This window comes from Meleagris gallopavo, chromosome 1 (genome assembly GCF_905368555.1).
Source record: "Meleagris gallopavo chromosome 1, MGAL_WU_HG_1.1, whole genome shotgun sequence".
NCBI classification, from domain to species: Eukaryota; Metazoa; Chordata; class Aves; order Galliformes; family Phasianidae; genus Meleagris; species Meleagris gallopavo.
In genome coordinates, this window is record NC_139404.1 from 176,626,594 (window position 1) to 176,696,336 (window position 69,743).

Genomic DNA, 69,743 nt, shown 5'->3' on the forward strand with positions numbered 1-69,743 from the left:
AAAGTGCTGCTCTTCGCTACAATTCTGTAGTTTGAAATAGGGAGGAGGGAAAACCATAGGATAAAGAGAGAGAAAGAGAGACAAGTCTTCAAATTTCCAGATGGGAGAAAAAAAGCTCAGCTACCTCCACATCTGTATAGAGTACTGCATTGCAATACTATGACCACCACCATCTCTCAACACACTGTGCAGGGAAGCAGTATCCCATGCCTCAGACCATGCTGCCAGCATTGTGCCTGCCTGTTGTAGAAGGTAGCACAGCTGTTTCAAGTGAGAGTGATCTCTCCAAGCTACACCATCCATGGGAAAGGGAAAGGGAGAACCATGTCACCATGCAGGAGGCAATAATTTAGATGTAAGTCCATTGAAATGGTTACATCTGAACTTCTTTGTTTTTCTATTTGAGATAAAATCTCTTGCATAAACAATCTTGTAGAAGGTTTTGTTTGTTTGTTTGGTGGTTAATTTTTATCTCCTGCCTTCTCATTATTAAAATGTATTGACATCAGGATAGTAACATCAATGCAATGATAACAGTGAAAACCTCAGATAACACTGTAGTGAAGTGACTTGCAGATTATCTTCATCTATCATTTCTGAAGGAAGAATTTAGTGCTTCATATCAGTGTTTTCCCAAGCCACAGAAGTCTCTGAAGTGTAGGGTGGGACTGAGAAAGGGAACAACTTTAGGCTGCTATTAGCATTTTAGAAAAGGACAAAATGCCTCACACCAAATAAAGGTGAATGGCCATAAATACTTTCTTTATGCTGCTGTCTCTGCAGCTGTTGTTCTTGCCACAGGAGTGCTTTGGGAATACAAGTGGAAAGATTAACTTTACACTCAAGGGCAGTTGTCCCCATCTCCTTCTTTCTTAATGTGTGTGCCACACTTGAAAAGCCCAGAGCTTCTGTCTTTTACATGTTTCTGCTCTGTGATGTGATGATTTTTTAATGGAACCACTCCTAGACAGATGCATTTCCAGTTTGGAATATGTCAAGAAGAATCTGACACCTGCTAACTTCAGAGCTCATTTTAATGTTCTTTTAATCATCATCATGAAGAATGAAATTAAGTGTCTGTGCCAAATCCTGTTCTCATAACGTTTTGTGATTGATTTGGCAGTACCTTTTATGAGAACAGGATTGGATCGTACCTATATATGCTAGTAATGGGAGAAAGATTGCCAGTATCTGTATCTTCTGGCAAGCCAGATGACCTTTGTAAACCAAGTAAATGTGCTGAAGTCCAAAACAGGAGGACCTGCAAAGATGAATTCAAAGGGGGTCACTTATACAGGGGAGAGAATTAATGTTAGAGCAGCAGGGATGTGAGTGAGTTGCATCAACAAGAGTACACAGAAGTTATATGTCCTACCTGGTCTACCATGCTGGGTTCTCCTTTAGAGAGTCACTCATCTGTATGAGCCTGCAAGAAAAAGAAATAAACCAAAGTGAATTTGTATCTGAAGGAAACAAAGAGATGTATTCTTCTGATGAAAACAAAACTTGAGTGGTTGATTTGCCAAAGACCCAGCTGTCCCAGAGCTTCATCCAAGGTTCCTGGCTATCTGACATCCAGAGGTTCGGCATCTAAAAATCTGAAGGGTCAGAACAAAAACCTAGGAGTGCAATGGCTTTGGCACATGTGAAAAGCAATGCAGAGAAAGGTTATTTCTCTGCAATTGAAACTGAAGAACATCAGCCATGTGACATAAGACGAGTAAAAAACTCCTGCAGGCTAGAGGGAAGTGTTAGATGAAGAGGCTGGAGATATGTATTTGTAGACAATGAGTTTTTTCTCGAAGAAAACATTGGCACATTAGTGAAAGGAGAAAACCAGAAGAAGGATGGGCAACCCATCCCAAATCTGTTCCTGGTAATACAGAAGAAGTTTTGTCACTGAGAAATGGGATTCTTTACAGAGAGATGTTCTTTACAGAGAGAGTGGTGAGGTGCTGGAACAGGCTGCCCAAAGAGGTTGTGGATGCCCCGTCCCTGGAGGTGTTCAAGCCAGATTGGATGGGGCCCTGGGCAGCCTGGTCTAGTATTAAATGGGGAGGTTGGTGGCCCTGCGTGTGGCAGGGGGGTTGGAGCTTCATGATCCTTGAGGTCCCTTCCAACCCTGGCCATTCTGTGATTCTGCGATTCTGTGATACAGCCAAGCACTGGTACAGCCAAGCGGCCCCTCCTGGACTTTCTTCCAAGGCACTTAAGAGGAAAAAGAAAAAATGAGAAAACGGGTAAATAAAGAGTGAGCACAGGCCAAGAAGGGTGATGTGGTTCAGAGGGGCTGGTCAGTGAGAAGCCAGGAAGAATGTGTGCTCACAAAGGATTGTGCATACTGGTCTGACAGCATGGGCAAAACTGACTGTAGCTGCCCATACTGAATTGAGGTGGCCAAGGGGAAGCCTGGATTCATCCTGGTCATTGCTGTAAACCAGACATACAACTGGACACACCTACTCTGAAAAAAGCAGCTCCACTTGCAAAAGCATGTCTATTTCTTGCATGGATGTCAGGTGGAGAGTGGAGTAGAATAGAGGACAAAAGAGGGCAAGAAATACATACTCCTCATTTTTCTGCTGACTGGTCACAGAAGGATAAGACAAGTAGATCTGGGGAGACTGCAGACTGCACGGAGGGCCAGAGAGTCGAAGGTCAATGAGAAACCTGAACCATCATCAAGATATGTTAGGTGAAAACTATAGAGTGGTGGAATAGGTAACAGAGATAAGGAGCAATTACACTGGACATAGACATCTCAAAAGAAGTGAATAAACCCAGGGCAGGGAAGAAAGAAAGAAAATGTTGCCAGGGAGCTGGCAACAAGAGGAGAGGCTTCTGTGAGATACCTTAAAGGAAGAGAAAGTTGGGTACTGGCAGCTGGTGGAAGTGAAGGAAAAGGAGAGCCCTGCATAAGTGCTGCTGCCTGAGTAAGACTGCTAGGCAGAAAAGGATTTTAAAAAATAGAAATCTATTATAGAAAGGGCATCCATAGAAACATAGAATCATAAAATGGCATGGGTTGAAAAAGACCACAATGATCATCTAGTTTCAACCCCCCTCCTATGTGCAGGGTCACCAACCACCAGACCAGGCTGCCCAGAGCCACATCCAGCCTGGCCTTGAATGTCTCCAGGCATCCACAGTCTCCTTGGGCAACCTGTTCCAGTGTGTCACCACCCTCTGTGTGAAAAACTTCCTCCTAATATCTAACCTAAACCTCCCTGTCTCAGTTTAAAACCATTCCCCCTTGTCCTATCACTGTCCACTCTCATAAACAGCTGTTCCCCTTCCTGTTTATATACTCCCTTCAAGTACTGGAAGGCTTATGGAACATCCTATCTTCATTCCTATGAAGCATCAAGCAAGCAAATGCAAAGTCTTTGGGGAAGATCTGGAACAGATTTACAGGAATGAGTAGAAAGAGTGGTGAGGCATTGGCACAGGCTGCACAGGGAGGTGGTGGAGTCACTGTTCCTGGAGGCATTTAAGGAAAGGGTAGGTGTAATACTTAGAGACATGGTTTAGTGGGCAATATTGGTGGTAGGTGGACAGTTGGACTAGATGATCTTAAAGGACTTGTCCAACTTTAATGATTCTATGATTCAGTGCAACAGAGAAGGTTTCTGTGGGACAGTGGCAAGAGGAGGAAGGCTGGAGGCAGGTACAGAGCAAAAGCCAGGAAGAAACAGAGGAGAAGGAAGGAGAGGATTAGAGGATGACCTCGTTAGGCTGAGGAAAAGCTACAGGGAGAAAATGGAGAAGCAGGAAGGGAACAGAGGCCGTGGCTAGAGATCAGGTCCTTGGAGAGGATTGGGCTGGTGCAGGGGAAGGGGCAGATACTATGAGCAGTGAGCTGTACTGGCAGCCAGCAGAAGGAGTTTGCTTATTCAGCAAGTGAGGTGGTAATTAATTAAATCAAGTCAGGCAGCAATCAGTCAGTTAAATCGGGTAACAATGACTCAATTAAGCTGAACTGGGGAACAATGAACTTATTACATCAAACCAGAGAACAACGAACTGATTAAATCAGCTGGAAGCTCCATCGTACATCCGGAGCCAGGGCTAGCAGCCATGGGAGCAGGGGAACTGAGTGCAGTGCCTGCTCCAGGAGAAACATCATAGCAGTGACTGAGCATCGTGGCTGACAGCCCTCCTCGTCCCCCTTTGCCCAGAGCGAGTGAAGGACACAGCGGAGCAAAGCTGGTCTGATGAAACGCTTGTAAGAAACCAAACAGATAGGGAGATAGAAGCTGTCAGCTTCCAAATTAACAATAGCTTTGAGAAAATTACTGGGCTGCTAAGGATAGAGAAAGCCCTGCCTTTCAAATCTGGGTGATGCTGATATCTGGAGCTGTCAGCTTAAGGAGGTGGGTGTCTACAGGTGATTTAGGCTGCCCTACCCAGGATGCATGGCAGGTCCACTTTCCAACAATGAGCATGGCTATTAATGCATTTGTACTAGAACAGTTGTGCTTATCCATTTTGAGGTACAAATGATGCAGGTTGTCCTCAGTCAGGCTGTTCACGTACTGGCAGCACTAGGAACTGTTTTCATCCCCTTTCACTGGTCTTCCTTATCATTCAGGTTTGGAGTGTTGTTCTGCCTTTTCTGTGCCTCCTATCTGTACAAGCGGACAACATCACTGAGTTCACTGAGTTACCTTACAAGAAAGCACATGGTCCAGTGTGTGTCTTGGGATACTTCATGAATATTGGTTAAGTGAAAATAAAAGAGGGAAGGTCTCATTGATGAGAAAAATCAGAGGACAAAAAGATATGAATGATGGTCATTTGCACCATTATTCAAAGAGAGTGTAATTCTAATGGCTCCGAAGAAGTACCTGTGAGGTACGTGCTGGCAGGAGAAGTACAAAGGCACTTGTACAGTACAAATGCTTGGGGAGCTGCGATGGTTTAATGAACAACTATGTAATACAGGCAACCTTTATGATAGTACAGTGTCACTAAAGTAATTACATTAGAAAGGAAGTGACTCTTTGGGTTTAATTTCTGAATAGATGAGGACTTGGGATTTCTAGAATCTATGTAAATCAGGGCTAACATAATCCCTATGTGAATGTCTGCCAGTAAATGAAACTGAAAATAAATGGTAAAAAAGAGCAGATTCCTGAGTTATGTACAGTAGGGAAAGTGCTGGATTCAAGATATCGTATATGTTATCAGCCTGTTGTTTCCTAATAAAATGTGCCACAGCAGAGCACTCACTTTGAGGTGTACCTCAAAAGTGGTGTACCTGCACAACACTTTCACTCTGAAGCACCGGAGTTAATTCTGTTTCCCCCTCTATCTGAATGGCTATAACAATCAGAAGGCTGCAAGAATGTAACTGGAGATGTGAAGGCTCAGAGGGGAATCAGAAAGCTGCAGGTAGAAAAAACTCCCACTTCCAGTGCTCATCTCAATTTTTGAACATCAATCTGCCTGGGGAAACAGAAAAGAAATATCCTGGTGATTTTTTTTTCTCCTTTGGCATGGAATTTCTGAGCCCTGTCACTTTATTTTTCCTCTTTGGTTACATGTCAATAATACATGATTTCTATCTTCTTCCCTCCCTTCCTTTCCCCTTTTTAACTTAAAAATTAAGCAGTGAATTTATATGTATTTATGTCACAGGTTTATCAAGCCATGCTTCTTCTAAAACATTCCTCATCTGTGAAGAGACAAATACAATTTAATTAATTCTAATAACAATTACTAAATATATTTAAGCTTTTTCTCATGAAGAGAAAATGTTAAGATTGTAACTAGGAAACCCTTTCAATATTCCTTAAATTCCAGCACTCTTGCACACATCTCTCAGCCCCAGCATCATTACTTACAATCAAACAGCATGTTGGCACCACCAGGTTGGAGAGGCAGCATCTGGCACTGTGAGTAAGCACGTGGGAAGATGAAAAAAGGCCTGGTGGAGCAGAGCCTGCTCCCCAGGCACCCATGCACATGCCGCTTCCCACTGCGGTTCAAACCACAGAACCACTTTAGTAACATCTCCCTTTGCAAATGCAGAACATCAAGTAAGTCTTTTTGTCTTTTCCTGCCAGAGCTGTGGGTTTCTGCTCTGGAATAAAGGCCAAGTGTTGGCATTGGAGGGCAGCACCTCCCTGGAGGCAGCCAGGACAGGTCTGCTCTGCCCTGCTCACGGCTCTTCTCTTGCAGGTAACTGCACAGTAAGAAACACAGTCTTGACTCCTCAAGTTCCTCATCATACTTCTCTCTTTTTTTTGGCAGCAAATGCAGACTTGCAAACAGCACAAACTCAAAATCTTCTCTGCAGCTTAACATATCCCAATGTTTAGCTGGAAGCATTTTGAGCTGGGAATGACATAAAGGGCATATGTATGGCTTTTTCAAAGTCACTGAGTTGAGCTGGAACATAGCTGGTAAGGGAGAGACTCCCAAGTCCCTAATGTCTCCTCCAAAGCTCTTCTCCCATAGGGAGGTGGGCTCCCTTTATCAACGCATGGCCACATGGCCCCGAGCCGCCTCCCTTCCTGAAACGCACTGTGCTGTGCGCATGAACCCTGGACACACCCCAGTGCAACTCCCACGGAAGTCAGTGAGCCAGGAAGACTCAGGCCTCAGGTATTTACTGCCTGTCTGGCTCAGCACTGCACACCTTGGGCCTGCAGCTTTGCACTGGCTCTGCCTGAAACTCATGTGGATGGAGTGCTGAGCAGTCTGAGAGGAACACAGGCCCTGCTTGGAGCGGATTGGGCTGGAGACATGCAGAGATCTCCCTGCCATGAATATGCCTGCGGTGCTAAAGTGCAGGCTGCAGGAGCTCCGTGAGGAGTGGTAGATGATGAGTGCCATGGAGATGGAAGGCAATACTTAAACCAGAGCTGACGGCAATTTCTTATCTATCATATGCAAGGATTGAATTGCTTGTGCTAGACAATGAAATGAGCCATTGACCTCTGCCAAAGATTTTCACTGGAACTGCTTTTATTCCGGAAAGTGGAGATAAGGGGCAGAAGAATTTAGCTGGAAAGGCTTTGTCACCTGATCCATCACTCTGTGCCCTCAGTGAGTGTGAACACATGTCCAACCCTGCGCTGCTGCAGTTGTACCATGTGCTTTCCCCAGAAATTTGGGTAGAGCATTAGCTACCATTTCTCTAATTAGACATGTACGTGTGCAGGAATCAAGGTTTCAGATAGAGATTTCTGAACCCCAAGGTTGTGACAGCAAAGCTGTACTGGAAACAGAACAGTGTGCAGAGTGGGTCCTGCATGGATACAGAGCTGTGGTGTGAGGAGTGCACAAGTTGCCAGGAGCTGCAGCTACATTTCAGGGACTCTTCAGAACATTCTCACAAAGCCAGCAACCATTGGCTTTTCTTTTTTTGCCAATCACAACTTCCACGAGGAACAGGCCCTTCCAAATACCAGGGTTTGACCAGACAGCATACTACAGTTCTGTTATCTTACACACACATTTACCCTACAAAACCCACATTTGCCATTATCTCTCTATGGGTTTTCTCCAGCACCTTCTTTTGCCAGATTTTCCCCTGCTGCCCCAGGCCTCGCTCTGCCTTCCTGCCCTTTGCCTCTACCTTCTGTCCTCTCCCCCTCTCCTCACAGCCCTGCCCTCGATGCCTCTCTAGGCGGGATGGCTATGGAAAGGGCGGCTCAGGGAAGGGGCGAGACCCCCGATCGCGGACTCTGTTGTCCCCGCACAGCCGTGCCCCGCCGGGGATGGGCGCTCCCGGCCCGGCTCCGCCCCGGGCGCTCCGCCGAAGGAACCCCGCGCGGGTGGAGGCGGGCGCGGGGCGGGCTAAAAGCGGCGGCAGGTGAACGGGGAGGGACCTTAAAGCTGCGGGCCGGGAGGCTGGGGCCGGCTGTTCCTGTGGCACCGCACCGCTGAGCCCGGGTGCTGGCCCCGAAGGCAGGTGAGGGGAGCAGCGGGAGGGCGGGCGAGAACGGGCGGCGGCGGCAGGACGCTGCCCGCGATGGAGCACCTTGCTTCACGTCTCGCTTCCTCATCTGCAGCCTGTGGGGCAGCGCGGGGCCCCGGCCTTATCGGAAGTGCTTTTCTCGGTCACTACTGTCTATTTAACTCCTAACATCTCTTCTTCTAATCCCCGATCTCTCTTAGTGAGCGCGTTATGTGAAGTGCCCGAGCAGCTACGGCATCGAGCGAAATAAAGGCTTCCGCAATTGCAGGTAATTCGCGGCACACCTACGGACGTTCGGAGAGCTGCGCTGAGGTAAACAGTTTGCAGCAAACTGACAGGTCCGGCGATCGCGCGCTGGAAGCATTCCTCAGAGCTACAGGGGAGCGGAGCTGAGCCGTGAGTCAGAGCACGGCGCTGCGGCTGGGAGCACGGCGCTGCTCCAGCCGGCCGGCCCGCCGCTCCCCCTCTTTTGTTGAGGAATCTCGTCCTTAAGGAAAGTCTCCGCCGGTTGGCGAGGCGTTACTGGGACAGTAAGTGGGGAGCTGGCGGAGGCATCGCTCTCACAGGTGCTCAATGAAACGTGGGGATGTGGCACTGAGGGACGTGGATAGCGGGCAGTGCTGGCACTAGGTGCCTGGCTGGGACAGGTGGTCTTAGGGATGTTTTCCTGTCTTAACGATTCTGATTTTATGAAACATTCCAAGGGAGCAGTCAGAGGGTGGTTAGAGGACAGAAGGAGCCTTTTATCTCGAGTGCTCTTTTAAGCCAAGTTGTTGTGCTTTTATCACTAATGAGCTGTGGCTTGTGTGCAGTGATATCTAGGTCTGGGCCTGGCTTGTGGCTGGGTTTACTACAAAGTCTGTGTGCGCTGGGTTGAAAGTAGAATCAGCTAGTTTCATTTTTGATTTTTGTTAATGAATTTCTGTGGTTTCTATTATCTCTTGGTCTCTGTTGCTCGGCCTGCTTGCCTTGAAGTAAGGCAGGAAAAGCAGCACGGAGGAAGGCTGTAGATTTAGCTCAGAGATGGGGCAATGGTGAGTCAGGGTTCAGCCTTCTGCAGTGAGCTGGAAGGAAGCACCTTTGTGTGCCAGTTAGGGACTTTTCCAGATGGGGTTTGCTGTATGTTTGCAGAGCCATGATGTTGTTCTTCTAGTGCACGTTCTTTGAGACTTCAGTCCCCAGGACTGCCAGTCTGGTAACTGGTGGTATAAGGACTACATGTCACAGAGCTTAAAATGGAGCAATAAAAAGGCATGGCTTCTGATACATCTCTGGAAGAATCCATTTTTTCATGACAGGACCACTTATTTCAAACTTGTGAATGCTGGGGTTCTGCCTGTGTTGTTTTGCATGCCTTTTAAGTCTAACCAGGGTGAGATTACTTGGCAGACTCGTTGAATTGGTGCAAAAACTGAAAAAGGTACAATAGAATATCTCCATATCTAGGAAAATGGCAGTACTTTGAAGTACATCTAAGTTACAGCACAAAACTATTGCAGAGATTCAGTTGGCTCCTGTCAGCAAAAAGGGCACTTTACAAATGGTGCTTCTTGTTGTTACGTGAATGGAGAAATAAAAGATGTCAGAAACTTCAACAAACGAGAGCATGGGTTTAATTTTGGTTTTTCTTCATATGTTTTTTTTTCCTTGTTCTGCTCCTCACAGCTCTTAATTGCTGTTAGTGATGACTGATGGCTTATCTAAAAGATATCCAACTCTTGCCTGGCTAAGTACTATTTTGTATAAAGGAACATCTGAAGAGATGATGTATGAGAAGAGATACAGTGCTGTCAAAACAAAAGGAATATGAACAAAATAGAAATGGAGCAGTTAGTTACTAAAGGGAAGTTGAAAACAATTATTTTTTTTTTATCTCATATGTAGTTCTTCCTGCCATAGATACTTTTAAATAGAAAAAGCTGATTTTTATCTCTACTTTCACTGAAAGAAATACTGACAAAACACACACTGAAGAAAATCTGCATTTCACTATAAAATAGTGATAATGTTTCCATAAGGGTTCAAGCCCTCTCTGAGGAAGTAATCTGCCAGTTTACCAGAAATCCTGTGAGGTGGGAGTGGGTATATTTCCAGGAATACATGGTGAATCTGTAAAGAGAATATGGATGTATGCCTAATGCTGGTGATTTTTGTTGTCTTTTACAAACCCAGACAAATAGTACTGCTACTTTTGTGTCTGGGGGCAATGCAAAGTGCACGTAAAACTTTATTTAGAATTTGGGAAATAGGACGCTCGCATCAGTGAAGAAATAGTCCTCAGGAATTTGAATCCCTTTCAAAGCAAGGGCTTTTAAGCACTCTTTTTCTTCCCCCTGTAAACCTTTCCTTCAAAAATTGCTGAGGGGCCAAATTCCAGTAAGAATTCTTCAGTCTTGTTATACCTTCAAGCATGACCAACTTTTCTGATGTCTTATTTTCCACAAGTGGAGTGAATTTCATGCAGAGGTGTTCTGGAGGATGGTAATTCTCCTTTTACAGTTGTAGGGTAGTGAAATAGCCATGGATATTTCCAAACCTGCTTGGAAAATGGCTTGAGAGGATGTAAGGGCATGAACATAGGGTAGTCATAATGTGGTCAGTGTGGGGCTGAATCCTCAATGCTCTTGTTATTTACTTAGCATATGTTTTTAATATTAAACTTCATGCATATTGGGTTGTAATCTGTTGTTTTAAAGGCTACATATTTTCTTACATGAGGCTTAGAGCAAACAATGTATCCTGTTGGCATATTCTTGAGTAGAAGAAAACACAATGCTTGCTGTGTTCAGACCTGCAACTGTCAGAGGTTTCCTGTTCCTGATTAGTCTTGGCCTGTTCTTGTGTCAAATCAGATATACTGTAATTCCTATCTGTCTTGGCTCTTCTGTTGCTCTCCAGTTTCCACTCTGATGTGGAGGTAGGTGCTCAGAAAAAAGCTTAAGAGCTGCTAGAGAGAGCTGCATGGGCTTTTGGGATTGTTAGACTGATCTTTTGATCCTTATTCAACTTCTTAGTAGAGCTGTTGATTCTTGAAGGAGCGTGCAGTTGAAGCACTCCTATGCTTTTAATATACTGCAGTAAAATTAAAATAGCTGGAAGCTTCTTATAATAGTGAAATGAAAGGATTTCAGCTTGCCCAAGTCAGAGTTCAAAGCTGCATCTTACAGTGTGAACTCTACACTGCAGCTGTCATAATGGGAGGAGCTGTGTTCTCTCTTAAGTAATGAATGTTCTGAATGGTTCAATTTAAGCTCTGTATTCCAACTTTGAAATAGTGCTTATCACTCTTGGTCCACTGCTAATGAAGTATGACTCTCCGAAGTGTCCAACTGTAGAGGAGCACTTCAGAACAACCCTGTAAGAAAGTGAGATTTTGCTATCTCATTTAATGTCTGGGGAACTAATGTGTGGGGTAGGCTTAAAATTAAGTAGACAGTCTGGGAGAGTCAGCAGGTAAGTGTTGCCTGTGTGCTGGCTTTCCTTGCTGAGATAAAGGGATGCTGTCTTTGAAAGATATTGATCTAATATATATTTATAAGAAGCTTCCTAGACTCCATCCTGACAACATTGTTCTGTGTTGAAGTTGCTCCTCTCAGGCTTCTGATTTCCTTCTTTATCTCCAGCTCTGATCAGGACCGGTACATTTTGTTTAAAGATTATCTCAGCTAATGTACTCCTAGGTTGGATGAAGGGACATCTGTCTTCGCAGACTGCTGATCCTATACCAATATCTAGAAGCACTTTGCACTGGTGACTGCTGGTATCCTACACTGAAATTCTGATAGGAACGGAGATGTTGTGAACAACCTCTGCGTTTCTGTTTGGTTCCCTTACAATAATAAACCGGACCATAGCGGAGGAGTGTGTAGTCTTTGAATTTATACATGCTGACTGGATCTCTTAGATGTTCCTATAGTGCCTCCAACATGACTTTTTTGCCTTGTTAATATCCTATAGCAGTAAGTTCCACAGTGTGTATGTGAAAGTGATGCAGTTTATGTTGTTTCTACCTTTGCTCTGCACTCTGTGCTTTGCTGAAGCCATGGATTTAACCACTGACTAATGATTATCCAGTATACCAGTCCTTACCAGAGCAGAGCAAAAACACCTGCAAGTTGCTGTGTGCCTGAAGTACTCAGTGATTATGTGATGTGTGGGGATTTTAGTGGGTGCATGCAGAATGCTGTGGTGGTTGTTTAATGCAGGTTGATAGGAACTAGTTTAAGCAGTAAGCAGTCCTGGCATTGTAGAGCTCAAAACCTGCCCAGTAGCTGGAGAACTGCAGAAATAGGTAAGCTGTATTTGTCCTGCTGTCTAGCCTACTAACAGTGCCTGAGCCCACTGGGGGAAGAACACTTGTGTGCCTCTCCATGTGTTGTATGGTCATGTAAAACCATTTCCTGCACTGCCAGCTCTTTGGTTGAGAGTGGTGACATCTTAAGATCATTATTATCTCCTGCTGTAATAGCTGTGCTGTCCTGTTCCTCTGATTTCTCAGATGGAGGAACAGAAGGTTCAGCCAATAGAAGAACAGATTCATGAATTTGTTGGTTACCACAGTCTCATTTTAAGATGCACTCTAAATGCTCAGCTACTCAAGTTTACTGCCTTATCTTCTGTTCTTCTCATATTCCTCCTTTATCTTCAGTCCCTATCCCCACTGTACTTTTTTTTTTTTTTTTGTCCCAATTTCACCTGGGCTTTCATGTCTTAACTTATTCCTGTCCAGTGCTTTACTTCTGAGATGAGCAAATACTGTCTGCACACTATAATTTCTGTGTGCATTTAGGTGGATTGGCTCACACAATTATCTGTAAGAGTTAGCAGCCATCAGAGGGAAGTCCCTTTCCTGCTTTTGTTTCCATTTTTCAGCCAGACAGTTAATATTTTACTTACTAGTAAGAAGGTCTAGAAAGCAAGTATTTGAAAGAAAGATAACCTGCAATGGGGAGTCAGCACCCTATGTTTTTTAGTAAACTAGGAGTAAATGAGGCATCACATCACTACAGAGTAAACTAGGAGTAAATGAGACTTCACATCACTACAGATAGTCCCAACTTGATATCTGGATGGAGTGATCTGTGAAGGACTCAGTTAAGTTACGTTCTGCTTTGATCACTGTCTATTTTATTGACTGAAAGGTGAGCAATTAAATGGCTTATGAATTGCCTTTATCTCTCAGTAACACAGTTTAGAGTATCTAATATTAAAAGTCAGGGAAAACCAGGTCCAGAGTATCTGGGTAGGATTTGGGCTGCTGGAATATGGCCCTGCGGTCTCAGCTGTTCTGGTCTTCAAGAACTTCACTGAGTGCAGTATCTGATAATCACTGCTTGTATCAGTTTCCTGAACTCTTCAGAAGTCACGTGCCTTTCTGCTAGCATAAAAGCAAGTCAGGCCATGAGGGTAGAACAAGGAGGGGCAAAGGTTGGTGACTGGCTCAGCAAGCAGCAGGAAGAATGGGATGGTGGAAAGTGGAGTGGGAGAGATTGCTGGAGGAGTTGGAAGGTGGCTGGGAATGGTGAAGAGGGGAATGTTTGGGAGGATATGAAAGTCAAAGGGCTTCGGGAAGGAGTGGAGATGGCCCTGGGAGGCTATCCTGTTTTACTTGCCCATCAAGTCAGATTAGGAACAGCTGCCTCTCTGAAGTGCAGTGGCTTTTTCTGCCTGCATCCAGGTACAGACATAGTTTTGCTAGGGTTGAAACATAATGTGTTCTCAATGGAGATGGAACAGTCAGGTGAATAGTGTAGTTTCACAATATCTTGAAGCAGCTCTACTAAGGGCAACACCCTCTTCTCCACTAGCTGCTCATTCTGATGCTTTGCAATGTGCAGCTTGTTTTAAAATGACGCTCTTTCCAAATGATTTGTGGAGCTGTGTGCTAAAGCACAACATGGAAATGGGTCAGGTTGGACAAAAACAATGTACCAATACTGGGAATAACTTCTAAACAAACCAGTTGGGTTCTGGGTTATAATGTACTCTCACAGTGCTGCAGAGGATGGAGAACTGCAGTGGGACCTTGGGAACAAGCAGTGATGGGGAAGTGTCTGTATCTAGCTCTGCCACTAAAGACAGGTATCCTTTAAGTACACCCTTAGGCACTTGTATTTTGGTATCTCATTCTGCACAGGGAGACAGAAGGTGCAATTGTACATGGAAGCAAGTTCTTGGGAAGCTGTAGCAACAGAAAGGCAGCAGTACTGGTTTACAGTGAGGCAAGAAAGCATAAGAAATGGGGCTTATGAGGAGGGAGTATGCAGTTCTCCCTTCTCAGCTTCTCGTATTTATGGAGATGGCTGATCAAAGAGGGAACAATGACAGAAGAAACACAAGTTTTTGGATTTAAAGAGTGGGTAGATGAGGTGTAATGCTGCAGTTCCTGTGGTATTTGTCTTCCATAGAACATAGAACTGTGGTGCATGAAGGTATTTCTAATCAGTGCTGAGGTATGTCACATCATTAGTTCCCTAGCAGCAAAGTGCGCATTAGTAAGAGAACATGAATAAGAATATCAATAGTAAAGCTGTAACTTTTCCTCTGCTTCAGTTTGATTATATGATAATCTCCAGAACAAATCCTGGTTTAAAAACAAACAGACAAAAAAACCTGGTCAATTTAAAATAAGATGGCAAAAAGAGGGATAGAGTCAAATATTTTAAAATCTGACTGTTTTGTAAGTATCTCTGGTGTTCAGAGTCCTTCACATGCTCTTGTGTGCTAAGCTGAAGAGACTTTTTCTATATCCATATGCTGATGAAATATACAGTTTATGTTTGGGAGGAAAAATAAATAAAACAAAACATGATAGGAAGGCAGCTCTGCAACTAGGACTCTTTTCAGACAAATGCAGAGGTAGTATCTCACTCTGTATCCCAAAGAAGAGTCAGAATTGGGAAAGATTTCTTACAACCTCAAGAAAATCTTGCCCTTCTTCCACCCCACTGTCTTTCAGCTCCTGAAGTAACCCCACACAGTCATCCAAGATGACCTGGTAAAACATGTTTTCCACAACCAGAACCTTCCAATAAGCCAGGAAAGAAAAAACCCTTTGTTCACATCACGATCAGACTTCTTCGTTTTGCCTGAGCTGTCGTGTTCTTTGATGCTTTGTATTATTGTATGTGATTCATGAGTATATGTGACAGTCGTAAAGCAGGGAGGGTTTTGACAGCGCTCAAAATGGAAGTGTGATGCAGAAGTTGGGTCACACTGCACAAGGAAGATAAGGAAGGTGTATGTCTGCAGCTATCTCAGAGTTGATAAAAAGCGTAATTACATCACAATAGATGTAGTGGGCTTTGCCAGTGGCAACAGAGCTGTTCTCTAGAACCCCTGGAGAAGTGTTTTTTGTTTATTAGTGCCCTGTGCTGCAACTGTCAAAGTAAGATGATCTCTGAGAGATGATAAAATTCACAAATTTGAGAAAACAACCTCTTGATGAGACATTTCAGAGCAAAGAGGATGAGGAGCACTTCTGCCTGATGGGCACAAGAAATGTTTTCTTAATTTCAGAGTAACATGCAAGTTACCTCTCAGTAAATTCATTGGAAGGGAGTAGGGGTATGAAATGCTTCTTTATACCAGCTGCAAATGCCCGTTGTGTGGATCTCCTCAGCTTCCACAAACAGTTGCAGTGTTACTGGAGAGGTATGGGGCAGATAACAAAGGATTTTAGTTTTACAGTCATTATACTTTGAATCCCAACTACTGGAAACACTTTTTCTGTTGAAGAGTGTCTGAGCTTCTGCTGGCCTGTCTGTGGACTTTGGCTTTCTCCCAGCTTCTGAAACTTCTCTCCTGTTTGAGGAGTAATGTACTTGTGTTACCAGGGAAGGTCATCTGGGTGGGCATGGGAATATGTCCTGTGTCTAAGTACCCTACACTGTCTTTTGTAGTTAGTGGAGAGAAACACAATTTTGGATGAACCTCATTGTGCTGATTGTAAACAAGATAGGGAAATAGGTTGTGACAAGATTTCACCTCTATCCCCTCATGAAATTGTGGCTTTCTTTTCTGCAACAATGCAGAGAGCCATACAGCTGCGTCCTTAAAACTTCCCAAGGCAGGCAGTGCAGGCCTCCTCATATAAGGTGCAGAGCTTCCACAGCAGCTCCTCGAGGTCTGTCTTTATTGCTGGAATAATGTACTTATGAAAATGTTGTTTATGCCCTGGTCTGGTATTTGGGAAATCTTACAGAGATTGCACTCAATTAGCAGGCACAGCTCTAGGCCAAGGATGGGCAAACTTGTCTTAACTTCCTAATAAGTTTAGCTATTTTCCTCTCAAATAAAGTAACTAAGTGACCATACAGTTTTTGTTTTTCAGTTTCTTTGATTTTCTGTAACTTTACAATGGAGCTTCCACCTCACCACCTGCTTCTTTCTTTTTACCTTAAGAATTCCAGAGGCTCTGAGGAATCTCTCATTCTGGTTACGTTTCACCATAACACCTACTTCCTTCTGACTGTTGATATCATCTTCTGTTCTTTGCTCCTGTTATCAAAGCTTTCTAGAAATTGTAGCTTTTAAATAAGGTCAATTTTTTACCAATTCCCCTTGTCTACTTTTTCTTACCGATGTGGATAGAAGTTTTCAGTTGCCAAATGCGCCTAGCAGTCAGACTGATTCCTTTCTCGTTATCAAACAAAAAAATGTCACCTGCTGATATGTGGTTACTGTGCCACTTTGACTGCTTACCAGAAAGACCACTGTGTCAACAAGCCATTACCACAGCCTATGAATGTACAATGTTGCCTTTATTTTATACTGTATGCTTAATAGTGTTTTTTTTCCCATCTTGATGCATCTTTTTCTTTTTGTCTCGTCTTAGGTCATTCCTTTAAAACAAGACAATGGATTGGGGAGCTCTGCAGACCATCTTAGGAGGTGTAAATAAACACTCCACCAGTATTGGGAAGATATGGCTCACAGTCCTGTTCATCTTCCGTATCATGATCCTGGTTGTGGCTGCAGAGAGAGTCTGGGGAGATGAACAAGATGACTTTATCTGCAACACTTTGCAACCTGGTTGCAAGAATGTTTGCTATGATCACTTTTTCCCCATCTCTCACATCAGACTCTGGGCCCTGCAGCTGATCTTCGTTTCTACCCCTGCACTGCTGGTGGCCATGCATGTGGCTTACAGGAGGCATGAGAAGAAAAGGCAGTTCAGAAAGGGAGACCAGAAATGCGAGTATAAGGACATTGAAGAAATCAGAACACAGAAGTTTCGTATTGAGGGCACCTTGTGGTGGACGTACACTTGCAGCATCTTCTTCAGATTGGTCTTTGAAGCAGTCTTCATGTATGCATTCTATTTCATGTATGATGGGTTCCGAATGCCTCGCTTAATGAAATGTAGTGCCTGGCCCTGCCCCAACACAGTAGACTGCTTTGTTTCTCGACCTACTGAAAAGACAGTGTTCACTATTTTCATGATTGCTGTGTCCAGCATTTGCATTCTTTTAAATGTGGCTGAATTATGTTATTTACTGACAAAATTTTTTCTCAGAAGGTCTAGAAAAGCTGGAAATCAGAAACACCACCCCAACCATGAGAATAAAGAAGAAACCAAACAAAATGAAATGAATGAGTTAATATCTGATAGCTGCCAGAACACAGTTATAGGATTCACAAGTAGCTAAGGTGGTCAGTGCTGGTATTCGCTCCGAAAAGAGTGAATGTTCTTTGTCTAAAGGCTGCAATAAAATTTATTATACTAAACAGCTTATGTTGGGGGAGATTTAGATGTGTAGTGAAAGGTGTCAGTTATGCACCTGTTGAGGAAAAAAAGGCAGCTTAAACATTTGAAAGTTATGAGGATTAAATAGGAAAGTGTATTTTCCTACGGATATCCTTACAAGTTGACTATGACAAATGCACTAGTGCCTTTGTGCTGGTTCCTTGAAAACGCTACAAACAGCAATAAGAACAAAAGTCTTTCCAAGCTAGATGTGCTAATGTTTCAAACTGTTTTGTAATAAAGATAGTTTTTAATTGTGAACAGAAAATTAAAGTATTTTTGTAAAATCTAAGATTCCATGTTACTTAAGGTGTTACAGTAAGCAACTTTGTTTAAGCAGGTAATTGCAGATGAATCCTGCAATACCATATTCATAGAGAGGAAATAGCAGTAGGCTACATCTTTACAGCTTTGCAAGCACTGCTTGAGTCTGGATGAATAGCTTGAGGCACCTGCATCTACACTGCTGGCTATGGGGCTGTGTGAAATCCCACCACAGGTAGTGTGGAGAACTGGAGTAGCTAGGTTCTGAGTGCAATGCTGTGCCTAAAAGCAGCACAGCGATACAAGTGCAGTCCAAGTAGACCTGCTTTTGAAAACTAGCAGACCAGTATAAGTATTCCTGTTAATCTTTTCATTGCATGCTGCCAATTTTATAGGAACATACATAATTTTATGTAAATACTCCACTTAGCACATGTTTATTTCTCTAACGCATTTGCTGTATTTGTTTCTTTATGCTATAGCACATCACTGAAACTTTTGCTTTTGTTAGCTATTTTTTTTCTTTTGTGGTAGACTGGTGCTGTTATGAAACTAGGGGCTCGTTCTGGAACACATGGGAAAATATCTTAAACACTGGAAATGGAGAAAGTCTTCTGAATAAAAGACAAACACTCTAAACTTTGGCAATGAAGTGAGAGTCTATATGTGAATGCTAGTGAGAGCTTAAGCCAGACAAGTGCTTATGAAAGGCTGCTTTTGAGCAAGGACTCTGCATCTGCATGGATTGTACAATGCTCGTTCCCACCCAGAGCACCTATGCCCTAATTCTGTTGTCCCCCATAATGGTGGTAAGCACATAACCTATCTGCTCAGGAGGATGAAGTTTTGGGATAGGTGTGGCTGTTGAAAGCAAAGAATCCTGAAATGTCAAAGGGGTGGGTATAGAAGAGGACCCTAATTATGCTGTTTTATGTGTGCTTCTCCTGTTTTGCATCTCAGTTTTCACCAGAGTATGTCATCAGTGTGCAGTCCTCAGAGTTGTTCTTTTTTTTATACTAGTGCAAATGAATTGACCCCACTGCTTTTGTGCTGCAGAGCTACTTTTCTAAAGAGCTGCTACATGTGTCACTAGGAGCAGAGACTGCACTTAATGCATAAACCATCTTCAGTTTTAAGTTTTCCTTCTGTCACATCAGACTTTTACTTTGTGCGTATGTGTCCACACTATAAATGGCTTCAGGCTTGTTCTTACTTTATGTAGAACCTAATGGGCTCCTACGTCTTAATAGGGTGCAGGGCCAAGCAACAGAGAGAAAATAGCTGGAGTCAACTCTGTCCTCAGAGAATGGATTTTGGTTGCCATTCTTTTCTTCTGGCACACTCCTCAACTTCCTTGCCTTCACAGTTTCTTTTCCAATCATTGTCATGAAAAGCTATTATTGACAGTCTTCTAGATATTTTTGCCAGCAAGCTAGAGGGTGAAAAAGCAGGCATGAAACTTTGTCTGCGTGGTTGTATAGTTGCTGATAGCCTTGTGGTTTCTCCAAGCAGCACGGGTTCCATGTATGGCTGTGACAATGTTCTAAACATATTTACTTCAATGGCTCTGTTTCTTTACAATGGGCAAGTTCAAGGTTTGGGCAGTGCCTCCAGCCCTGCTCAGCAAATTCCCCCCCATCATTCTGTTAAAGAACAAAGACAGAGTTCAGGCTTCATGCTATGCTGGGCTCAGGGTGCAAAGAGACTACATTTGGTCCAGAGCTGTATTGCACAGGGTAGCCCTAGCTGTGGACTTTCATCCAGGGCATGCTGTGAATCACATACCATATAGGGAATAGGAATGGAGATTGGTTAATGATTATGCATGATCATGCCTCATCTCATCACGTTGTGATCAAATTAAATAGACCTGTGCTAGGCGTCAATAAAACTTAGAAAACATCTTAAGGCAACTATGTTCTCCTCAGATGGAGGGTGGCTGTTTTTGCTTGGTTTCTTACAAAGGACATTCCTATAAAACCCCAAACTCGACATAACTCTGTATATGGTATTTTCACTGTCCATTTACAAAAATTTCAAAAAGTGGTTTTTGTTCTAGTAGTTGGATGTTTCAAGAGTACCAGCTCCATATCTGTTGCAAGTTTAAGCCTGGATAAATGGGCAAAGCTTAAATGAAGAAAATGAGCATATGTGCTGTTTTGTGCATCAGCACAGGCTGTGCTGTAAATGGGTTTGGGTTGGTTGGCTGTTTCACATGAGGAGTGCCTGATATAGTGTCAGCACAAACAGCCCTTCTCCATTGCTGGAGTGCCCTGGCACCTGGGTGAGTCGGAAACAAATGTGCTGGTCCCTGCACCATAGATGGGAGCCAGAGCTTATCCAAGGCTGTACTTGTACGAATTTCTTGCCTCAGCAGAGAGGATCAGTTGTGACTGAGTTGTGTTTGGCTGTGATGTTTCTCATCACGCTACTGTGCATCCTTGATCACGCACTCCTTTATCTGAAACATCATCTGACTTTTGTAACCGCCAAGTAAAAGTCCCTGAAATTTTCAGTGCCCTCTTAGTTGTGTTTCCAATCCCACATCCTTGCAAGCTGGCTGAGGCTGCTCCTGGCCCTAAAGCACATGAGCTCACAGCCCTCCACTGTGCCTGCTGTTGCTCCCACGCCATCACTCATCTTCAGGGTCTTGAAGTCTCTGCCCCGCCAGTGACCAGAAATTTATGCTGTGCTGGCATAAATTCAGTGAGTTTCTTTGCTAGTAACTGGCTTAATTGTCTCTGCCCATCTCTGGCTGCACATCCCCACCCTGCGATTTTTCCCTTTGTTATGCCTGGGGCAAAGATTGCTTAAATTGGCCCAGGTGCCAAATGATTATTCAGAGCTTCTTAAGAAGCCCTCCTCAAGTCCCCCCTTCTTGCTTTCCTATCAAATAAGGAAGAGCCCTGACCAGCTCTGTGTCTGACATGTTCCACTCCCATTACACAAATCACATTAGCTCCAACCCCACTGCATATCCTCCTCCATCTCTCTTTCTTCTGAGCCCAGCCCCCTGCAGCCTTAGTTTTGTTTGTCTGCTGACCTGATCCCAGCAACCCTGGATGCCAAAGACACAAAACATACCAGTGGTGGGACGCTCTGAAATTGCATTTCGTTTTTTAAATTACTACCCCGACCTAATGCCAACCTGTGGATCCACACCAGATCAGAGTGAGCCCAGGCATCCCAGCCCCTCTGACAAGCAGGGACCTGTAGACACTCATCATGTCAACCGCTCATACTGTATCACCCCCCACCACCCTGCTGCAGTGGGCTGGGAAACGTGCCACCAACTTGAGGTGGACCTCTGCTCTCACTTGCATTCTTTGATTTTCTACATGCCACAGTTACCTCTATTTCCTACACTAAACCGAGGCTTTATTGCTGTACTTCTGAAATAAATCTATTTATTTTCTTCATAAAGGAACACTCCTTGCCCTGCTGGCTCTTCCCCTTGCTCCTTGTTGTGGCTGTGGTGTAACAAGGAAACTGTGCCCAATTGCCTGCCTGGGAGAAGCACCCCTCCAGTGCATATCTCGGCAGAATCATGGAATCATTAAAGTTGGAAAAGGCCAAGATTATGCAGTCCAACCATCAGTCCATCTCACTACGATGCCCATCAATTGGTGATTGCACCACCTCCCTGGGCAGCCTGTTCCACTGCCTCACCGCTCCTTGAGAAGAAATTTTTCCTAATATCCAACCTGAACCACCTCTGGTACAACTTAAGGCCATTCCCTCCTGTCCTGTCACTTTTACCTGGGAGCAGAGGCTGACCCAGTAAACCCACAGGAGACCATGCACACCCAATGATGGCTGTGGAGCGCAGCCACCTTCTCAGCGTAAGGCCTCGGGTGGGTTGCCCAAGTCCTGACACAGCGCATGGCAGGTGGGTCTGTGGGAGGAGTGGGCAGGGAGAGGCCCGAGCAAGGCCCTGACTCAGCCGCCAAGCCCTCATAGAGCCGCAGCCAGCGCCTGCCTCGTCCGTGCCAGGAGGAGCAGGGACAGCAGGGCCCCTCCCCACACCCCGTCCCCACCCCGCACCTCCTTCCCGTACTGTAGGCCCGTCCCCACCAGAACTTCTGCCGCAGCCTCCCCCTGCTGCTCGGTGCTGTGAAAGCCACGCTAATGTTTTCTGAGTGCTTGCAGAAGTTTCAGGGCTTGACTCAAAGCTCCTCGCTGCCACTCAGAAAATCCCCGTTGATCTCCCCAGGCTTGGGCCAGGCCCGTGGGAAGGGTGTAACAAAAGAACACCGCGATGCCACCCAGCTGCTTTCTGCACAGCCCTTTTGCAACATCAGATCTCATGGCACGCTGCAGCCATGACCTCCCCACAGCACTTCTGCCAGTTGGGCGAGCAGTCCATGCACTGCAGCCCTCCACACAGTCCTTTTTGGGGCCCTTGTCCACCCACCACCACTGGTGCAGCACGGTGTGCCCGCATTGATGCGTCATCACACTCACAAATCATTCAACTGTGATTTTTCACTCAGTTTGCTGGTGGCTAGGAAGAACAGTACCATGTCCTTTGGTGCCATGGATGATCCAGGAGAAGGCTGGAAGGGAAAGCAACTGGTAAACCTGTGGCCCTGGTAATATTCCTATGCACCCAGAGCCAAAATCCACAGCAGCAACTGCCCTTCTAGAGGACAACAGAGCTGTGAGGGGTCTGGAGCACAAGTCTTATGGGGAGTGGCTGAGGGAATTGGGATTGTTCAGACTGATGAAGAGGAGGCTCAGGAGTGACTTTATTGCTCTCTACAGCTGCCTGAAAGGAGGCTATGAGGAGGTGGAGGTCAACTTATGCCCACATGTAGCAACAATAGGATAAGAGGGAATGGTCTTAAGCTGTGCCAGGGTTGATATTGTTGTGTTCAGGTTGGATATTAGGAAACATTTCTTCTCAGAAAGGGTGGTGAGGCACTGCCCTGGGGAGGTGGTGGTGTCACCGTCCTTGGAGGTGTTTGAGAAATGTATGGATGTGGCACTGAGGGATGTGATTAGTGGGCATGGGGGAGATGGTTGACGACTGGAATGCATGCAAGTTTCTCAACACAGATAAGGCTGAAGCAGGAGTGCTCACATCTCAAACACCCAGAGCCATGAGAGACTGAGGATCCCGGGGACCCCGAGTTGAGGTGTGGTATGCCCACACACTCAGCTTCACCAGGGCCACCAGCCAGAGCAACTGGCAGATGTTGGTACCAGACATCACTTCCTTATTCCTTGATGAAAACTAAACCCACACAGCCCTCTTCTTGCTCAACATGCAAGGAAACATGGCTACCCTGTGTTTTCATGAGCCTCCTTGCTGAAGCTTTGTTTGCTAAAGCAATGGCTATATGGATATAGGCATTTGTGCAGGTGTATGTATATGACACGCAGTGTCATGTTTTGCATTAACACTGAATAGATCAGCAGCAAACACTTTAAAACCTGGCCCAAAGATTGAATATTATTTTGGTATCCATTATTATTGTTAATGTTAAAACGTTATTTAAATAGGCTGATAGAAGACAGTACCACAAGAGTGAATTAGTCGAGATGAAAGAAGAATTGAGGAACTTTGCAGAAAGATCCTTTTAGCTGCAACACAAGAATACAATAACAACATGCACTTCAACGAAAAATTAGAACTCCTCATCTTCGTCCCTGATCTCCTGTGAACTGAGCTGATATAGAGGTGCAAGCTGGCCAGGCTGCCTCTGCTCTGCACCCAGTGGTAACAGAAAATCAAAATGTTTAGATGGATAAAGGATAAAATTTGTAATGAAGCTGATAAGCGTATCACCTAACCATGCTGACACATGTATGACAGGTTATGATCTCCACCAAGGGTGAGACAACGGAACCACACCGTACTGAGATCGGGATCTTAGGGCATTCAGGATTTGGGGGAAAGCAGGTACTTCCCATGTGAAGTCCCCTGGGCTACCTGGGAGCTAAACCAGGTCTCTTGGTTGTGGGTGGGTGTTCAGTGACACTGGGGTTGGTGACCTGTGGGCCAAGATCTACAGCTGCCATCACACTGCACCGCCAGGTGACACAGGGAGGAGGAGTGGCAGGTGTCCAGGAATGTGCAGGTCCTGGAAGGCACCAGGAGGATTTAATGCCTGTAGGGCTGGGCGAAAGCTGAGTGGGGCTTTTCTTTGTTGCAGCTCTGAACGTAGGTGTCTGGTATTTATTTAAATCCTAAGTAACTGAATAGTCTCTTGGATCTCATCCCAAACCTATCTAACCCCTTTAACATAATGTAGGAAAGACTCTTCAACTGAAGGTTTTGGGAGTGGAAGGCCTCACTGCAGCTGCTCACAAATCCCTTCAGACCTCCTCTGAGCTGGACTCAGTCAAAGGAGAACGTGGCCTGGCCTCAAGGCCCTGAGGCACTGCCTGCTGCACATACAGCTCACCAACCCGACACTGCTCAGCAGGCTTGTATTACTGGCTGCTGGCTTTTTTTTTTTAACAGCTCTGGTTTTACACTGCCTCCCTCACCAAAGAACTGGAAGGCATTACCCAGTTAAACACTGAAAAGTTAATCACTGGACAATAACCACATATTAAAGATCATTACAAAACCAGTGCTGAAGGCATATTCCAAACAGAACTGTGAGGAGGAATTGGGGAGGAACTGTTTGGGTTTTTTTTTTTTCCTTTTTTTTTCCTACACACAGAAGTCAACCAAAAATTAAATACCAGTAGTGGAAAGGCCAGGGAACTTCAGAAGGTTGCATGGCCCCAGTCCATAAGTCTGAGGCAGACTCACTCATGATTCACCTGAGGTGCAGTTGGTTGTTGGCATCCTTCAAAGATAAGGGTTATTTATTTTCACTTGGGCTGTCTTTAGCGGAAAAGCTGTTTGGGTTAACTAAACTTTTATTTATCTTGATAAACTACTGCAAAGCTCTTGTGGCAGACATGCTTCAATTGGTCTAAAATTTGTATGTGTAATTTGAGCTTTCTGGTACATAGTACTCAAGCTTCATTTGGTAAGTAAGCAATGCTGTTAAACCAATTTGAACATGGATACACTCTCAGCATTAGCAGAACCCAGGAACACGGTCAGTTAGAACCCCAGGGTGGACAACACTGTCCCTTCTGCACCACAGACCTACTTGGGATCCATAGGTATGGAACCACCAGTGTCCAATGAAGGATTTTGTCAGCTTATTGTGGACAGATCTGTGTGTGCTTGGGCACCTCTGGAAACACCTCCTTCCAAATGGAGCTGACTAGATTATTGTCTTTGTGAAGCTTTCTCCTGGCAAGGAGGAGACCCAGACCTCTATTTCCTTCAGAATGCTGGGTGCCATCCCACACATTCTCTTCCCCAGGCTCATGGCAAAGGATGAAGGGAGGGAAGGAAGAAGAGACACTCTTAACTTCCCTGAACCATGTACTGAAAGGCAGAGACTATATGAGAGGTCCTGACTCATCTGGAGTTTAAGATAGGCAGCCAGAAAAGGATGACTCTTCTTCTGAATCTTGTTTGATATCTTCTGTTCAGTGTTCAATGTAAAATGTATGAACAGGAGCAGAGCAGAGACCAAATCCAGAGCCTCCTACCGTTTCCCATTTGTCCCTAGTTGTTAGGAGAGCATCTCCCACAGGACATCTTGTTCCCTCTCCTCTCCTTCTGTGCTGCTGACTTTTGTTCATCTGACTAAACCCTGTGAAAGTGGAGAGCAACACCAGCCTGTAGTAACCTGCCGCTCTGTGGCTATGGCACGGAGTAGGAGGTAAAACTTTGACTCCTGTCATGTCAAGCAAAACAATATCTCTGAATCTGTGTGACTTCGGGAAAACCTAAGGGTTTTTCTATGTGCCATGACCCTTAGAGCCACATCCACACGTGTGGGGACTTCTGAGCTCAGCATCCAACGGGACATTGGTGGTCTGATCTCAGATTTGAGAGATGAGAGCACAGCTCCCAGTCCAATGGTTCACAAGCCCTCCCTAGCTGTCCTGGGGCATGGCATAGAAATGCCTTGCTCACCAAAAAGTACTGGATATCAAAAAATCTGGACTGTAGCTTATTGAACAGCTTTTAAGCAACTTTCCCCATATCTCCCTTTGGCTTCTTCAATTTCACATGCAAAAGGAAAAAGAAAAAATAATGTAGCTGGTTGTATTGATCTAGCTATGATTTTCACATCAGCAGACAGTATGAATATTCTAGTGAGCAGTGCAGGAGGTGTGCTAAGTGCTGTAGAAAAGAAAAAGAGATGCAAATCCAATCAAGCAAGCAAACTGGAGCTGTGTGTAGCAAAATGGGCAAGAACAATCTTGTTTTATGCCAACATTTCACGTCCCTGAAGCTGTAGACAGGCATGTGTATTTTGCTGATTTACAGGCAAAATTCCTGTTCCCAGCATGTACAGTATGCTTCATTACAGCGCAACGTGTCTTGACGTGGGGAGAATGTTCACACCTAAGACTGTGGGCAGCAGTTTGGAAATAAAGTGTTTCAACAGCAATCCCTGGTGGGAATGGGAAACTTTACACGTGCTAATCTTGTTCGGAATTTCCTTATCTACACGTATGTCCATCAAACAATTTCCAATAGCTTCTATCTCTTTTGAAATAATAAAAACTACTGTGATTGATTTATGAGCACCATTGCCTGACACTATACCCAAAACAATAAAATACATAGCAACAACACTTACACAGCTTAGTCCTGATTTATTTTACATTTTTTTTCCACATGCTAGACATGTGTGGAGCTGTTGTAAAATTGTTTTTATCCCATTTTTCTATTGTTCACACAGAGCTCAGCCCATCAGCCAGCCAGTACCTAGCTGCAGAGTACGCCAGAAGTGCTGCCGAGCTCCCTGTGCCAGCCCAGTGAAAGCCTCCTGGTGCTGCCTGGTCTCCTCCTGGTTTGGAAGTGTTGACATGAGGGCTTTGGTTGCATGGGAGCATGCAGGATGGATCTGGTGGGCCTGGGGCAGAGCCAAAAGGAGCTCTGGTAAGGAGCTCTCACATGGCTGCTATCATTTATGAGTGCGATTTTGGCATTTCAGGTCTCCCAAAATACAATCTCTTTCAAAATGTGATCAGTAACAAAAGAATACATTTGTTTTTCCATGGTCCATTTATTTTGCCACCATTTACTCTCAAGAAAGTATGGTCATATGTGAAAATTTTTTCACTGAGAAAAAAATTTGAACGAGGGCAGAAACAATATGTTTCTTGACAAAAGATGTGATCTACTGACCCATAAAATTATCCCAACAAGACACCCAGTGTCTGCTTAGCTAGAACCCTTGGCTTCTAGCAGTAAGTGTTCTTACTACACAGGTAATGCAAACATTGCAAAAGACGGTGGTTTTCTTGGACATCTACCTTTCCCTGCCTGAAGCAAATCCCTTTATGATGTGCTTGAATACAGTGAAGGGCAGAGGCAGAAACATTCCTGACTCGAGGGAGTTCATTTTTCCTTCTCGTGGGGTGCTGGTTGAGGGTGATACTTCTTGTCTTCATCTGAATATTTTCTAAGCCTGAATGCATTGCTTGGCAACAATTGCAGTGGCTTGTCTAACGAGGTGCTGTGTGGCTGTTTGGCACTGCTTGGCGTTATGGCTCTGTTTCCTCTGTGCCTACAAGTTCCTTTCCACAGATCTCTGCAATGGACTCTGCTGGACTGAACTGAATTCTGCAGGTAACAACATGAGGATCAACAAATTGGGGAGACCTTGGTGCCTGGAAAATTGAGCTTCCATGGGACTCCACTATTCCCAGAGAAGGGCTCCCTCTTTTGATGAATTCAGCACTAATCACTGCTCCACTTTCGAATGACCTAGAGCCAAATGGTCCTCTTGAGTTGGCTAAGCATAGACATGGCAGCCTCCTGAGCTCCTGCGCCTGTCTCCATGCAGCTCCAGTGTGTTTGTGTTTGTGTTTGTGCAGAAATCTTGGAGAGATCTTATGGGGAGAATTCTAGCTTTGCAGCTTACTTTTTTTCCTTTCAAATCAGTGAGTACAACCATTTCCCCAAAGAGTCTATGCAGACTGCATAGAGCAGGGAACGTCCTTCCTTCTCCCTGCACAGTAGGTCCTTGGTCCTCAGCAAAAAGAAATGCTGAAGTTCTCAGTCTTTGCAGCCTGTGGCTGTTCCTTGCCTTTTTCAGGCAAGGAAAAGGCTCCTGGTAGGAAGGTAAGGACTAGGAAGTGCAAATACGAAATGCATGAACATGTCAGGGAGAGCCTGAAATTGCAGCCTGACAGTTCATGGACTTGTTTCACTCTTCATACCCCAAGGACACTGCTCAAAGTGCTCAAGGTTTCTTATTGCACAGAGAGAGAGAAAAGCCAACCCTTTATCCCTTTCCAACCTGTTACAGACAGGGATAATGAAACTGATGAATGCACAGCAACAACAGCTTCCCAGTGTTGTTCATGATGCATTAAACTGCCACTAATTACTGACTTTTCTGGTGAATGGCTCATTCACTCCCTGGTTATTATCTTCTATTGTAAACCAAATTTATACCTACAGCTGTTTTTTATTATTGGTCTTAAATCAAGAACGCTTTTATCATTATCTAGCTCTCAAATACTGAAAGCCCATCTGTTTATACTGATCATCTCTTTATCACCTGCAAAAATGCAGCAAAGTAACAAAGCAAAAACAGCCCACCAAAAAGAGCATGAACTTTCTGGTCACATTTACTGGCCCACGAACATTTTAGTCAACTGCAGAATAATTATTTCACTAAAAGGTGTTTTTTTGTTTGTTTGTTTGTTTTTGTTTGTTTGTTTTTCCCTTTTAATTTTGTTAGAAAGGTATTTAATATTTCCTCTGATTTTACTCTCCTCTTTGCATACCAGCTTTTACATACCAAATCTGAGACTTGTGCTGCTAGTCTGGGGTTTGTGCACACCGCGAAACCCAGAAGATTCCTCAGCAGCAGTGCGTGCTGAGGAATCAGCATGCCCCAAGCTCAGTGAAGCAGGCTCTGCACCCCTCTGACAAGAGGAGCTCCCCTCAGCTAAGCAGCCAACAACCATTCCAGCAAACTGGTTTCTATTTCCCCTCTGCTGATAACATTTCTCTTTTAGGTGGTGTAGATTGCGGTGGATATCTTTTCAAGCTTGAGGAACATCAGTGAGTACATACCATCTGAATCCTCCTTGAATGCTGTTTGGTGTCCAGCAGAGACACTGATGAGCCACGATGATCACCTAAAGCAGACTGCTCACAAAGAGAAGGGATGGATCTTGGCAGACTGTACTGCCTCACCTGCTTTATGTTCTTCATGGTGCACATTTTCCCAGTACAGCCTGTTACCTTGTGCTGCAGGCTTTCAGTCACCTTCCAAGTACATGTATTATCTGTGAATGTCATATCCTTTTTCATTAGTTACCCAGTGGCCCTTGGTCAAATGGCTCTTCCTGAAGCCTACCACTTCAGCTTCCTTTGTTACTGTGTGCAATGTGCAGCCTTGCAGTCTTGCATAACTTCTGTTGACTTTTCAGCTGCAAATCATTGCCCACTGACTAACAGCAGTCAAGCTGCAGCATGCGTCTGCCTGCTTGGTTTTCTGTCATCACCAGAGCTCTCCTGATGTTGTCTCTGCATAGGAAGACTAATGCTAGTTTTGTGTATAGTTCTGCATGCTTCAGTGCTCAAATATCCTGTGGGTATTTGCTCCCCACCAGTATCAGTACATGATCCTGTCATGCTATGCTCTTCTTGATTCTGCTGAGTGTAGACGGCCATCAAAAGTTAGAAGGTTTTAAGCATTCTCCAAATTATGTATTTAACCACCTTGCAGAGAGCTCAATTATCTTCACCCCTCAGTTGCGATGGAGACCATTCCTGAATATCCACAGAGAACTTCTGTCTTGAGCTTTGAAGGAGCCAACTGGTGGGATGGGTGGAAGTTTGGCAACTAGTAGAACTGCACAAAAGAAAAAAAGTCTAAAGTTGGAAAATACAGAAAAACTGAGGAATCAAAAAACAAATAGTGTGCTTTGGAAATTTATCCTGTCCTCATTTCCTGCGACACTGCTGGTACACATTTCCTATGGCTTCACAAGGGGCTTTGTGCCAAGGATCAGCATTAGACTTGGGATATCAAAAGGCTGACTCTGAGAGCCACACACAAACGTGATCTACAGGCCACAGCTGTAGCCCAGCACAGATCTGTTGGTGGAACGTTTTAGTATGGGCTTGACTGTAGCTTCTGCTCAGAAAGCATTTTGTAAAAGCCATTTCTTTCCTTTCTTTTTTTTTTTTTTCTTCCTCCCTTTCTTTCTTTTTCAACAGCAGGATATCCATAACTGTTTAGTTCCTCATGACTCTTCCCCAATCCAGTTTGATTCCTTTGTTGCTGATGTGGTGAGCAAGAGGAAATGTTTCCCATCATATATTTGCATTCTAGAAATTACTTGACTAGAGTGATGCACATACAGGTGCAACCAAGTCGTTACTGAATCATACCATTCTTGTTTTTAATCTGATTGAGGACTTGCACTTGAGACCTCAGTGAACTGCTGGATTAGTCACGTAGTCAGTGATTTGAATAGTGACAAAAGGAACAAGAGAATATGCTTGTCTCAGATTGAATTAAAACAAAGCAAAGCATGGATGCAGCCTGCTTTCTACAGAGGAATCACCCATCACTGTTGGATGCTGCCTGCTCTCCCCACCCTTTCTTTTGAGCGCCTGCCACTCACTCCTGTGATTTACAGAACTTTTAATTCCAGAGCTCTCCTCCCACTCTCTCCCTCCCACTCTCTCCCTCCCGTCTGTGGGGTGTACAGAACCAGTTCTTCACTCCCTGCTGCCATCCAGCATGTCCCCACACTGCACTGGCACTGCCCACCCTTCGTTCTTAGCAGTTTTATTGCTGCTCCATCAACCCTGCCATTAGCGACTTCTCTACTCAGTCACTTGTGCTTGCCCATTGGCTTCTTCCTATTCTTATCTCCGAATAAGTAAACTAATGCGGGCTTCTTCTAAGCTGAATGCTCTAAGAGATATGGAAGAACAATAGCTCCTCAGATAAGCATTAAAGATTCAGTGTTTTTGGCGAACCTGATAAAACTTTGCCTAAACAATGCAACGTGCATAGCAAAGGACAGCAATTAGCACAAAGTAAGGGCTGCCCCTAGCTCTGCCCTGTACCCCACACCCAGCCCTCCTCTGAGGGGAGATTATTTCTGAAGGACAGTGGTACCAGAAGCAAAGAAAATCACAGTTCTCTTTCATAAACCCTCTTCTGTTTGTGGATGCTTGAGCATCCTCGTGATGCAGCTAGAGGTGAAATGGGGCCCTCTCTGAGAAGGGGCCCTGCTACCCTCTCCCAAAACATGTTTTATGGTTTACAGCTGACTGAAAGTTGTTTAAACTCCCACTATCCTGCACAGCCAACAGAATAGAAGGTGCCCACACTGTTCCATGTGGTGATTTTGCAGAGTCATTTCCAGGAAAAGTCTGGTAGAAGGGAGATCTAACTCATGGAAGGAGAGCTGGGTGCTGCATCCCCCTCCAGGAGCCTCCTGGATAGTTTGAATGGCAAATGAACAAAAAGAAGCAGCAATGTCTGCACTGGGCTATGAGTATTGAAAAAACTCAATGTTTGCAGCATCAGCTTGTTTTTTTCCAGGGTCTGTCTGACACTAATATGTGTGTAATGATATCAAAGGAGTAAAAACAGTTCGTTCAAAGGCTGCTAAAGTGTGGTGGTGTGACTAAAGTGAGTGAGTGAAGAATTAATGTAGAAACAAACTGATTACACACACTGAGTTGAACGGTGGAGGTGCTTTTTTTGCTGATGTTGGTGAAAAACGTCAGGTGTAGCATATGTTTGGTTCAGCCTTGAAGAAATGAAGACTGTTTCCAAAATATAATTTGACTCTATATCTACATTTTCAGTTCAGAAATAATTCCACACAACAACTAGCTGCTAGGTGTAGAAGGAGCCTTGCTTTAAGCAGAAGTGAAGGATATGGAGTCTGCCACACTAATGATTTGGGAAAAATCAAAACAATATGTATAGCATATTAAAAAACTGAAGCTTTGTGGTAGTCAAAATTAAATCTGGCCATGAGGAATAGCAGATCTTGTCCAATTGCTCATACTGGATGACAATATAGCAAATGAACCTCACTGTCAGCTGGTGTAAACCACAACACAGTTAGGAAAACAACTCTTTGAAAGGGAAGATAGCAGCAGGACAAGGGGAAATGGTTTCAAGTTGAAGGAAGGAAGATTTAGGTTGGATGTCAGGGGGAAGTTCTTTACAGAGTGAGTGGTGAGGTGCTGGAACAGGCTGCCCAAAGAGGTTGTGGATGCCCCATCCCTGGAGGTGTTCAAGGCCAGGTTGGATGGGGCCCTAGGCAACCTGTTCTAGTATTAAATGGGGAGGTTGGTGGCCCTGCGTGTGGCAGGGGGGTTGGAGCTTCATGATCCTTGAGGTCCCTTCCAACCCTGGCCATTATGTCTGTGTAATATGTGATGTGAAAATAAATACGAAGTATAGCTGTTCAAGTGTATAGGCACACGTACTCCAGAAGGCAGCAGTTCTATTAGGTAGAATGTCCCAGGAAAGAATCACAGAATCACCAAGGTTGGAAAAGACTTTCAAGATCACCCAATCTAACCATCCACCTATCACCTATAGTTCTCACTAAACCACATCCCTCATCATAATGTCCAAACATTCCTTGAACACCTCCAGGGTCAGTGACTCCACCATCTCCCTGGGCAGTCCATTCCAGTGCCTGACCTTTCTTTCAGGGAAGTAGTATTTCTAATGTCCAGCCTGAATCTCCTCTGGCACAGCTTGAAGCCATTCCCTCTAGTCCTATCACCAGTTACACAAGAGAAGAGGCCGACCCCCAGCTCACTGCAACCTCCCTTCAGGTAGTTATAGAGAGCAATAAGGTCTCCCCTGAGCCTCCTCTTCTCCAGACTGAACAATCCCAGCTCCTTCAGCCGCTTCTCACAAGGCCTGTGCTCCAGACCCCTCACCAGCTTTGTCACCCTTCTTTGAACCCGCTCCAGGGCCTCAATGTCTTTCTTGCAGCCAGGGGCCCAAAACTGGACACAGTACTGGAGGTGCGGCCTCACCAGAGCTGAGTACAGGGGAGAATCACTTCCCTGTTCCTGCTGGCAACACTGTTTCTGATGCAAGCCAGGATGCCCTTGGCCTTCTTGGCCACCTGGGCACACTGCTGGCTCACGATCAGCCTGCATCAATCAGTACCCCCAGGTCCATTTCCCTTATACAGTTCTTCCAGCCACTCTGCCCCAAGCCTGTAGCGTTGCCTGGGGTAGTTGTGGCCAAAGTGCAGGACTCAGCATTTGCCCTTGTTGAAACTCATCCCATCAATCCCAAGAACCTCGGGCTGACTGAAAAAAATCAACTCTCACATCTGAGGTGCTTGAAAGGTGAAAACAAGTGAATAGGGAAACAGCAGAGAGCACAACAGAAAACATTGCTCTGTGCATATGCAAACTGTAGATACAGCAGGTAGTGGGGCGCAAAAATTTGTGATGAGTATGATGAAAGTATAAAGCAGTTCCTGTATGACAAATGCTTCACAAATGATGCTTTAAAGATGGATTGATGGAAACTTGATGACACAGGTTGCTGCATTGGTGAGTGCATGGAGCAGAAGAGCAGGGTTTTGCTGTTACTCCTATGGTGGGGACAAAGCAGGAATCTGTGCTTTATACAGATGTAACGTTGGCACTCATCACTCCACTGCCACTAGAATGACCCTTCCCCACAGCGGGTGAGCAATGGCTGTGTCTCTGCACGTGTGCTCAGCCAGGACTCCACTCTCCTTCCCACATTAAGGCAAGCAAAAGACAATGAAAAGAAATTAAAGTAACCCTCAGCTTTACCACAGTTCTGGTTTGGCTGTACATGAAAGCCACCACAGCAGCACAGAGGTGTGGATTTCTTTCAAGCATTTATATTTTCCACTATCAAACTTTGCTATAATTTTATAAAACAGAGCTGGTTGTTCCAGACATTTCTTCTCTATTTATTAATGTTTAAAGATATTACACACCTGACTGTTTCCTGTACCTCCAGAACAAACTCACATGGGCGTTTTGCAGACCCACACACCCACACAAGCGCTGGCTTTCTATACTTTCTATCCACGCAAATTACTAGAACAAGCTTATTTATTTAAATCACTCATGATGAAAGAGTCTTTCCTTCCAGACACGCCACGCAGTGCAATACGCAGGACAGATCTTCACCTCAACGCACGAACACGCCTTTTCCAGCGGTGCTTTCACGTCCCTAGACAAGACCCCATTATGCCTGCAGCCATAGGCACGGCATTCCACCACCGCTCAGCTGCCTTCCCCGGGCACCGTGCGCTGGGAGCTGAGCAGCCCGCAGTGCAAGGCGAGCGCCGCGCGCGCTGCCACGCAGCTCCCTACCCACACCTGGCCGCCGGCCCCGCTCCGCCGCCAGCGCCCCACGGGCAACCCGGCCCCGCCCGCGGGCGGAGAGAGGCGGCCTCGGGGCGGGTTAAAAGCGGCGGCGGTGGAGCGGGAAGGGCTTTGAGAGCTGTGGGACGGCGAGGCTGGGACCAGCCGTCCGCTGGCACCGCAGCCCGGAACCCGTGCTGTGCCGTGCCGTGCTGTGCCGCTCCAGGTGAGGCCCGCGGAGGGCTGGGGCTGAGGGGCCGTGGGATCGCGCCGAGCCCCGGTTGGGATCTTCTCGTGCGGCGGGGTTTGCCGGGCGCCCCGCAGCGTTTGTGTGGTGGGGAGGAGCAGGGGGGTGTCCTTTCCTGTCCTGTGTTCTTTTCTCCTTCCACAACTTGAAGCTTCCGAACCGCGGTGTGAGTCCGCACCTGGAGCGCAGGTTGTTCGTCCCGTTGGGATACGCCTCAGGTGGTTACTGTCCTTCGGTCCTCGTTAGCCCCATTTTGTTCGTTTTATTTCTATGTTTTAATGGCTATGCGACAGGTAAGAGGGCATGCTTCACAGAAAGCACAGTTATCTGACCATAGCCATGACTTTGGATCAGCATAAAAAGCTGCACAGAATGCTGCCATTCTGCAACGACGACACAAGAAGCATGAGGAATTCCAGCCGGCTTTTCGAGGCTTTTTCTTTTTTTTTTTTTTCTTTTCCTTACCCAACGTAACCTTTCCTCATGACAGTAGACGTGACCTCTCCCTCCTGCCTGGAGGCCTGTCTGTACAGGCTGGGCCCGCACCGCGGGTGTGTGCATCCCTCTCTGGTGGTGTAACTGCAAGCGGGGTAAAGGAGTTCCTTCTCTCTTTTTTTTTTTTTCTTCTGCTGTTATCTGAGACTTAGCAAGTTTAAAGACTTTGCCAGCCCGACAAAGCATGCTCTCTGCACCAAGAGGAGCAGGAGTTCTGGTCGGTCCAGAGCCAGTGTAGCTTTTCTGAATGGTAGATTGAGCCCTGCCCCTGGGAGATACAGGACCAGCTATGCAGGTTCCTGGCTGTGGAAGCCTGTAGCTTCCATATGGCTGCTGAGCAGTGAAAGCCCAGTCCTGAGACCAAGCTCTACCTTCAGCAAAACTTAAGCTTAATTGTCAAAGGGTGAACGATGAATTTCCTTCAAGAGCAGAAGGAAGGGAGAACAGAAATGGAACTCCTCTGATGTTTGACCTTTTATTTAACTGGGGTGTGATATCATCTAGAAAATTGTAAACTTTTCAGCTGAGGGCTTTACGCTCTCAGCCCTCTGGCTTGGCTAATCTCCTTTTTGGATGAGATGGTGGTGAATGTGGAAGGGCAGGCTCTGCAGAATTGTCCTGTGCCTGCTGATTGGTGCTTTGTATGTGCACAACCCTGACAGAGTTGACTTGAGGTTTCTCAACAGTGAAATCAAATGCTGTACTCCTAGAGATGAAGGCTCTGCCAAGCAAAGGATGTGTCTGAGCTGCAGCAGATAGCCTTAGAGACCTGCTGAAGGCATCTGGGAGGAAGTGGGGCTTCTGATGGAGATGGCCCAGTAGTCCTTACCTTGGAGGCAAAGGCAAGCACCACACAGCCTTCTAAGGCTTTGGCATTGGCAAAGAAATCCTATGAAAATAAATTGTTTTGTCAAGATTATTTTATGTAATTATATCATTTTCTACTGATTTGGAAAGTGCAATGAGAGCCTACCACAGAAAGGGAAAGAGGGCTTGAGGGATGCAGGGAGGAAACACATAAAGGTATAACTTATTTCCTACCCAAAACCTGGTTAGAAAAATACCAAAGTATGCTAGTCTCATCATAAATATATGAATGGAGAGAGTCTATTAAACTGTTTGAATCCACTAATACGGATACAAATGTAAGGATAGATTTAATGTGACTTGAATTTGCCTATGACTTGAGTGAATGCTAGGAAATCCTCTTGCTTATATAAAGTTTGGAAATTATTCTTTGCTGCTTGGAAAGTAATTACTTAGTATTTTATGTCATCTTGCAGGTGAAAGAACACAGAAAAGAAGATGGATTGGGGAACTCTGCAGGCTGTTCTGGGAGGTGTAAATAAACACTCCACCAGCATTGGGAAGATATGGCTCACAGTCCTGTTCATCTTCCGTATCATGATCCTGGTTGTGGCTGCAGAGAGAGTCTGGGGAGATGAACAACAAGATTTTGTCTGCAATACACTTCAGCCTGGGTGTAGAAATGTTTGCTATGATCACTTTTTCCCCATCTCTCACATCAGACTCTGGGCCCTGCAGCTGATCTTCGTTTCTACCCCTGCACTGCTGGTGGCCATGCATGTGGCTTACACCAGGCACGAGAAGAAAAGGCAGTTTAGAAACGGTGACAAAATTAATATCGAAGAGCTGAAAAATGAAAAGATTCATATTCGAGGTCCCCTGTGGTGGACATATACCTGCAGCATCTTCTTCAGGATCATTTTTGAAGCAGTCTTCATGTACGTGTTCTACTACATGTACGACGGGTACCAGATGCCTCGTCTGGTGAAGTGTGATGCGTGGCCCTGCCCCAACGTAGTAGATTGTTTTGTGTCTCGGCCTACTGAGAAAACCATGTTTACTATTTTTATGCTTGCTGTATCTGGGATCTGCATGATGTTGAATCTGGCTGAGTTTTGTTACTTAGTGTTAAAAGTTTGTCTGAAAGATTCTGGGAAAAAAACAGTTTTAAAATAATTCCCCAGTTCCATGATTGCTTGGCTTCCCAGACCCCTTCAAAACTTACTTAGGCATCAGAAAACAATTGGCAATATTTTCATACTTGAGGAAAAGGATAAAAACAAAAGGGCATATTTTTTTAATGATATCCTCTCTAGGAAGCTGCCAGAGAGGCAGGTTTTAAGATCATGAGCTATTTTTGGTATTCCTGTATCCACGAATAGAGAGATCAGCCTTCTTGACTGCACCTTTTCCAAGTATGCTTCCTGCTGTGATGGTCACTTTTTGAAAAGTGGGAATGAGAAGGTCTAGTGCCACACAGAGAGAAGGATTGCAAACAAATTGCATCAAATGATTGTTGCCAATGAGACAGGGCACTGTGCTTTCCTGCTCTTTTTCTCCCCAGCATTCTGTGAAGAATCTCAGTACGGTAGATTTCATTTGATGATGAGACTTTTTACTTGACTGGGCTTTCTTCAGCGGTGGTTTTCTGTGTTTTTTTTTTTTTCTTCCCAGTAAAGTCAAAAAACTACCTTGTTTCATTCTGTTTTTTTTGTTTCTTTTCCAGAGGAAGTGCTTCAACACTTAGAGCACGATATGCAGCAGCTCATAACTATTGGTGCTGCATCAGTCTTTTTTTTTCCCTATTCATCCTGTATAACTTTTCTTCATAAAACTTTTAGTTCTGATTTGGTGTACCTTTTAAGTAGCTGTAACAAACCACTCCCAGTCTCTGTGGCATTCTACATAATGAGACTGAAACACCTTTTCTCTTGTTACAATAGGATGAGCAAGAATTACAGGCAACTTGCATAGCCAAAATAGCAAAGTTTCCCAATCAGAAGTCAGGGGGATCTTGAAAACATAATGTTCACATTGCTGAGTTGTGAATTGTACATTATTAACTTGAACTATGTGAGTCTGTCTCATCTCTCCAGAGCAGTCTCAAAACATATTCTGCTTTATGCCTGTCACTGGCAGCTATAGCAGTACATGCAGCAATGCAATGTACTTCCTTAGTGCTTGCCCACTGAATACACTTCTAGTAAACCAACTCTTCCTCTTTAGCTTTACTAATGTTCCTTTGTTTGGGAGGAAAGCTAGTTACCTTAAGTTCTCTTTTTTAGCCATCTCTTCAAATACTTTTGTCACTTCTGGATAAACAAAGCTGCCCATTTTGACTCATTACCTCTCACTGTGCACTGGAAGTGGAGCACAAACAGGCTGCCGCTGCTTGTGTGCTTATCCAGTGTTACAATTTGACTGCAGATGGAAGTTGTTCATTAAACATGGTAGCAGAAAGAAAAGGAACAGCATCCTTAGAAGTGTGAACGAACAAAAATATAAAGTCATTAATAATGAGCTGAGCTGGAAATTTGCTCTGTAAAAACATCCTTAATTCAACCCTAAATAACAAAGTTTGGCACATTGGAATTGTGCTTGGTAAAGTTCCTGCACTGTTCTGTGTACAAGTACAAAGGGAACAACTATCTACACTCCCAGTGCTCTAGTATTACATTTCTTTATAACAAGATTTGTATTTTCTTCTGAAATCATAATTAAGGGACAGTTGTGGTGTCCATTTTCTGTATTACCTACATGTGTCTAACGTGCCTAATGAAAATCTGTTTACCACAATAGAAAATGAATGCAGCAATAATACATTTAATAGCTGTAAGCATTTTTGCTTTCTGCCAGAGGTTGTTTCTCAATCTGTTACACTGCCTTTGCTATCAAATACATCTTGCAGACCTTGTGAGCTTATAGTGGAAGGCCATATGTATGATCTGTGCTAGGAAACAAATACTTTGTGTAAATCAGTCTTGTACTAGTGAAACTTTAGCTGGAAATGGCTCACAATAAACATCATAACCTCTCCATAGAGGAGAGTTTGTTTTCCTATTATGCCTTTAACTGGAACATGGAATGCAGTGCGCCAAAACTGGCAACACCAACAAGATAAGGTTAATTAATTATCTTCAGCTAGTAGTTTGGCAACCAGATATCATACAAAGAGAAAAAGACAGCAACTGGGACAGTTGCTGAAAGTGACCCAATAGAGGACTTTGATCCAACTGTAGCATTAGGTGCAATAGCTCCACCAGGAGATGTTTACTGTCTAGGAGATTTATGTTTGTATGTTACTAAACAGCTAATTTTTAAGAAAACAAAATAATGTTATTCAGATACTTACTAGGAATTAATCCCTCTACACCTATTTCTGTGTGCTACATTGTATGCTTGACAAACAATAGATTTCATACAGATTAAAATGCAATGCTGTTTTGGAATTGTGTGTGCTCTTTCTTGAAATACAGTGTCTATCTATGCTTTTGCATGTAGATGCTGGCCTCTGCAGAATGAAGTTTGCAAGAATGTTAAAGTCTGAAGCAACAAATCTGAAGTCTTGTGTGTAAAGGAGGCTGATTCCTTACTGTAGGGTACAGCACAACCAGGATATGAAGCATCAAATAATGTGCTATCTGAACTGGGAATTGTTGGAGTGGGACAGTCTAGAATTATCCCTCTGGGCTAAAATGACCGGAGGATTACCATTGGCTTCATCAAGGCTAAACTTTCATCCAAAAGCCTTGAAACCAAACCTATAAATATACTATGATAATTGAGACTTAATGGTCTTAGACGAATGATCTTCAAGATATTCGGGAGTTACATATATTTTCTTCCCCATCCTGCCAACTCAGCTTGTTTTCTTTTACAGAATATATTTGTCTTCTGTAAAGATCTCCCAGCTCTGACCTGGGTATTTTCTTTATACACATGCCTAGCCATAAACAAATAAACAAGCAGCAAATATATGTATGTATGTGTATGTGTACATATTTGTAATTTAGGCTTGGAAATGAGGTAAGATTTAACTGGCAGACTCAACTGAGGAAACAAGTTACATCTCTGACTTTTCACCTCTGAGAACTCAGCTTACACCTACTGTCTCTATCGTGACTGATCCCCCACAGCTACCCTAGAATTCATCTCAGAACTGGCCACATAATCGTACACAACTCCTCCCTTCCTGCCCTGTAAATCACCGACACTAACACAATACTTATTTTTTCATCTGTCTGTGCAATGCTCACTGTAATCCATTGTATTTGAATAAGACATTTCATAACAGAAAATCCTCTCCGAGCATACTGCCAGGTAGCCAGATGCTTGCATCAGCCTTTCTGGTAAATCGCATGTCAGTAGGGCATACAGTTTAAGAAAATATGTTTTAGAGTGAGCTGGTGGAGAGCATACACAGTAGACCTGTGAATTACTGCATATTTTGGATGAATAAAATACCACGTATGTTCAAATGGTGTTTGCTTTTTCATTGTATCTTTGAAGCCGCTCACATAAAGCACTGGTTTCAAGCTGCTGTTTGAACAGCAGTGTATTTTGCACACCACTGAGAACCAAATAGCATTTCACTCATAGTCCAGCATGGGACCCAGGAAAATAAATACTGTAGTGAGTGAATGCAGTGACAGTAGTCTGAAGCAGGCAGCATTTTTCAGAGGACAGGCTGTGCTGGGCAGGCCGACTTGCTTGGATAATATGTATCTTTGCTGTCCTCTTGGCAATTACAGTCAGCTGTGGTTAAAAATAATAATAATAATTAAAAAAAAATCAGCAATCTTAAAACTGTTCAGTTCAGGATCACAAAAACTGATTATGAATGTTTTGCAGGTCATTTGCAGTACTGAGTTTCACTCTTTAAGGCAGCAAAAGATTGCCTCCTCCAAGCCATTCACACATCAGCAGGATTGCTGCACCTTCTTTTGATGGGTTGACTGTAACATCTGCTGTCTATTTGGTATCCAACTATCAAACATTTCTCTTGTCTTTTCACTTGGTCTGAAAGTATTATGGCAGTCCTAGTACAGAGTTAACCTGAGTTTCTCCAACTGAAAGACAAACATGACAGCTATGTCATGTTCACAAGGGAGCAGGGTTGATTAATCAAACACCATTGTTTGTTAAGGTCAGTGCAATGACAGGTGCCAGAAAAAATATTTTTATAATTATTGTGTGGTAAACATTTCAAACCGATTGTATGTTGCATTATTACCATAATATCTGCTTATGGTCACAACCCTTCTCTAGATGTTGCATCCTTTCCAGGCACTGAGTGCTTTATACGTAGTGTAAGGAGCTTCCACAATCTCTCCAATACAAACAAAAACAAAACCTGCACTTGCCCATCCACACACAAGTGCAGGTGGAACAAACTGACTACTAAATCATTATACCGCTGTCATCTGATAGAAGACTGAGACATTGCAACATGGATTTGTCAGGAGTAATTTATGTCTCTGTCATGATAAAAGCTTTTGTACATAGCAGTAAGATAGTTGTTAATGATTCATTGTCAAAGTGTGAAGATCTACCATATAGGATAACCTCTATGCATTTGGGAGGAGCTGCAGATACTTGGGAAGATAGGCTTGGAAGTCAATAAGATTCTTATCATTGGGAGAAACTGTATAACAAAAACAGTTTGAGACTTCCTTTGGGAAGGAGTAAATGGTAGTGTTGTGAAACACTAAGCACTTGCAAGATTTTAGGATGGAAAACTGTTCTGAAGCAAAGAATAGTTTTGCAGAGAGCTGATGTTTGTAATAGACCATCAGTGGAACACGAGTCAATAATGTTTCTGACTTGGAAAATATCATACTGATATGCATTAAAGGTTTTCCAAAAATATGGTGTTTGAAATAATAATTCCACTCTTCTTTAGCACCTGCAGTTCCTTATCCGAAATGTACTTTGGAGCACATTCTGTTAAAAAAGTATATCAACTGGAGAAATCAAGGAGTGAGGAATAATAGATGACCAAATATTTAAAACACAGAACCTAACAGGAATGCATGAAAGAAACAGGGCAGCCTGGAAAAGTTTGAAGAAATATACACAGAACTCTCCAAATGTGTTAAAGATTGTGGCAAGGAAGATGAGATTGTTCTTTGTGTCTGCTGGCAACAGACCCCACTCTCAGCCTATTCTCGTAGAGGAGGTGCTCCAGCCCTCTGATCATCTTCGTGGCCCTCCTCTGGAACTGCTCCAACAGCTCCATGTCTTTCTTGTGTCAGGGGCCACAGAAGTGAACGCAGTACTGCAGATGGGGTACTACTACTCCAGAGTAGCAGAGCATAGTCACCTCCCTCAGCCTGCTGCAACCCAGGATACGGTTGGCCTTCTGGGCTGTAAGAACACATTGCCAGCTCATGTTGTGTCCTTCATCAACTGACACCCCCAAATCCTTCTCAGGCCTGCTCTCAAGCCATTCTTCACCCAACCTGTACCTGTACTGGGGATTGCCCAATCCCAGGTGCAGGACCTTCTACTTGGCCTTGTTGAACTTCATGAGGCAGGTGTGGGCCATCTCTCAAGCCTGTCCAGGTCTGTCTGGATGGCATCCTTTTTCTTGGGCGTGTCAGCTGTACCTCTTAGCTTCGTGTCATCTGCAAACTTGCTGAGTGTGCACTCAATCTCACTATCCATGTCTCCTACAAAGATGTTAAATAACACTGGTCCCAGCACTGATCCCTGAGGAATGCTGCTTATCACTGATCTCTACATGGACATCAAGGCATTGACCACAACTCTCTGAGTGCGAACCTCCAGCCAATTCCTTGCTCACTGTGCTCACTAGTAGCACTCGTTAAAGGTATTAACATTGTTATTGCTTCCTGTTCATTCCTGTCCCATCTGTGTCTCTCTCCCTCGCCATCCAACACATTACCTCCTCTACAGGGCCTTTACTGTGCTAGCACAGTTTTTTGCACAGCTGCAGTCAGCACTGGATTGAGGGACTGTTTTAACTGGTATAAAAGCAAGCATTTTGCTTTGCTGGATTGATTTTTAGCTGGATCAATGCCTTGGTCTGACTTACAGGGATAGTACATGAACAAATGTTTATGATTACATGACTGTGTGGCAGTAGGCCATGATGTAGGGCAAGAAGAGCTGTAGGGAGTGAGCAGAAGGGCTGGCAACATATAAAGTTGCATTTACTGCTACATAAAATGCAATTTCAAATCACAGCCTCTGGCTGTATTTTCATAGGTGGCTGCTACTAGAAAGACAGAAGCCTTCCTACCTTTCCTCTCTTTCATTTCTGTACCTTCCTTTCTCTCTAGTCATTTCTATTAGCCACCTTCTCCCTTGATGCAACACAATCTGCTCTCAACAGCTGTATGAACAATTTTAACTCACTAACGCGTCAGAGAACTCTTTGAACTGTTGTTGTTGTTGTTGTTTTATTTTTTTTTTCCAGCTCAGTTAGCTGGAATTGTGGCCCACATTAATATATGCCAAGTATTAATATTTTTGTCTTATTTCTTCACTTTTCTGCCAGTAGTGTGGAAAAAAGAAAAGCTTCATGCCATAACCAAATGATAAAAAGTGTCATTCCTCTTGAGATTCTACATGTCCTGTATCTCACCCAGAGCAGTCTGATTTTTCACTGTATTAGATTTCCCACAGATTTCTTTTGAGAGGAAGCCTGCCCTGTGGTTAAAATGCCAGCCTAGGATTTCAGTTCCATATTCAGCTCTGCTCCAGATTTTTTGTGTAATCTAGGATAACTCATTTGTGTCACTATTCCTACAAACTCAGTAACTTTTCTTGCCACCAGTTATTTATTTGTTAATATTCTGCATCCTCTGATGTGCTTGTCAGTAGTATCTAAAGAGCAGAAAACTAGATACTAATTGGAATAGTCACTAACAGTAACTATGTAATATGAAATTAAACTACTACTACAGTTTTTATTACCGATTTATTAAATAGTTAATTTCGATTCATCCGTGTAGAAAACAAGGAAGGAGGAAAAGGCTTCAGTGCTTACTTGAACTGCTGCCTCCTGGTAGAAACCTTTCTCAGCATTTAAATATCTCTAGTGCCATCTTCTGTAGCACAGCGGCATGTCAAGCAAAGTTCTTACCGTTCGCATACCATACAGGGAGGTTACACCAACACTCTGAACTAAAGGCTTTCGTAGCTCCTTTTGAGGCTGTGTGAATACAGTTACAGTTAGCCCGGTCAAGCTATGTAGCACTTTGATGTGGCTTGTTTATGACTAAAGCTGTGCACTGCAGATCAGAGTTGCTTCCACTGACTGCGTTTGGAGGCACCGATATGGGACGAGTGATCTTCCTCTGTACTGTACTGCAAAACAGATGTGTATAGTAGAAGTAGCATGGGGTAAAACTCTGCTTTTCATCAATATTCATCTGCAGATCTCTTTCTTTCTTATAGGGCAGCAGCTCAGGTTCAGCCTAAGATTAATATATATCTTCTTAACTTATGACATCTTTTCACCTTTTTGTAGAGCTTAGTATGTCTTGGGGAGAAAAATACAACTTTTACTCTTTTCCTCTTGTATTCAGCTTCAGATCCTCATCTTCTAGTACACAGCTAACAAATAGCCTGTCACACCTCCTCAGCATGCTTTCATGTTTGGGTTTTCACCACTACTTGGCCTTTTACTTTTAAAGCTGCACCTTTTAGGTTTACTTGGGGCATTTTGCCTCTGCCTCTGAATTTTTCTACAGGCATCCCAGAGATCTGTCGACAGCCCAAAACTGTTCTTCCCTTCCAGAAGGGAATTCTTGGAAAGAAATTTATTAATGGATGGGTGTAGTCCTGTTGTAGGCAGCCACTGCATCAGATTATCCCTATTTGAAGATATATTGTATTCTATCTTAAAAACCTTCTCTGTCAGTACTGAAAGCCTCCTCTAGAACCTCACTGCTCTTCTGATCAAGAGTATTTTTCTAACAAAAGACTTTTAAGGCTAGTCTATACAGCAAGTGGGAAATGTTTCTAAAAATCTTCACAATACTGGAAAAGCAGTATCGTTGTGGGTTGTGTTGTGGAAACCCAGTGTTTCATGCAATTAAACATTTTGGACAGATGATTCTAAGTGATATTTTTCTCTTTGTCTTCCTAGGATCAAGTCTTTCAGCTGAGGAGCTTCACCGAGTGAAGGAAGTTACAGCTGTGAGTGAGATGGGCTGCTGGGATTCCCTCCTTTGCACTCATGCCCCACTGCTCCATGATCCACACTGCAATGCTACTTCCCTTACAATCATGGCAGCACTGTGTTTTGTGTATATCACTCATCTCTGTTGATAATCATTTGTCCTTGTGCCACTACTACCGCTTAGGCCAGCAGAGATCTTTCTAGTGTTTCCAGATGAAAGATTTAAGAGGGAGGAACCAAGCATTGCAAAGATCTGAATCCTCTGTTTCCATTTGCCACTAGTCCTTTGCTACACATGGCTATTCAGGGTCTCAAATCTTTTTCTTGAACAGAATTAAAGAATCATGGAATTGTTTGAGTTGGAAGGGACCTTTAAAGGCCACCTAGTCCAACTCCTCTGCACTGAACAGGGACACCTGTAGCTCCATCAGGTTGCACAGAGCCCAATCCAGCCTGACCTTGAATGTCTCCATTGACGACACATCCACCACATCTCCGGGCAATCTGTCAAACTTCACTATCCTTATCATAAAATCCTTTTTGCCTCTACATCTCTCCTCTTCTAGTTTGAAACCATTTCGCTTTATCCTATGACAGCAGATGAGTCTGTTCCCTTCTTTCTTATAGTCCCACTTTAGATACTGGAAGGCCACTATCAGGTATCCCGAAAGCCTTCTCTCCTCTGGACTAAAGTTTTTTGTTATGACCTTGTGTAGTTGAGTTTTCAGCTCTCTGACTGTAGAGTAGCTACCATCTGAAACTTTCATGTAAATGCCAATAAAGTCATTCTGCCTAATATTTTCTTTCCTCAGGATAATAGTCAAGAACATACAAAAACTGAACCAAAATGTAGAGGATGGTAATGTTTTTGAGTACCAATGCTGAAAATTGGACCATCTGCAAATTATTTGGACTATTCCCAGCATTGCTGCAATAAATCAAGCTCTTCAAATGTCATGTGCACAGCAGCATAACAGATATTCTTGTCTGAGAAAAAATGCTTCTCAAAATATTGCTCATAATGACTTCTTTCCTAACATAGACTCAATTAAGGGTATAGATTCTCAGTCAGGGGTACAGGCTCTCATTTCAGTGGTGCCCAGCAACAGGACAAGGGGCAATGGGCGAAAACTGGGGCAGTTCTCTACAAACATGAGGAAAAACATCTTTACTGTGAGAGCACTGGAACAGGCTGTCCTGAGGGGCTGAGGAGTCTCCTTCTATGGGGATACTCAAGACCCATCTGGGCACTCTCCTTTGTGACCTGCTGTAGGGATCCTGCTTTAGCAGGGGGTTGGACTGGAGGATCTCCGGAGGTTGCCTTCCAATTGCTATGACTCTGTGATTCTGTGAAAACCTGGACTCCTGTCATTTGTAGAATGTGAGAGGCCTCTTGAAATAATGCAAGGGACTGTGATGCACTGCTGCTTCCTTTCTACCTATGGAATGACCTATGGAATGATGTGAGAGCATTAACTGCAGCCAGTGAAGTGCAGCTTGTGGTGCTGGCAGCCCTGTGGGACTCCAGGGTCTGAGGAAAAAAACCCAAACTCCTTTGTGCAAATACCCAGGATTTAAGAAGTATCTGACACCTCATGGAAGGCAGCGCAGATTTTCCCTGCAAGGTCTGCGGGCAGAAAAAGAGCTGCCTAAGAGGCCCTCACGGAACCCAACCTCCTCCGGCCTCTGCAGGCGGGTACGCGAGGCCGCCACTGGGCGGCGCTGCTCCGCCCCCCCAAGGGCCGGGTGCCCGGCGCCCGCCAAAGAGCCGTGCCGGAGGGGCGCCGTGGGCTGCCGCCGGCCCGAGGGAAGCCGGGCTGCAGGCAGGGCGCGGCCGTCCCTCCGGACACCCGCAGCCTCCTCCGCCTCCCGAGCGAAGCTTTGCGGGCTTGTTTTCCCCAGAGTTAAACAAGCTATGAGGGAACACTGTCCGGACTCACCCAAACGTGCTGAGCTTTTGCTACTCCCAATAGCACTGCTCCCGCAACGCGTAAGTAGAGCGCAGCGGGCGGGTGCCCCGCTCTGGGGACGGAGCGGCCATCTCAGCCCTTCAGCCGTGCTCCGTGCTGAGGGAGGCATCGCGGGCCGGCGATCTGTCCCTGCGCTCACTGGCGGGACGGAGCCTGGCGCGGCGAGAAGCGCCCGAACCTCCCGTAGCACCTCGGGAATGCAGTGGAGGGAAGCGCCTGGTGCTCCGGGATGGTCACGGCTCCTGCCCGCCCCGCTGTGCGTGTGTAGGGGACGGCATTCCTTCCCCAAGGGGTGCCACTCACATTTGAGTACTGATGCGCATTTCGAGCCAGTTTCAGGCTAGGAGTCGAATTAACTGCCAATACAAAGCGGAGACGGATTTGCTTCCAGCCTTGTAAGAGGCGCCTCGCGGGAGGACAGCGCGGACCGAAAGCCTCTGACTTTGACAGGGTGAGCTCCGAGCTGCCTGCCTGACCCTGGGCTTCTGCCCCAGCCAGGGGACAGCAGCGTGCTGACCTCCGCCAGGCCGCGTGGGGAACGAGCTTCTGCCTCGCTCCTTGGTCCGAGAGGTACCAAAAACATGCCAGTTCCTCCCGTGTTCACTGAGGACTCAAAGGGGATGGAAAGTGTTTGAAATGAGTGAACGTTCTTTGGAATTCTTTGAAAATTTGATGAGGCAAACGTTTACCAGTGTTAGCAGAATGAAAAGTTGTCTTTTTTTTTTTTTTTTTTTTCTTGTCGGAAAAATTGGAAGAAAAAAAAGAAAAGTTATCAGAAAGATATTTGAGTCCATTCCTAACTTGCTGAGGAAATCACATTAGCACAGGATGTTGTTAGGAGTCCTGAGCGTGAGTTAGTTGTATAAGAATCTGGCACAGATATGAACAAGGAATTGAACTGAGTAGGCAAAGCTGCTTGAGTTTCCCTTTAAGGGAATTTTAAAGGGAGGAGGAAAAATCTCTCTGGAACATTTCAGAATTAAAGAAGAAAAACAAACTTTCTTGATTTTGATAGTGCAGAAAAGTTCTTTAAGAAGTTTGAAGAGGATATCTGGCACTGCCTCCTCTGCAGTTACCATAACTTGTGTGAAGTGCCCTCTCACTTCAACCTGGCTATTGGGTGCCTGCTGCTCTGTAGTGGAAAAGGGTCTTGAATCTTTGAACTGGCAGCAAAGCTCGTCTTTCCCTTGTAACTCTGGGGCGGGGGGTGGGACGCTCCTTACTGTGCAGTTTTTGGATCCGTGTGGCTGATGGTATGTGGACACTTGACAGATCTGTCTCATTCACGCTCCACTCACTCGCAATGTAGGGACTGTCCCCTTCATGCTCGACGGCCATTCCTAGTGCCCCGGTAGCTCCACACTCTCCTCACCATTCAGTGTTTTATTGGTAAGTCACTGTTCTTTAATTCCAAAGTAGAGCTCTAAGGTGGCATTTTACTATGCTGGGAAAGGAAATGGGTTACTTTTCGTTCCTGTTTTTCTTCTGTGAGCAGTGAATCAGAGCAGAGGTTTGCTATGCCAGGGAACAGAGCAGTTCTGCAGGTGGAGTGTACTCTCCTGGGTCAGCTCCTTGTGCTTTTCCTTCACTCGAGCCAAACTTTCACTGAAGTCAAGAGGTTTCGCCTAGGATTTAAGGAAAAGGCTCCATTATGTTTAAGACAGGGGATTCATTTCTCACAAGTTTTTAAAATGTAGTGAAGGTGATTGTAGATGCCTCTCAAAGTTTTATACTGAGCTTGAAGAAAGGTGTTTTTTAAGCCTTCATTAAAAATGAGTTTATAAAGCTAATAATGAAACCTCAGCTGTTATTTCACATATGTATGTGTACAAGACCAAATGCCATTAGGTTTCACTGAAAATTACAGCAACTCATTCTCTCCCTTCACATTTTCCAGACATGGTCCACTGCAAACTTTGTGCAAGATGACATCTTTTCTTTTACTATAGTTTACTATAGAAGATAATTTACTGTAAATACAAGGAAATATTGCAAGTTATGTTTTTTCTTTTAGCAGCATTTTTTTTCCTCATACTTGTTTGTGTGCATGATTTTGAATATAAAAACAAATCCCAAGATATTATAGAAAATCAAAAGAAATGAAATGTGGACTGAATTTAAGAAACTGACTCGTGTTCTGACAGAGATGCATTAGTCTCAAAATAATTGCTAGAGGACATTTTTCTAGATTTGACAGCATTATAAAAACATAAGTAGAGCAGGTGTCACAATATGGAAATATACATAACATAGCTATTTACATTTACACGTATATGCATGCATGTGTATATATGCATACATAAGCATATGTAAGAGTAAAATCATAAGTAATTAAAATGCTGTATTTCATACAATAGATACTTAGCGATGATGAACCTCTTCTGTGGCAGGATCAGAAATACAAATGGAAATAATAACTGGCAAGTTTATAGATGTCAGATTATCTATCTTCTGTAGATAGATAGATTTCACATAACGGCTTTTAAAATATATTCTCTCTCTTGCTCATTCTCTTTATCACACACAAACGCACACGGCATCCACAAAGCCAATTTTCCTTATACTGAACTTGTTAGCTAACGGTAGAGCATTAATTCTACTCCAGTTTTAATGAATTGCCTGTTTTTCAGTATTTGTCTTAACAGGGACATGATTTAGCGGAGGGTTGTTAGGGTAGCATGGTCAGGTTGCAGTTGGACTTGATGATCTTTAAGGTTTCTTTTCCAACCATGAGCAGTTCTATGACTCTATGATTTTTAAGTGACACAACCAATATATATAACTCCCAGTTGTTATGAAATGATCCCAAGATAGGTGAACTCCTTGCTTTTCATACCATTGAATCAGAATGCTTTCTGACACAGATTTTGTGTCATTCCCTTGCAGGTACTTTTTCTTGAATTTCTTGACTTTTTCTTGAATTTCCAGCAGTGCTGGAAGTAGTCCTGTTCAAGTGAAGTTTAGCACTACAGAGCTAGCTTGGAACCGTTCTCAGCTGAAATAGTGCCTGTTTAAATATGATGTAGGTATTTTGTTGTTGGACCCAATGGTGATACCTCAAATAAAACTCTGCGAGCTCGGTGAGCCCTTGGGTTAAGTCTGATGTAATTTAATCATTTTTTATATCAAAGCACTCCTTTAAAGTGTCTGTTATTTTTATATGAGTTGCACTGGCTTTAAGAATTGCTCGTTGGGGAATATATTGACACTGAAAGAAGATAAAAGACTTGGATCTCTGCAATCTCTTCAGCCACTGGAGATAAGTTATCTTTTTATTGCCTTTGGAAATGATGTCCTTCCCATATTTACTTACAGGTGATAGGCATTTGTAGGGAAGGCAGTGATTGCTGCAGCCGGTAGTAAAATGAACATCGAGGTTGTCACCTCTGCACAGTTTAGATGCAGTGAAGCATCTGCTCACTGCTCATGCACTCTTTGTGTGTACTGCATGAATCCTCAGGCTTTAAAAGAAGTCATTTAATTAATGTAAGCATTAGAATAGCTTCTTAAGCGTATCCATCCAAGAGCTGAGTTTGTGATCATGTTAAACTTCTTTAATCCAGCTTGTATCACAGTATTTGTTATTCCCACACTGCAACCTTTATACTCAAAATAAGAAGGTTCCCCAAGAACATCATGACAAAGCTGAACTAAGAATATCTTTAAATAGTTTGGAGTAAAATAAGGTTACAAAATGAATAAATCATTCCCTGAAAAATTAATACTTCTCAAGATTAAAATTCCTTCTCCATCCAAAATATTATACCACCCATAAAATTAAAATTGAAAAACATAAAAATATATTTAATTAGAATTAAAGAAATAGAGTATCATATCAATGTCTACATAGTCTTGAGTTAGTATTTTGAAGGGCAAAAGCACATTCTTTAAAAACACCTTGAATATATTAAAATAAAATAAAATATAATGAAAATTAGGTTAGGATCAGGAACATTACTATGCAAAGTCAGTATTTCCTTGTGAATAACTTAACTGACAATTTATCATGCTGTACTGCAAAAGGAATTCCATAATATCAAAGGCAACGTTATTGCAGGATCTCAAAGATCTATTTTGTTGTGGATAGGTTCTTGCTGAACTAACTTTGTTGGGATAAGAAGTGCTTCAGCATTCTAGGATTTCCAAAAATGTTGCTTTTTGTGTGGAAATATACTGTTGTGCATTTACCGGTATCTTACTTCCTCACAGTAAAATTAAGTTACACAAAAATAACTAAATGACAGTAATTACCTTAACTAACAGCTCGAAAGAAGTTCAGTGCTGACTTTGGAAATGTTCCCTTTTGAATTTCAGTGACACTGTTGTTGGAAATCACAATAAGTTAAATACCAATAATAGTGACTTCTACACGTAATGATGAACTCCTCTTCTTGGGAACTGTAGCACACAGGTACTGAAACAAAAAGAGAAAAAGTGTATGCAAGTGAAAAGAGTGAAGTGTCATTTGATTATGCTAATAAAATATGTTGAGATTTTTAAAGAAAATAAAGGCATAATCTTTTCTGATAGAGATTTTATTTATTTACTTATTTGCATCTAGATTTTTGTATCTGAACTATAAATATTAAACATTCCTGAAAGTGCCGAAAATGAAGTGTATTTGTGTTTGTTAGGTGAAAGAAATGTACTTCTTACATGTATTTCACTCAGAAACAGCCAGAAGTGATCTCAGCAGTTTATAGCTTGTTTCTCAACTAAAGACAGCTAACAAGAATCTTCCTAAAAAATATATTCTTGTATTTCAAGTCTTTCCAAATGATAATTACATCAAGTTCATACTTCATTTCTTTGTGCATAGCTGCTGAAGTGTCCTGAGTTGCTGTTTTTTAAATAATTTTATTGATGTTTCAGTAGATGTGGCTCAGTAACCACAAATGACAGGACAGGAGAACAACAGTATAGGAACCTTTTAACTGTTCCTCTTCATTTTTATCATTTTCCCCAATATTTCTAGTTATTCTGTAATTCTCTCTTTCTAAACATGAGTAGACTTGGAGAGCATGCTTGTTGGTGTGCGCATTTGAGAATTAAACTGTAAATGTTATAGATTTTGAATCACAATGTTTGTGTTTGTGCAGTATTAAAATAGCAGAGACTTGAGACATTATTGGCTTCTTGAGTGCTATAATAATTAAGTCCTGATGATGAATAAGTGACTTTGTATCACGCCACGATAAAGGTGCAGTCACATTATAATTAGAATATTCTGATTAATTGAACTAATTTCCACCTGTTCTTTCCTAAAAATATGCAAGAGCAGTTAGAGGCACCTCAGGTGAAATTCTAGCTCTGAATCTGTCTTGCTGGCCACTCTGTACACACATTTACAGCTGCACTGGCTGGTGGAAGCACTAAACATCTTGCTTCTGCGTTCCCCACAGCCCATGGCTGCATGGGACCTAAGGTTAGCTCTGAAGGCAATGCCTCTTATTTCTTTCCATGGAAACGACAACAGATACATAGAGCACAATAACAGTTCTTGATAGAGCATATTCCCAGCTACAAAAAACTATTTTTCAATACAGTCAGCACCATGAGCTAGGCATTTTCACCAGCAGTGAACCAAAAGCCTTCATGTGGGAAAAAAAGCCTTCACTTGGGAAGAATATAGGAATGTAGTCAGGGCCTGCAGGGATGCCTTCAGGGATGCAACGAGGAAGGCTAAAGCCTGCCTGGAATTGAATCTGGCTAAAGTGATAAAGGATAATGAAAAAGGTTTCTTCAAGTATGTTAACAGCAAAAGGAAAACTAGGGAGAATGTGGGCCCCTTACTAAGTGAGGGGGGGGTTCTGGTAACGGGGGATGCTGAGAAGGCAGAGATACTGAATGCCTTCTTTACTTCCGTCTTCAGTGAAAAGGCTCTCCCGCAGGAATCCCACACCCTAGAGGTTAGTGAGAGGGTCTGGGGAATGGGAGACTTCCCTGTAGTCAGGAAAGAGGACGTGCGTGAGCGCCTAGGCAGTACTAAGGTCCACAAGTTCCACGGGACCTGATGGGGTGCATCCACGTGTGCTGAGGGAGCTGGCGGAGGTCATTGCCGAACCGCTCTCCATCATTTTTGAGAGGTCTTGGACAACAGGGGAGGTCCCTGAAGACTGGAGGATAGCCAATGTCACTCTGGTCTTCAAAAAGGGCAAGAAGGAAGATCCGGGTAATTATAGGCCTGTCAGCCTCACCTCTGTCCCTGGAAAGGTGATGGAACAGCTTGTGCTGGATACCATCTCCAGACAGCTGGGAGAAAAGGAGGTTATCAGGAGTAGTCAGCATGGGTTCACCAAGGGGAGGTCGTGCTCAACCAACCTGGTGGCCTTCTATGATGCCATCACATGCTGGGTGAATGGGGGAAGAGCGGTAGATGTAATCTACCTTGATTTTAGAAAGGCATTTGATACTGTCTCCCACATCCTTATAACAAAGCTGAGGAAGTGTGGGATAGACGAGTGGACAGTGAGGTGGGTTGAGAATTGGCTGACTGGCAGAGTGCAGAGGGTCGTCGTTGGTGATGCAGAGTCTGGCTGGAGACCTGTCACCAGTGGTGTCCCCCAGGGGTCTGTGCTGGGTCCGGTCTTGTTCAACATCTTCATCAATGACCTTGATGAGGGGATAGTGGCCACCCTCAGCAAGTTTGCTGATGATACGAAGTTGGGAGGATTGGCTGACACGCCTGAAGGCTGTGCTGCCATTCAGCGAGACCTGGACAGGCTGGAGAGCTGGGCAGTAAGAAACCGGATGAGGTTCAACAAAAGCAAGTGTAGGGTCTTACACCTAGGGAGGAATAATTGCATGCACCAATACAGGCTGGGGGATGAGCTGCTGGAGAGGAGCTCTGCAGAGAGGGACCTGGGCGTCCTGGTGGACGACAGGTTGGCCATGAGCCAGCAGTGTGCCCTCGTGGCCAAAAAGGCCAATGGCATTCTGGGGTGCATTAAGAAGAGCGTGTCCAGCAGGTGGAGGGAGGTGATCCTCCCCCTCTATTCTGCCCTGGTAAGGCCTCATCTGGAGTACTGTGTCCAGTTCTGGGCTCCCCAGTACAAAAAAGATAGGGATCTCTTGGAAAGAGTCCAGCGGAGGGCCACAAAGATGGTGAAGGGCCTGGAGCATCTCCCCTATGAAGAAAGGCTAAGTGAACTGGGTCTGTTTAGCCTTGAGAAAAGAAGACTGAGAGGGGACCTGATCCAGGTTTATAAATATCTGAGGTGTGACGGCCATAGTGGTGAGGCCAGTCTCTTTTCAGTGGTACATGGAGACAGGACGAGGGGAAACGGACATAAGCTGCAGCATAGGAAGTTTTGCACGAATGTGCGTAAGAACTTCTTTATGGTGAGGGTGACGGAGCACTGGAACAGGCTGCCCAGGGAGGTTGTGGAGTCTCCTTCTCTGGAGATATTCAAGTCTCGCCTGGACACCTGGTGTAGGGAACCTGCTTTGGCAGGGAGGTTGGTCTCAATGATCTCTAGAGGTCCCTTCCAACCCCTACAATTCTGTGATTCTGTGATTCTATGTTGCACTGGGAAAAATCTGCATGGCCGTTGCTGCCGCTGCTGAAATGCACCACCCACTGTCTCACTGTGTTCACATTCACTGTTTGGTCTTCGTACATATTCAGCAAGCACTGATGTATGTCAGTGGGTGCCATTTTTTCCACATGGAGGAATTCTGTTCCACACACTTGCTTCATATGCACTTCCGTGCCAGACGCCATTCTGTCAGACTGCCCCTCTGCTGCCGTCTGTCACACAGCAACAGCACGTAATGGAAAATTGGTAGGAAGGTTCAGCCTCTACTGCTATCCCACCAACATCTGCCTCTCATGTTATGAGCCAAAAAAGTGAAATAGAATGCATTACTTTTGAAGCAGCCCAAAGTAATTTGGAACGTATTTGTGCAATATTCTGCAAAAGGGAGTACATTTAAATTTATGGAGGAACAAGCTGATCTGCTTCAGCATTGTATAATATTTTTTAACATTATATAATAGCAATATTTTTTAACATTGCTCTAATGTTCTTACTGCAGGTTAGAAAACTGAAACAATGGGTGACTGGAGCTTTCTAGGGAGACTGCTAGAGAACGCGCAGGAGCATTCCACGGTGATTGGGAAGGTTTGGCTGACAGTACTGTTTATCTTCAGGATACTGGTGCTGGGGGCTGCCGCTGAGGAAGTCTGGGGAGACGAGCAGTCAGACTTTACATGCAACACTCAGCAACCTGGTTGCGAAAATGTTTGCTATGACAAAGCCTTCCCCATTTCTCATATCCGCTTCTGGGTGCTGCAGATCATTTTTGTCTCCACTCCAACCCTCATCTATTTGGGCCACGTGCTGCACATTGTACGCATGGAGGAGAAGAGGAAAGAAAAAGAAGAGCTGAAAAAGAGGGGAAGTGTCAAAGAGAACAACCATCCAGGAGCAGCAACATCTGGTGGTGGTAGTAGAGGTGGCAATAATTTCAAGGATCCTCCTATCAAAATGGGAAAGGAGAAGCTTCCGATCCGTGATGAGCGTGGTAGAATCCGTATGGGAGGTGCTCTGCTCCGTACCTACATCTTCAACATCATTTTCAAGACGCTGTTTGAGGTAGGCTTCATTGTGGGCCAGTACTTCCTTTATGGCTTTGAACTAAAGCCAGTCTACCAATGCAGCCGTCCGCCTTGCCCTCACACTGTGGACTGCTTCATCTCACGGCCCACTGAAAAGACAATTTTCATCATCTTCATGTTGGTGGTGGCCTCTGTCTCACTGCTACTGAACATGCTTGAGATATATCACTTGGGGTGGAAGAAGCTGAAGCAGGGCATGACAAGCCAGTACAGTCTTGAGATGCCTATTACAACACTGACACCGGTCATGGTAACAGGGGAATCCAAACCAGTTTCCCTGCCACCACCAGCACCACCAGTGGTGGTAACAACCACTGCACCTGCTCCTGTTCTGCCTGACACGCGTGCTGTCACGCCGCTGCTGGCTCCGGTGACCATGGCACCCTACTATGCTGCGGCTGCTCCTAGGGCACGGCCCCCCTCCAACACTGCCTCCATGGCAAGCTACCCTGTTGCCCCACCAGTTCCAGAGAACAGGCACCGTGCTGTCACCCCTACACCCGTCTCCACTCCTGTCACCATCCCAACTCCCATCCCCACACCCACACCAGCCGTCATCAACTACTTCAACAGCAAAAGCAATGCCCTGGCAGCCGAGCAGAACTGGGTCAATATGGCAGCTGAGCAGCAAGACAAGGCACCCTCCAGCTCAGCGGGTTCCTCCACCCCTAGCAGTGTCCGGCATCCCCTTCCAGAGCAAGAAGAGCCCCTGGAGCAGCTTCTCCCACCCCCAGCTGGGCCACCCATCACCACAGCCAACAGTGGCAGCAGCACCAGCTTGAGCGGAGCAAGTGGAAGCAAGTGGGATGTGGAAGGCGAGGAGGAGCTGGCAGAGGAACGGCCCATCTCAGCCACTTGCACCACCGTGGAGATGCATGAGCCACCGTTGCTTGTAGACACACGGCGTTTGAGCAGGGCCAGTAAGTCGAGCAGCAGCAGAGCCAGGTCAGATGACTTGGCCGTGTAGTGTGATCACCGCTGTGCAGTGGAGCAGGTGGCTGAAGGCAGAGTGGGCAGGGGACCTTCCCCAGAGAGGCCAGGCCTGGCACGGGTGGGAAGGCCTGGGTTTCAACTTTGATGCTTGCTGTTTTTGCACTCTGTGAGTTGTAGTGGGGAAAAATAGCAACGTTTTCTAATAGGTCAGGGGTGGCCAAAGCACAGCCCGTAGGCCAGGGGACCAATCCTGCTCTCTTTAATGTCCATGGCAGATCTCCCAAGGGCAGCCACAGTGGAGGCCTGCAGAGGTAACAGGTGGTGATGGTAGCTGGTCAAGTGCCCTGAGGCTGACTTTCATTTGAGCAAAATGTTCCTATCCCTACTGCCCACGTGCCTGCCCATCATCTCCTTCATGCCCTTGTCTTCACTTCCAGCCTTTTCACATAAGCTCTATGTGAGCAGATACTATAACTTACTTTCTTCCTTTAAATCCCGTGTAGCCCAATGGCAAACATCAGGATGCCACATTGCCTGTTGGCACCTGTCATCTCTCTGGACCAACTTGCCATATCAAAGACCAAGGTGACTGCAGTCCCTTCCATATAACACAACTTAAAGAAGCCTTTGTGTTCATGGCAAATTGCCAATGTGGTCCTCTTGGCTGGGCAAAGTTTAGGTAGCCCCTGTAATAGATTTTATCATTTTGAGGTTCATCTTTCTATTTTTTTTTTTTTTCCTTTTTATTTTTTAACTCTTGACCTGTTAGGAAGTGTTCGGTTTGACCTTCTATCCAGTGTTTGCCAACAATGATCACATCATGTTTTGAAGCCCACAGATATATTTGAGCATGCTTGATTATAATTTTAGATGACTTCTGAAATTGCTTAGAAGAGGACAGGAATGTAAACCACACACCTCAGAAATGACTACACAGAACAATTTCTCTTCAGAAATCAAGGATTATGGTTTCAGTACATTGTGGCCCTATATGTTGCCCATGGACAATAAATAGGATGAAGTAGAACTCTGCATTTTAGACTATTAGTTACCAGCTTAAGTTTGTTGAAAGAAAGCTATTTAGAAGTAAACTCGAGTGCATATTTTTAAGTATTTGAACATTTATAGAGTAATTTTGATCTGTAGATTTAAAGTTAATTGACTGTGTACTTACTCATTTTAGTTTGATTTTTGATCTTACAAGAAAATGTAAGGGGAAGGAAACAACTAATGGTGACAAAGACCCAAACCAACATTTCCTGTTATGATCTACTCTGTCCCTTAACAGCAATCTGTAGTGTCTGAGAAGTCTGTAAAAACAGATTTAGACAATGTTGTGTTGCAGAAAATGTGGCTAAATATCTGGGCAACATGCTGATGGGTCTGTATTGACCCCACTGAAGTCACTTGCAGATTTTCCATTCATTTTAACAAGGAGCAAGGTTTGGCGATGGAACTTGCAGGCCGTATTCAATCAGAACTAAAATTCACATGGAGTTTTGGGAGCCAGAACGAGTGTAGATTTGGGGCCTTACATAAAGACTTTAAAATCCTGCTTTTGAATATTGTGAACTTCCCTTAAAAATGAGTGGAGGAAACTACTGGGTATTTTTTTCTAAGGTGCAGCTTTCCTTTTAGCTGGCTTAATCCTTCATTTCATTGTAGCAAATACTCTTACAGAAATTAGTCAGAATTTTGAATTCCTGAGCAGGTTTGTGAGAGTTTGAGTACAAAGCAATGCAGGATTAGGTTCAACTTCTGTTCTAAGCAAAATCCAAAATAATTGAAGCACAGGGTCAGTCCTTTTTCCTGCTGTAAATTGGAAGTACTGTAATTGGAGAAGAGCAACCAAACACACTGGGATAGCCCTTCCCATGTTGGAAGTATTTGGCCTGGCAGAGCAACCCTTACTCAGGCAAAGCAATCAGTTAGGTTGCCAGTTACTTTGCTGTTAAACGTTTTCTGGAATGTGTTTATTTTATTCAACAGTTAAAATGTTCCCACCACTCAAGCTTGAAGTGGTCTGCTTTTGAATAGACACAAGGATTTTCTCTTGGTCAGAGGTACTGTTCTGCAGCCCCTGGGCATGCTGTCTCATGACTTCACTGACCAGCTTGTAGTGAACCAGGTGAGAAGTCTTTTTTGATGCCACTGATCTTGAGGCAGGCACTGCATTAAGAATCAATATACAGTAGTACAGAAAAGATATCTACTGTTAGTGTTCAGCTTGAAGCATTCACTCTTGGATTTTCTGTTATAAGCCATAAAACCCTTTCTACAAGAAAGCCGAAAGTTGAATCCCACTTTCTGTTGTATCCATGCAACTGTGCTGAACTTAATGAAAGTTGATGAAATTGCCTCATTGTAAAACAAAAGACAGAGTTTGGCACTCAAAAATTGTAGACTCATTAGTATCTGTAGTAGAGATTTTTGAGTTTAGATAAATGTCAAATAATTAGACTACTGAAATAATGAAATATGCATCTCTACATATTAGTACATCAAAATTCATTGGCTGGATTTTTCTTTCCTTCGTACTTCTGAAGAATGAAGTCAAAGTCCTTCTGGAGTGTATTTCCAGACCACCTGGGAAATGTGGTTTCTTTGTGTGTGGTTTTTTTTGTTTGTTTTTTTGTTTTTTTTTAATATTGAGGCCCGAGAGCAAAACTGACTTTCTGTTGATGGAGTCCTGTATCTTGCAGTCCTTAACTTAGTGCAGTCCCTACAGAGTGAGTCCTGCAGGACTGCATCCATACTGTATATAAAATGAGAACAGAGATATTTTTAACTTAGGATCAACTGATACCTTCTGAATTAACATGTGATTAGACCTGCAGAAACCTCAGGTGCTTTTGTGAAATATGTGGTATTTTCAGGCAGAGTAATTACTGGAAAGCTGTAAAAGATCTTTTTTTCTCTTTTTTTTCTTTTTCTTTTTCTTTCTTTTTCTTTTTTTTTTTTCCCCTGTAAGGTTCAGGGGAGAAATGTAACTCTTATGCAACCCCAAGAGAAATTTGACGGCAGCCTCCACATCAAAGCAGAGCTTGTCTGAGAAAGCAAACTTACAACTTAAAGGTTGTGCTTTTAAAATCAGCTTGTTTAATTTCTACCAAATATTTCTACAGTCTTAAGATTCTTGGTTACCTGCAATTTCATTTAGAGTCCACCAATTGTTCCTTCTTTGAAGCCCAGGTAATTGAGCAGAGCTCCCCTTCAGTGCTTACCATTCCTTTTAGTTGCTGTGTCACATTTGAGATCAGATTTGTTGAAAAAAGTCTCATTAATGTGGCAGAATTTGAGTATTTTAATTAATCTTTACTTATTAATTTTCACTGAATTCACATACATGGTAAAGCAGAAGGACCAAGCTCAGAATTTGGTTGAATGCAGTGTTAACATAGGACTATAGCTCTTAATTTGGAACTAATGGAAAACTTAGGATAAGATCTAATTCTTTGCACTTTTCTTTCCCAAATAAGAATTACAAATAGAAAATATTTAGTGTCTAATAAAACATTTTCAGAACGTAACTATTGGCTGGTGTATCAAAAGGTGAGTGTTACAGTGATTTAAGGTATTTGACCTGTTTTGATATTAAAGGCAGATTAACTTGTCACCTTCCATAGTTCTAGGAAAAATGTACAAACACCAACTAACTTGCAGAACAAACTGTCAATACTATCCGATAATTTTCAAGTTGTTTACTCTTATACATTAATTAACTCCAAAGAAGGAGTTGATAGCAAATAATACTTTGATTTAGCTTGGTCATGCAGGGGGTTGGAAACAAAATCCTTAAAGATTGTATTCACACCCATAAACCAGTTATTGCAGAACTAGAACAGAATCATGCCTGATATTAAGAAAAGTGAAAAAAAAAGTAACCACTAATTTTTACTCTTTGAATAGAATGATTGTGGGAAGATTGTTTTGCCTTAAACATAGTTAAAAAAATAAAGGTTAAGTAAACTATGAAAAAGAAAAGAAGAAAAGCAACAACAACAACAAAATACTCTTTGATCAAGTTACTAGGTGTGTAATGAGCTGCTCTTTTTTCCAGTAAGACATCTCACTTTTACTAATTGACCTGCTTTGAGCAACAGGGTTGGACTAGATGGCTTGCAGAAGTCCCTTCCAACCACAGTGATTACATGGAACATATTTACCAAATCACTGGTTGCAGAAGTACATTTTTTCACAATAGTTTTACAAAGATATAAGAAAAATCTATCTGTATGGTACATAAATGCATGGCTTCTTTGCCGTGGGCACAGATGTTCTGTTTTCTGTCACTGAGCTTTTTTAATTAGTGCAGCTGTGAGTTAATAGAAAAGAAAGTGAAGTACAATTTAAAACCACGCATTTCTTCCCTTTGTGTTTTGATTAAATGAAAACAGCCTGCCTGAACCTTCCCTTTATTGAAGTGGTGTATTTTTGTCTATGAAAATCCATCTACTGTTTTTTCATAGATAAAAAGATGCTCCTTGAATTTGTTGATCCAGGCTGCCATTGAAAAACGTTAACTTCTTGAAAATAGACAGCATGAACTGAGAAAGCAGATGAACTGTGTTCTTCTCCAGTGTAATTCAGAAACCAGTGGTGTGCAAAGTGGTGCCAGGAGTTGATTTGGCTTGGCATATCTGTCATTTGTGAAGGTGCATGGAGCTAATTAAATGTCTGACATTTTGCAGCTCTTGAGATTATTTCTGAGTATGAACACCTAACTAAGTGTATGATCTGTAGAATAACTAAAGCAAGCTTTAAAATTCAGATCAGTACTTAGATCCTCATTCAGTGATTCATGGGACTGCCTCAGCTGATGCAGGTTGTTGCATCTCACTGAACTCCTGTGAGTGATAACAGTCTGCAAGAGCAGAGCATTGAGCCCCCAGATCCTTTATAATTTTTTCAATACATACAGTAACATCGTGAATTTGAACAGGCTGGCTTTTTTTCTTTTTTCTTTTCATTTTTCCTCCCGAATAATTTTGTTTCACTTACTTTGATTTTTCTTGTGAAAAGTGTGCTCTTGTAATTTTCATTTTCTGAAGTTTACATTCAGTTTTTTATTTCAGATTGCACATTTGGATGAAATTGTTTTCTGAGTTTACATTTGTATAAGAATTAAAAGAATGACTCTAGCAATATGCTGAACCTAAAAGAGCTTGTCCTACTCTGACACAGGAACTCTTCAGACATAAGGCAATACCATTAAATAAAATGACACCTGATCACTGACCTACCATAACAGTTTTGTCTGCATATTTAAACTATGGGAACTGGTTATATAGGGAGCACACTATGGAAAAATACACTTCATCACAAACAATTATTACCAATCAATTTAAGGTTCACTATTATTTATATGCCTTTTTGTGTGTGTGTAGAGGTTCAATGACAGAAATCAGGTGTGGCATATGTCTTTTAAGAGCAAAATTCACAGCCTTATTGGAAATTCCAAACAAAATTCTTGTGGAGAAATACTGCACTGTTTAAGATATTACCAAAAAGATGAATGTTTTGTTTTCTAGCTAACAATAAGTTCTGAGCCTGCAAATACAATTTCATCTGTCACTTCTACTTCTGCAAATAAGACCAGTAAAGGTAATGGGACTATTTGCATAAGCAAAAAACACTGACGTGAAAAAAATAAACTGCAGATTTGCATTTTAAGTTTGTTGCAAGATGCCAATCAAATTCCAGAAGCTTCAGTCCTTGAACAGTTATACGAGAAATGTGAACATGCTTTAACATTTATACTCCTATTCTCATTTACACCATATCTCGCAATTAAAAGGTTGTAAAGCACCAGAAAGCTTACTCAGAGCTTTCTTGTTGCTTACCAGATGTCTTTTATATGACAGAACCTGACAACAAACATAATGAATTTTCTGGACCATCATGGACTTACGATAACAATAAAAGCAGCAATAAATTAAAAGTGCTGTCTTCCAAGAAGTGCCTTGTGTATTAAATTCTGTAAGAAATAGGTTGATGTAGATGTTTATTTACCTCAAATGTTTACAGAATCGTGACTAAATAAACTTTTTGTACCACAGTATTGTCTCTTTTAGATTAAATTTTCATGCCTCTGTAGATGGTCTTTCAAAATACAGGAGTGACTGAACAGTTAAGCAAAGTCAATTAGCTCTCTCCCTTTATTCACTTGCTCTGCTGCTTCCCTTCTTCATATGAAGTGTGTGCTGAGGTGAAGCTGTTGGAAAACTGGATGTTGAGACTCTTCTCCACGCAGAACTCTCCTGGCTTTAAAGGAAGCTCACAGTCCGGAACACACAGCTGATCAAGACCTGCGCTAGCAATTTGGAGGGCTGAAGTGCTGACCGCCTTGAAACTAGTGGGAGGTCCTCCTCTGCCTTCTGCTGAATGCAGGTTTCATCCTTGGTTCTTATTTTGATGTATGGGTTTGTCTCATGTTGTTTCAGTGTTGGTAAGGACTTCCATCTTTTCACAAAGTGTTAAATTCACTGCTTTTGACCTGTACAGGCTATTGGACATCTGGCTGATTTGTCTAATAAGGCTGTTGCTACAAATGCGCAAGAGATTTTAGTGCTGGCAAAATGGAGCCTGACTGGGGATAATACAGAGTACCCATTGTGTTTGAAATCTGCCCCTTGTAGACAATATTCACAGTTTAGCACACAGAAGCATAACTCAGTTTTGTACTGAAAATGTACAATGTGCTAATGACAAGTTATGTCAAAGTAACACATAACCCTGTGAAGATATTTCCAAGAACTTTTTTGTGAGAAGCAGCAATATAGGCAAGGTTAAGTGTCTCTTGTAGAAATGTTAGAACAGGTATGGAAGTTCTGTAAAACTAATTTCTTATACATTATTTATACACCTATGCCACAGAACTGGGAGGGTAGGATAGTTTCTGTCCTGCAGAACAGAGTGTTTCTTTCTCCTGTGTTAGTACAGTTACTACAGTACTTTTTGATGCCTTCTGTGATCAGGCAATGCCATGTCTGCTTTACATGATGCAGACAAGATCCACCAAAGTGAGTGAGTAGATGGTGGGAAAGTGAAATAAAAATATTATTTTCCACATGAAAATATATCTCATACTTCTATACTTCTAAATTAAATACAAACTAAAAAGAAGGGGCAGGCACTTACAAGCTATTGCATGTTCTCACTTCACAGTTTGGCAATATTATACTTTCTAAAGATTCTGGCTTTAAGGAATGCAGTGGCCTTCTGAGCAGAGATTAAGGGATAATTATGGTTGAGTTATCCAGCTCCACAGAGGAACCTACTGTTTGCTTTGCATGGCTTATTTAGCGGAGTCTGTTATGAAAATGAAGCACAAAATGCAGAGGTAAGCAGCTGAGGATGATTTGCCTAAGCAAACTTGTTCTTGTTTGAATTAGTCTTGGATAATCTGAGAAGAAAGTGGCTTTTTCATTATAAGCAGTGGAAGATGAGGAAGGGCAGAATCATAAAGTAGTTATATTTCTTCCTAGTTCTCTGTTATGAGATGTATAATACTGAATGTAGAACTGTTGTACCGGGTCTCTGAATTAGAGGTAGTTTTCATACCCTCATTTAGCACCCCTTCTTTCTGTCTCTGTTCTGTAAGGGAGATTTAAATTTTTCTTTGTATAAGTCATAAAGTTGCTTCTGTCTATCAGGCAGCCAGTATCCTCTGATATATGTCTTTAAATACTCCTGTGACTGAAAATGAAATATGGTTAAAAAAAAAAAAAAAGAAAAACAAACAACAGAATGAGCAGTAAGATCTGAAAGCACTAATTAAAGTCATTTACATTAACCACAGTTTAGTCTGGCTGAAGTTGCATCATAAATAGCTGTCACGATGCTGAATGTGATTTGTCCACATTTGTTGATGACCATGGCATTACATTTGCCTGCTCAGGTGAGCTCGCTCTGCCAGCAGTGTCAGGGAGGTGCCAGGGATCTGCCTGATGACTGTGGTCTGTCTTTTCACTTCCCTGCTATGGAAAACCGAAGATCCAGGGGTTGCAGTTAACACAGTGTCCTATGCAGTCACAGCTGCTGGCCACAGCAGGCTCAGCATTTCTTTAAAGGGAAAATATCTGAGCAGTCTCCAGAAAGCTAGAAGTTTCCTAGAGGTTTGGTCCTCTGAGGGCAAAGAGTAACAAACAAAATTGTTGCCCACTCATATTTTAGAGCAGAAGCCCTAGTGAGTTGAACCCAATAAATGAATATTTTTCTTCATTGTGTTTGCACTTAAAAGAAGAGCTTTGGATGTACATAGAGTGCTAAGAGTTGAATTTTCACCACTGTTCTCATCAGAGAGCCAATTGTTAGTGAGGAAAGGGAGAACCCGTGGGCTCATTGCTGACGGTCACCTTCCCAGTACTGACTGCAGCTCCCTGCCTGGCTTTGTCCTGCCACCTGCTTCTTTTTGAAAGCTTCTTTCTCTCACAGATCAGAGTCATCAGAAAAATGCTTTCAGGAAGAGGACACTGCCTACTTTTGTTGGCCTGGTCTGTGAAATTGAAGCTCATCACTGCAAGACATTACTTGTAACTGAGGTCACCTGACAGTCAGAATTTCTATTTCACAACGAAGCCAAGAAATAATGTATTTTCACATAACCTTCCAGAAAAAAAAAAAAAAAAACAACTCTGATAAACTTTATCTAAAACATTTGATATTAGAGAAAAATATGGGTGATCATTTTGGAAGCAAAGTATCATTCTGGAATTCAGGTTTGTTTGTTTGTTTTCCTACTTTGTATTATTTTAAAATTACTTTCTATGGGAAAAGTAGCTGCACCTTATGTTATGTCAAGCCAAACAAAGCAGGGGTGGTGATGTCAGGGCATTTTCTGAGCACTTTCCTTAAGGTACCTGAATTCCATCTCTTTTAGATGGAAAAAAAATCAGTTTTAAACACTTCACTATTATCATATTCCTTCATCCTTCCATTCCATCACTTTATACCCAGAGTGATGAAAGCCATCTCCATAGAGGACCCAGACATTAATAATCCCATTGCTGCTGAGCAAACTGGACAGAGGATGGGTTGCTTGTTATCCATGTATAATTTGAAAGCATCAACGTATTTGCTTAGGTGTGAAAATCTGTTACAGCCAAAGCTGAGACCTAGCTTTCTAACACAGTTTTGTGTATTACTCTGAATTCCATTTCCCTACAGCTGCTATAGCAAGTCATGCATGACACTGAAATGTGCATTACAAGTTTTTTCGGTGTATAGGAGAAGTGCAGTGATCTGCATGTAATTTGGGTGACTGTCTTTATTTTCAGCTAAAAGAATTCTCTCAGTTGCAACAACGTAAATCCAGTATAACTCCATCACACTGGTGTAACACAGATAGGGCTTCTTTTGTGTTAAAATGACTGCAGTGAACAAGATCAATTGCAGAAAGAATAGTTCTTTTTTAAAGAAAGATCTGTAAGTTCAGTACATAATGGGACAAATTAATCTCTGCTGTAAGTACACTCATTTCAGTGGTGCTGCAGAAGGGATGAATTCAGCTCACAGCAACTTTACAATAATTCATATATAAGCGTGCACAACTAAAAGTGTAATCACTTTAAACAAACAGCATTGTCCTGAGCATTGCTGGTCTGCTGAGCCTCTGAGCTAGGAATTGGTCATTGTGCAGTGAGTTTGTTTAGACAGTGCCATTTTGTTCAATTGGCTACATCTGTGGTATTTTAGTCACAGCAGAAATGTCCCCCTAACTACAGAGTGACACTATCGCTGCTGGACAGGAGTGTTCTGGGACATGGAGTTCATTTGTGCACTTTACAGAATCACAGAATGGCCAGGGTTGGAAGGAACCTCAAGGATCATGAATCTCCAACATCCCTGCCACATGCAGGGCCACCATCCTCCACATTTAATGCTAGACCAGGCTGCCCAGGGCCCCATCTAACCTGGCCTTGAACACCTCCAGGGACGGGGCATCCACAGCCTCTCTGGGCAGCCTGTTGCAGCACCTCACCACTCTCTAGAGTGGTGTAAGTAAAGAACTTCCCCCTGACATCCAACCTAAATCTTCCCTCCCTCAACTTAAAACCATTTCCCCTTGTCCTGCAGCTATCAACCCTTTCAAAGAGTTGATTCCCCTCCTGTTTGTAGGCTCCCTCTAGGTACTGAAAGGCTGCAATGAGGTCACTGCACAGCCTTCTTTTCTCCAGGCTGAACAAGCCCAGCTCCCTCAGCCTGTCTTCATAGGGGAGGTGCTCCAGTCTTATGAAATGATGACTAAATACAGAGGAATAGTAAGTTCGTTTCACCAGTTCTGAAATGTGTGACTCTTTAAATGAGTTACCGCTTTAATAGAAAGGGATTGAAATGCTCTTACAGAACAGTCCTCAAAAGTGATGAAGTGCCAAAGAGAGTGAAGGCTGAAACATTTCAGACTCAGAACTGTGGGTCTTCTGAAGTACTTTCAGGGGTGATATCCTCTGGTTTTCTAAATGTCACAGAATCACAAAATCAGAGAATTGTAGGGGTTTAAGGAGACCTCTGGGGATTATCAAATCCAGCCTCTCTGACAAAGACGGTTCCCTACAGTGGGTTGTACAGGAAAGCATCCAGGCAAGTCTTGAATAACTCCAGACGAGATTCCATCATCCCCACAGTAAGGAAGTTCTTCCTCATATTTGTATGGAACATCCTCTGTTCCAGTTTCTTCCTGCTACCCCTTGTTCTGTTGCTGCACACTACTGAAAAAAGCATGGCCCCATCCATTTGACTCCTGTACTTCAGATATTTATAAACAGTGATGAAATTCACTGTCAGTCTTCAGCTGCACAGCCCCAATCCTCTCAGCCTTTCCTCGTAAGGGAGATGCTCCTGGCCTCAGTCATCTTTGTGGCCCTTCATTGGACACTTCTAGAAGTTCTCTGTCTTTCTTAAACTGAGGATCTCAGAACGGCACACAGAACTCCTGATGTGGCCTCACCAGGGCAGAGTGGAGAAGGAGGATCATCTCCCTCAACCTGCTGGCCACGTTCTTTATAATACATTCCAGGAAACCATTGGCCTTCTTGGCCACAAGGGCACACTGCTGGTCACAGGCATGGTCATCCTATTGTCCGCCAGGACACCCATGTCCTTTTACTCAGAACACCTCTCCAGCAGGTCAGCCCCTAACCTGTACTGGTGCATGCAATTATTCCTCCCCAGGTACAAGACCCTACACTTGCTCTTGTTGGAGATCTTTAGGTTCCTCTCTGCCCAACTCACCAGTCTGTCTGGGTCTTGTTGAATGGTAGCACAGCCATCTGGTGCATTAGTCACTATTCCTAGCCAAAGTGCTTTTGATGACTTCTGCTAGCTCAGAACCAGTGCTTCACATTTACACTCCTCAACCTCTGGATACAACCAGCCTTCTTGAAAATTTGCCCTCTTGTCTGTCTGAAGTTCTTTGTCTTCTCCTTATCCTCTGCTTACCTTGATAATAGTCTTCCATGTGTAGTTTCAATGAGTCATCCAAATTCTCTTGCAACTTTTTTAAGGAGTTTTGTTGGTCCCTTTCCTTACTGTTTCTCTCTTCTCTTTACAGACTATGGATGTGGGGGGAACGTCTTAAAAATGGAACTGTCATCTCCTTGAGGCTATCACACATTTCTAGAGGATTTTCTAAGATACAACTGCATTTTGTTTTGAAGATGTTTATCAATTCTGGCTTAGATAGACAGTTCATACCCTTCACTTTCCAGAATTTTTACTTACTAAATGCTACCATCACGTTTGTCACTCATAGGCATCACATGGATACAGTTTTCCATGGAAGTATCTCTATACAACTTTACAGCTGGACTCTGTCCAAACTATGGGTAACTCAATGACTGCTATGAGTGGTTTTGGGTCAATATTTCTAACATTTAAGATGTGCAGTATGTCTTGTTCTTGGCTTCTTCCAGTTGACATTATTCCATAGACTCATAGAAGTATATAATCATTTGAGTTGGAAGGGACTTCTAATGGTCATTTATTCCATCTTCCCTACAGCAAACAGTGACATTTAAAGCTAGATCATACTGCTCAGAGCCTGGTCTAGCTTGACCTTGAGTGTCTACAGGAAAGGGAAGAAAGTGGGTTTTGAATACCTCCAGAGGAGACTGCACAACCTCTCTAGGCATTGTTGAGTCATGAATGTGCCATGAAAACAGCCAGCCTACAATCCTTACAGGTTAGTGCCCACCGAGGTGCAAGGAACAGAAAACCAAACCCCAAGAGTGTCCCACCAGAGATAGTTTTCTCTGGTCACTGGGGGCCAGCAGAAGGATGTACTTAAGCTTCAGAAAGGACTCTTTATACCACTACTGGTGCCTATACATCATGAATATCATAGCTACCTAACAGACTAGTGCACTGTGCCAGTTCCCACCAGGGTGGATTGGCAGCATCATCCCTGTAACAAAAGTTAAACAACTTCTTCCACAGACTTGAGATGCTGAAAAGTTAAGCAAGCAATTTACGGGATGATGAAGGATTGCTGGCTGTAGTGAAAGTCAGTGTTAATTTGTCCTTACAAATCATCTATATCCTCTAAAAATCTCTTCTTTTAAATCTACTCACTAACACCTAAATGCAACTTACTTATAAAAGTGAGAAATCTGTTTCATTTAGGATCAAGTACCACTCAGCATTTTTCTGAAACTAACTCTCATGCAAATGTGCCTATTTCCCTTAACTCTACTGCTAAGGAACATTTCCTTAGCTTAACTGTAAGCTGTTTTGAAGATGATTTCCTGAGACAGACTTAAAAGATAGCTTAAAAGATGAAAAGTTGAAAGGTTACACTGTTGACTGAAGCAGAGTATGGAGATGCCTGAGAGCATTAAATGAAATAATTGGGTTGATCATGAAAAATTAAACAGGCCCATGCAAATTCATTATCTGACAGATAAGCTCACACCATGAGGAGATATGGGCGTAGAAAACTGACTAGTGATTCTGGGACAACTTCCAAGGAAAAACAGAGGGCGCTGCCTGTAAAATAAAATAATTTTTCTCTAATAGGCTGTCTAGAGCCACTCAGACATGGCAGGTTGAAAGCATATTTTTCCTTCTTTATAGCTCAGAAATACTCATTGAATTAAATGTTCTATCAAGACCTGAGTCTTTGATTTGACTCTTATCCTGGTTCTGATCCCCAATTATTTCATTTAATGCTCTCAGGCA

General features: G+C 43.4%; 3 protein-coding genes across 8 annotated transcripts; all 3 read left to right on the plus strand.

The window, feature by feature from the left end:
- The first annotated feature begins 7,765 nt into the window (after window positions 1-7,765).
- On the plus strand, window positions 7,766-18,578 carry LOC100549350 (gap junction beta-6 protein). Of its 5 annotated transcripts, none has more exons than XM_085216206.1 (3): window positions 7,766-7,921; window positions 8,128-8,239; window positions 16,764-18,578. In XM_085216206.1, the coding sequence occupies exon 3, from the start codon at window positions 16,786-16,788 to the stop codon at window positions 17,575-17,577; it is 792 nt and encodes a 263-aa protein (XP_085072332.1). In that variant the 5' UTR covers window positions 7,766-7,921; window positions 8,128-8,239; window positions 16,764-16,785; the 3' UTR covers window positions 17,578-18,578. The 5 variants fall into 5 exon arrangements, with proteins under 5 accessions (XP_085072332.1, XP_085072330.1, XP_085072333.1 ...); XM_085216204.1 differs by having other exon boundaries at window positions 8,128-8,195; XM_085216207.1 differs by having other exon boundaries at window positions 7,772-7,921; window positions 8,132-8,239.
- A 15,835-nt stretch (window positions 18,579-34,413) lies between these two features.
- On the plus strand, window positions 34,414-39,342 carry GJB2 (gap junction protein, beta 2, 26kDa). 2 transcript variants are annotated; one of them, XM_085216208.1, is made up of 3 exons: window positions 34,414-34,570; window positions 35,797-35,928; window positions 36,370-39,342. In XM_085216208.1, exon 3 carries the CDS (start codon window positions 36,392-36,394, stop codon window positions 37,067-37,069), a length of 678 nt encoding a protein of 225 aa, XP_085072334.1. In that variant the 5' UTR covers window positions 34,414-34,570; window positions 35,797-35,928; window positions 36,370-36,391; the 3' UTR covers window positions 37,070-39,342. The 2 variants fall into 2 exon arrangements, with proteins under 2 accessions (XP_085072334.1, XP_010727358.1); XM_010729056.3 differs by lacking the exon at window positions 35,797-35,928 and having other exon boundaries at window positions 34,416-34,570.
- Window positions 39,343-46,777: 7,435 nt separating this feature from the next.
- GJA3 (gap junction protein alpha 3) lies at window positions 46,778-62,754 on the plus strand. The gene is made up of 2 exons (XM_085216209.1): window positions 46,778-47,034; window positions 55,052-62,754. The coding sequence occupies exon 2, from the start codon at window positions 55,069-55,071 to the stop codon at window positions 56,599-56,601; it is 1,533 nt and encodes a 510-aa protein (XP_085072335.1). The 5' UTR covers window positions 46,778-47,034; window positions 55,052-55,068; the 3' UTR covers window positions 56,602-62,754.
- The last annotated feature ends 6,989 nt before the right edge of the window (window positions 62,755-69,743 follow it).

Bases quoted from the DNA above. Each gene is read 5' to 3' on its own strand.
- LOC100549350 (XM_085216206.1), top strand. From the start codon at position 16,786: ATGGATTGGGGAGCTCTGCAGACCATCTTAGGAGGTGTAAATAAACAC.
- GJB2 (XM_085216208.1), top strand. From the start codon at position 36,392: ATGGATTGGGGAACTCTGCAGGCTGTTCTGGGAGGTGTAAATAAACAC.
- GJA3 (XM_085216209.1), top strand. From the start codon at position 55,069: ATGGGTGACTGGAGCTTTCTAGGGAGACTGCTAGAGAACGCGCAGGAG.